A 72,089-nucleotide genomic window follows, 5' to 3' on the forward strand; every position below is an offset into this window, starting at 1 on the left:
ACACAGACAAGCAGGCTGAGGTTTCAGTTTCACTTTAGCTGCAGCTCAAGCATGGTGTGTCTTGTAATAGCTGTATACAGAGCTGTACAAGCTTTAGATTAAAAGTTATTCTTTTTATAAATGTCTCATCATTGAACCCACAAGGAAATCAATACATGGTGTCAGAAGTGGCTCGATTGAAAGAGATGAAGAGAAAAAATCGGAAGTTAGCAACTCGATGGGACAGTGAAAGGAGTTGTGGCAAGTAAGCGAAATCAGCTCTCCACATATTAGCAAGCCAGAAGAGAGCATCGTTGCTTACCATTAGAGAATAGCTAACAAAGTGAAAAATGGAAGGTTTACTCCCACCGGCGACGCTTCAGTTGTCAGATAATGTGGCTGAAAATTGGAGAAGGTTCAAACAACGTTTAGAGTTGTATTTAGCGGCAACCGGAGCTGACGAGAAAAGTGATAAACAGAAATCGTCCGTGTTCTTACATGTAGTGGGTGATGCAGCGCTGGAGGTATATAATAATTTCATAGTTGCTGTTGCTGCAGACAAAATGAAGCTAGATAAAATAATGGAACAGTTTGAGGCCTACTGCATACCTAAACGCAACGTGACCTTTGAGAGGCACACATTTTTCACATGTGTACAGAAAACGGGTGAGACTACTGATCAGTATGTGATTGAACTGAGAAACCAAAGCAAATTGTGTGAATTTGGGGGACTGACAGACTCGCTGATAAAAGACAGACTGGTGTGTGGTATTCCAGATAATGGTCTAAGGGAAAGACTGCTAAGAGAGCAAGATCTAGACCTGGGAAAAGCCATAGCACTGTGTAGGGCTACAGAGACTGTGAAGTTGCAGGCAAAGGAGCTGTTCAGTGACAGTAGCTGCAACGTGGATGCAGTGAGAAAGAACGGATACAAACCGTTTAACAAAGAGAGCGCCAATGGGAAAAAAGAGATGTGGCCAGCAAACGAAAATGAAAGGGACAATCGGAAGTCATGTAGTCGATGCGGTACACAGCATCCACCAAGAAAGTGTCCAGCATATGGTAAAACATGCAATAGATGCAACAAAAACAACCATTATGCCCGTTGCTGTAAGAACCAAGCGCAGCAAAGCAAGGTCCATACAGTAGATGAAAGCGAGATAGAGGAATTCAATGTAGATGTTGTGTCTGAAAGCAAAAAAGAAGAAAGAGACTGGATGTTGACACTAAAAGTGAATGACATACACATTCCATTTAAATTGGATACTGGAGCACAAGTTAATGTGATATCAGAGACCGATTTTAAGAGAATTAGACCCAGACCAAAGTTACATGGAATACAAGTGAAAGTGACCGGATACTCAGGTACTGATATACCAGTGAAAGGAAAATGCATTGTCAAAGTAACACACAAGGACAGAGAGCACATGGTAGCATTAATCGTGGTGCCAAAGGATGTGCAAGCCACACTAGGTTTAAAAGCCTGTGAGAGGCTGAACCTGGTAAAGAGAGTCCTCGTTGTGGAAAGCGAAGGAGAGACAGTCTATGATGAACTCATGAAAGAGTACAAAGACCTATTTAAGGGTCTAGGCTGCATTCCATGAGAACACACGATCAGAGTAGATAAAAGTATGACACCGGTCGTACATCCATGCAGAAAAGTTCCGTTTGCTCTTCAAAAGCAACTGAAGGCAGAGTTGGACAGGATGGAAAGCCGGAACGTGATTCAGAAGATAGATGAGCCAACTGAGTGCGTGAGTTCCCTCGTTGTAGTGGACAAAAAGAATGGAAAGCTCAGGATTTGCCTGGATCCAAGAGATCTAAACAGAGCAATAAAGAGAGAGCACTTCAAGCTTCCTACACGTGAGGAAATCATGGCACAGTTTGCAAATGCAAAATATTTCAGCAAGTTAGATGCATCCTCAGGATTTTGGCAGATGAAGCTGGACGAAGCAAGTTCAAGACTGTGCACGTTCAACACTCGATTTGGCAGATACAGCTTCCTAAGGTTACCATTTGGCATTGCCTCAGCTCCTGAAGTGTATCACAAGACTATCCATATGATCTATGAGCACCTGGAGGGAGTTGATACATCAATGGATGACATCATAGTATGGGGAACCACGAGAACTGAGCATGACGAGAGACTGAAAAAAGTGCTGGAAGCAACAAGGAAAACAAACCTGAAGCTGAATAGAGAGAAATGCCAGCTCGGGGTGACAGAGCTGACATTCGTGGGAGATATCCTTAGCAGTGAGGGCATCAGACCAGATCCCAGAAAGGTGTCCGCCATTGAGAACATGCCAAGGCCACAATGCAAAAAGGACGTGCAGAGGTTTCATGGAATGATCAACTACATGGGTAAATTCATATCCAACCTCTCAGAAAAAATAGCGCCAATGAGAAGACTAACTGAAAACAACATAGAATGGGAATGGACTCATGAGCATGAGAAGTCATGGAGCGATCTAAAGAAACTGCTCACAGAGGAACCAGTTCTGAGGTTTTATGACCCAGCGAGACCCATCAAGATATCATCAGATGCATCACAGAGTGGGCTCAGTGCCGTTCTTCTGCAACAATATGACTACTGGCAGCCTATTGCATATGCATCGCGCTCAATGACAGACGCGGAGATGCGATATGCTCAAATAGAAAAGGAGCTGCTCAGCATCATATACGCCTGTGAAAGATTTCACCAGTTTGTGGCAGGACAAGCAATCAGTGTAGAGACTGACCATAAGCCCTTGATTGCATTGTTTCAAACGCCACCAAATAGCTGTCCGCTTAGAATACAAAGAATGATGATCAGGCTGCAACGCTATACACTGAATGTTGCGTACACACCGGGTAGGCTGATGTATACAGCAGACACATTGTCCAGAGCTGTTGACCCAAGTGAGCCTGCAAACACCACAATGGATGAAAAAGTGAATGCCTACGTGGACATGATCACAAGTGCACTGCCCATAGCAGATACAAAAATGGAGCTCATAAAGACTGAGACAAACAAAGATGAAACAATGAGACGACTGAGAAAAAGCATCTTGGATGGATGGGCCAACATGAAGCAAGACTGCTCACCTGACATGGCAGAGTACTGGAACTGCAGGACGGAACTATCAGTGGTCGAAGACATCATCTACAAAGGAAGTAAAATAGTTATCCCAAAGAGTCTGAGAAAAGAGATGCTAAAAAAGATCCATGGAGGACATCTGGGAATCGAAAAGTGTAAGAAAAGAGCATGAGAGGTGATGTACTGGCCACGAATGAACCAAGATGTGACAAATGAGGTGTCAAACTGCACAATATGCCTGAAATATTGAGCAAGCAATCCGGTAGAACCACTAAAGCCACACCCAGCACCAGACAGACCTTACCAGAAGGTAGGCGCTGATCTATTCGTATGTCAAGGGAAGGACTGTCTTGTCGTCACAGACTATTACTCCCTGTATCCAGAGGTTTGTAGACTGTACACCACCACTGCAGAAGCTGTGATAAGAAGTATGAAAGCCATATTCTCCAGACATGGCGTGGCAAGCGAGGTCTTCACAGACAACGGACCCCAGTTTAACAATGCAAATTTCCGACACTTTGCCAAAGAGTGGGACTTTGTCCACACAATGTCAAGTCCTCACTATCCACAGTCCAATGGACTTGTGGAAAAAGCGGTCCAGACAGTGAAAAGACTGATGTACAAGGCAAAAGACAGTGGAACTGACTTCTACCAAAGCATGCTTGTATACCGCACAACGCCGCTCGAGTGTGGTATGTCACCAGCCCAACTCCTGATGGGACGTCGGCTAAGGTCAAACCTACCCATCCTGGAGAACCTCCTGAAAACAAAAGAGGGGGAGAAAGTGAGGAAGTTCAAAGAACAACAGAAAGAAAAGCAAAAGTACTATTATGACAAAGGAACACAAAACCTACCTGAACTCCACACTGGTGACCAAGTAAGGTTCAAAGACAAAACAAACACATGGACAGAGAAGGGAACTGTCCTGAGTGAAGTTCAACCAAGATCATACACCATTCAGACAGATGAGGGTGCTGTTCTGAGAAGAAATCGTCGAGATCTTCTCATGGAACCAGCCACAGCAGGTCAAAAGACTGATACTGTTGAACAACCTGATCACACAGCAGGTCAAGAGACTGATACTGTTGAACAACCTGATCACACAGCTGAGAACCAATCATCTGAGGCAACAACTCAGATTCAAGGACAATCAATCAGAAAATCCTCAAGACACGTGAAGCCTCCTGAGAGACTCATTGAGCAAATTTAAGGACTATTGTTATAGAAGGAAGTAATGTTATCTTATTCTTTCTTCAAGTTCTAGTGTATTGACATACTTCATGTGAACACACAAAGCAAGGGTAAAAAACCTTGATCATGATAATGATAATGTAAGTTCATTAAATGTTACAGTTAAAATGCAGATTAATACAAAGAAAACATGTTGTTAGTTAAAAGTAAAATACTTTTGTTTTAAGAAAGGGAGATGTAATGATATCAGCAAATAGTGATGATATTTGTCTGTGTTTGATTACTTATGACTTACAGCATATTTGTCTGTGTTTGATTGCTTGTGCCTGAGCAGCAGAGGTCATGTGACACAGACAAGCAGGCTGAGGTTTCAGTTTCACTTTAGCTGCAGCTCAAGCATGGTGTGTCTTGTAAAAGCTGTATACAGAGCTGTACAAGCTTTAGATTAAAAGTTATTCTTTTTATAAATAACTCATCATTGAACCCACAAGGAAATCAATACAGGGTGCACCTGTGGTGACACAATATGTCCCACCTCCTATATATGCTACCTGTGGGGGAACATGGTCTTGTGCCATTACCCCCATGGTACAATTTATAGGTTTTGCACCAGCAGCTTTAAACCCACACTGTGGTTTTGAATATGCGTTCAAGTGCTGGGGACACAGTATTATGTGTGCTCCCCGGCTCTGGCACCCCGAGAAGTCAGTACCTGTCATAGCGCGCTCCCACTTTATGACATAAGGTGGGACCGCTGTGAAACGGATGTGTGCACCCCCTTGAAAGACTCCAATGTTCTCTACCCTGTATACCAGTGGGGGTTGGGCTGTCCCACCCATGACTGGCATTCTCACTACTATCCCCATGATAGTGTGGATAGAGCACCCACAATCTACTGGGACAGGGTAGGCCTCAGAAGCTAGACAGAGTTGGCACGGGCTCAATACATTCTCAAATGGATGGAGGGCTGCCAGGTGCTTGTTGCTGATCCAGGAGGGGACTAAACCCTATTTTAAATCCTTCAGGTTACTGCGGCCCTCGCCCAGCAACCACGCCCCGTACAATATGCACACCTCGTTCTGTGCAGCCTGTTCTGAAGCATTTCTTTCCTCTCTTATAAGGGCATTTACAGTCTTTGCATGCTTCTCCAGCTCAGCAATGATCTCTTTTAAATAGACCATCATAGCTTGGTCCTCATGTAACTCTGAGCCTACTACTGGAATTTCATCCATTAAGATTTTTCGCAATTGTGTTTTCAAGCCGTTTATCTGTGTCTGCAATTCTATGTCATCCAGGCTGTTGATGACAGAGGATCCTGTGTTAAACTCTGTGAAAGCATCATTCCAGGCTCCCCTTCTTTGTCTCCCCGCATCACCAAAATACTCAGTGTGTGTTGTGTACAGTTCTGTCTTGTCTACATTGGCAAAATCGAACTCATAGAATTAACTAAACATTTCTTTTAACAGGGCCTGGTATAGCTGTTCTGTCTCTTTGGGGCACCACTCAGGTAAGTGTACATCTGTAAGGTTCAGGGTCACAGAAGCTACCGCGTAGTGTACCCCCTGGTATAGTACCTTTTCCATCGGCACCAGTACCAGCCCATTCCCTGGTCCCTTGGTGGTGGCAGGGCACCCCTCTCTGTGTGTCCTTACTGCCTGAGTCGTGGGCAGGGGCTTTTGGGTGCGTGCCACTAGTTCAGTGACTTTAACTGGGGCTGGGTAGCGTGGAACTATGCAAGTGTGTAGGTGGGAATCCCATTCCACCCCTCCCCCTTATCCTGCCATGATGTGGAGAAGATGATGGATATGCCTGTGGAGCAGGCCCTTTGTGATCCCCACATGCAGACATAAATTCCCTGTTCCGACTCCCACCCCTTATCCCAGCATACACTAGTCCCCCCTTGGGTCCCAGTGACCGTCCGGTGGGTGTCGTTCCCCATTCGTTCCCAGTCAGCCCTATGGTCCCCCATGTCTGTACTCAGCTTTCTGAGCCACCACCACATTCCTAGGGGAATCTGTCCTCTGTAAGTCAGGCACACGTGTTTCCCCTCAGTGACCCCGACCCGTGAGGCCACAACCTGTATGCTGGGGCAGGGGAGGGAGGCCTCCCCGTAGGTGAACCCGGTCTGGCTGGAGTACCGGGTGGAGTTGGATCCCAGCCACCCTGGCCATCTTCCCTCATGGGAATATATAGCGAGCTCCTCTACACCTCGTTCGCCACCCCCAGCAGTCACAACCGGTGCTCTCTCTCCTGAGCACCCATAGATGTGGGAGTCCTCCATGCCACCTCGCTTCCCAGTGCTCATTCCTATCAGGGTGAGTAGGATTATGCCCCCCTTCATCTCGAAATCCCTTCTGTAAAGAGACACAAGAGCATATAGCCAGGTCCCAAGAAAATTCTTTGGCTTGGGTAAAACATAGTCGAGTCTCGCGACCTCGACTCAATACAAACACTCTTAAAACAATAATATTTAAACTACCAATAACCTTCTTTCAAATTAAACTAAAACACCCAAACTTAACAATAACCAAAATTACACTACAGAAACTATGTACATCCGCCGCCCGTCTCTGGGCGGCCAGCCTAATCCCTGTTCAGGCTGCAGCACACTATTCCCTTCAGTGTGGCTGCTCTGTCCTGTTACTTTGGTCTCTCGCAGCCTGCAGATGCTGGCTGGGGACCTCTGCCCTCAGACTGATCCCTGACTCGAGAGGCTGCCCTTTTAAACTGGGGAGCCGGCGACCACGGTTTCCTTGGCCGTGGCGTTCGTGGGGACCTTCTAGGGACTTTGGCGGGTGGGAGTTTTCTGGCTGGTGGGTCTTTAACACGAGCCACTGCCCCCTCTTGTGCGGTCTGTGGGCTTTCCACTACCGCTGGCTGGGGATTTTTATCCTCAGACTTTTCCTCTCCTAAACCTATGCTAGGGGCAGGCAACTCTGCGCAACCTGGTGCTGCTGGCTGCGGGTCCTCGCCCTCACATTCCACCTCTCCTAAACCTGGGTTAGGGGAAGGGTCTTCGCCCTCACATCCCACCTCATCTAAATCTGGGTCGGGGGCCAGGTCTTCACCCCCACATCCCATCTCATCTAAGTCCCAGAGGAGTGGGGGAGTGTCCCAAACGATGGGTGGGATGGCTCCTCCACTAAAACAAGCCACTCCACCTGCCTGTGCAGGCTGTGAGTTTCCTCCTGCTGCAGGCTGAGGATTTCTATCCTCAGACCTTGCCCCAACTGGCTGTTCTCTTTTATCAGGCTTAAACAATTTACATTGATTAATTAGGAACCATTTGATGCGCCGAGGCATCTTTATGGCGTATACCATGGGGCTTGCCTTGTCTACAATGCTGTAGGGCCCCATGTATAACGGTTCTAGACTTCCTACCTGAGCAAAATTCCTCACCATAACCTGATCCCCTATTTCCCACTCATGGTGTTTTCGGGGTTCTAACAGCAATCGGTTACTCCGATGCTGCCTTCCCATGTTCCCAGCCGTCTGCTCATGGATCTGTTTAAGGTGCTCAAAGAGGTTCCTGGCGAACCTGTCCCGGTTTACCTCCCTGAGCTGACCTTCCGTGAGCACCGGGGCTAGTACATGGCTGGGGGTCCGCATAACTCTGCCAGTCATCAGCTCATGCGGGGAGTACCCCGTGCTTTTTGATTGGCTGGCTCGGATCCCGATCAGGACCAAAGGTAGGACCTCTACCCATTTCCTAGGTGAGTCCACCATCTCTTTCCTTAGCCTTTCTTTCAAGGGCCTGTTCATCCTCTCCAAAATCCCTGAGGACTGTGGGTTGTGCGCAACGTGCCACTTCCCCTCAATGCCGAGCACCATAAAGGTATTCTGCATGACCTGCCCGGTGAAGTGACTCCCTTGGTCGGACTCCACATACTGTGGTAGCCCCCATCGCGAGATCACCTCCCCGGACCAGGGAGCAGCGAGGCGAGGTGAGGCGGAGCCCGGCTTAAAAACCGGCTCCACCAATGAGGCCCGACCAGTTCGGACCAGGGAGCAGCGAGGCGAGGTGAGGCGGAGCCGGGCTTAAAAACCGGCTCCACCAACGAGGCCCGACCAGTTCTGACCAGGGAGCAGCGAGGCGAGGTGAGGCGGAGCCTGGCTTAAAAACCGGCTCCACCAACGAGGCCCGACCAGTTCTGACCAGGGAGCAGCGAGGCGAGGTGAGGCGGAGCCCGGCTTAAAAACCGGCTCCACCAACGAGGCCCGACCAGTTCGGACCAGGGAGCAGCGAGGCGAGGTGAGGCGGAGCCCGGCATAAAAACCGGCTCCACCAACGAGGCCCGACCAGGTCGGACCAGGGAGCAGCGAGGCGAGGTGAGGCGGAGCCCGGCTTAAAAACCGGCTCCACCAACGAGGCCCGACCAGTTCGGACCAGGGAGCAGCGAGGCGAGGTGAGGCGGAGCCCGGCATAAAAACCGGCTCCACCAACGAGGCCCGACCAGGTCGGACCAGGGAGCAGCGAGGCGAGGTGAGGCGGAGCCCGGCTTAAAAACCGGCTCGACCAACGAGGCCCGACCAGTTCGGACCAGGGAGCAGCGAGGCGAGGTGAGGCGGAGCCCGGCTTAAAAACCGGCTCCACCAACGAGGCCCGACCAGTTCGGACCAGGGAGCAGTGAGGCGAGGTGAGGCGGAGCCCGGCTTAAAAACCGGCTCCACCAACGAGGCCCGACCAGGTCGGACCAGGGAGCAGCGAGGCGAGGTGAGGCGGAGCCCGGCTTAAAAACCGGCTCCACCAATGAGGCCCGACCAGTTCGGACCAGGGAGCAGTGAGGCGAGGTGAGGCGGAGCCCGGCTTAAAAACCGGCTCCACCAACGAGGCCCGACCAGTTCGGACCAGGGAGCAGCGAGGCGAGGTGAGGCGGAGCCCGGCTTAAAAACAGGCTCCACCAACGAGGCCCGACCAGTTCGGACCAGGGGGCAGCGAGGCGAGGTGAGGCGGAGCCCGGCTTAAAAACCGGCTCCACCAACGAGGCCTGACCAGTTCGGACCAGGGAGCAGCGAGGCGAGGTGAGGCGGAGCCCGGCTTAAAAACCGGCTCCACCAACGAGGCCCGACCAGTTCGGACCAGGGAGCAGCGAGGCGAGGTGAGGCGGAGCCCGGCTTAAAAACCGGCTCCACCAACGAGGCCCGACCAGTTCGGACCAGGGAGCAGCGAGGCGAGGTGAGGCGGAGCCCGGCTTAAAAACCGGCTCCACCAACGAGGCCGGACCAGTTCGGACCAGGGAGCAGCGAGGCGAGGTGAGGCGGAGCCCGGCTTAAAAACCGGCTCCACCAACGAGGCCCGACCAGGTCGGACCAGGGAGCAGCGAGGCGAGGTGAGGCGGAGCCCGGCTTAAAAACCGGCTCCACCAACGAGGCCCGACCAGTTCGGACCAGGGAGCAGCGAGGCGAGGTGAGGCGGAGCCCGGCTTAAAAACCGGCTCCACCAACGAGGCCCGACCAGGTCGGACCAGGGAGCAGCGAGGCGAGGTGAGGCGGAGCCCGGCTTAAAAACCGGCTCCACCAACGAGGCCCGACCAGGTCGGACCAGGGAGCAGCGAGGCGAGGTGAGGCGGAGCCCGGCTTAAAAACCGGCTCCACCAACGAGGCCCGACCAGTTCGGACCAGGGAGCAGTGAGGCGAGGTGAGGCGGAGCCCGGCTTAAAAACCGGCTCCACCAACGAGGCCTGACCAGTTCGGACCAGGGAGCAGTGAGGCGAGGTGAGGCGGAGCCCGGCTTTAAAACCGGCTCCACCAACGAGGCCCGACCAGTTCGGACCAGGGAGCAGTGAGGCGAGGTGAGGCGGAGCCCGGCTTAAAAACCGGCTCCACCAACGAGGCCTGACCAGTTCGGACCAGGGAGCAGTGAGGCGAGGTGAGGCGGAGCCCGGCTTAAAAACCGGCTCCACCAACAAGGCCCGACCAGTTCGGACCAGGGAGCAGCGAGGCGAGGTGAGGCGGAGCCCGGCTTAAAAACCGGCTCCACCAACGAGGCCCGACCAGTTCTGACCAGGGAGCAGCGAGGCGAGGTGAGGCGGAGCCCGGCTTAAAAACCGGCTCCACCAACGAGGCCCGACCAGTTCGGACCAGGGAGCAGCGAGGCGAGGTGAGGCGGAGCCCGGCATAAAAACCGGCTCCACCAACGAGGCCCGACCAGGTCGGACCAGGGAGCAGCGAGGCGAGGTGAGGCGGAGCCCGGCTTAAAAACCGGCTCCACCAACGAGGCCCGACCAGTTCGGACCAGGGAGCAGCGAGGCGAGGTGAGGCGGAGCCCGGCATAAAAACCGGCTCCACCAACGAGGCCCGACCAGGTCGGACCAGGGAGCAGCGAGGCGAGGTGAGGCGGAGCCCGGCTTAAAAACCGGCTCCACCAACGAGGCCCGACCAGTTCGGACCAGGGAGCAGCGAGGCGAGGTGAGGCGGAGCCCGGCTTAAAAACCGGCTCCACCAACGAGGCCCGACCAGTTCGGACCAGGGAGCAGCGAGGCGAGGTGAGGCGGAGCCCGGCTTAAAAACCGGCTCCACCAACGAGGCCCGACCAGTTCTGACCAGGGAGCAGCGAGGCGAGGTGAGGCGGAGCCCGGCTTAAAAACCGGCTCCACCAACGAGGCCCGACCAGTTCGGACCAGGGAGCAGCGAGGCGAGGTGAGGCGGAGCCCGGCATAAAAACCGGCTCCACCAACGAGGCCCGACCAGGTCGGACCAGGGAGCAGCGAGGCGAGGTGAGGCGGAGCCCGGCTTAAAAACCGGCTCCACCAACGAGGCCCGACCAGTTCGGACCAGGGAGCAGCGAGGCGAGGTGAGGCGGAGCCCGGCATAAAAACCGGCTCCACCAACGAGGCCCGACCAGGTCGGACCAGGGAGCAGCGAGGCGAGGTGAGGCGGAGCCCGGCTTAAAAACCGGCTCCACCAACGAGGCCCGACCAGTTCGGACCAGGGAGCAGCGAGGCGAGGTGAGGCGGAGCCCGGCTTAAAAACCGGCTCCACCAACGAGGCCCGACCAGTTCGGACCAGGGAGCAGTGAGGCGAGGTGAGGCGGAGCCCGGCTTAAAAACCGGTTCCACCAACGAGGCCCGACCAGGTCGGACCAGGGAGCAGCGAGGCGAGGTGAGGCGGAGCCCGGCTTAAAAACCGGCTCCACCAACGAGGCCCGACCAGTTCGGACCAGGGAGCAGTGAGGCGAGGTGAGGCGGAGCCCGGCTTAAAAACCGGCTCCACCAACGAGGCCCGACCAGTTCGGACCAGGGAGCAGCGAGGCGAGGTGAGGCGGAGCCCGGCTTAAAAACAGGCTCCACCAACGAGGCCCGACCAGTTCGGACCAGGGGGCAGCGAGGCGAGGTGAGGCGGAGCCCGGCTTAAAAACCGGCTCCACCAACGAGGCCTGACCAGTTCGGACCAGGGAGCAGCGAGGCGAGGTGAGGCGGAGCCCGGCTTAAAAACCGGCTCCACCAACGAGGCCCGACCAGTTCGGACCAGGGAGCAGCGAGGCGAGGTGAGGCGGAGCCCGGCTTAAAAACCGGCTCCACCAACGAGGCCCGACCAGTTCGGACCAGGGAGCAGCGAGGCGAGGTGAGGCGGAGCCCGGCTTAAAAACCGGCTCCACCAACGAGGCCGGACCAGTTCGGACCAGGGAGCAGCGAGGCGAGGTGAGGCGGAGCCCGGCTTAAAAACCGGCTCCACCAACGAGGCCCGACCAGGTCGGACCAGGGAGCAGCGAGGCGAGGTGAGGCGGAGCCCGGCTTAAAAACCGGCTCCACCAACGAGGCCCGACCAGTTCGGACCAGGGAGCAGCGAGGCGAGGTGAGGCGGAGCCCGGCTTAAAAACCGGCTCCACCAACGAGGCCCGACCAGGTCGGACCAGGGAGCAGCGAGGCGAGGTCAGGCGGAGCCCGGCTTAAAAACCGGCTCCACCAACGAGGCCCGACCAGGTCGGACCAGGGAGCAGCGAGGCGAGGTGAGGCGGAGCCCGGCTTAAAAACCGGCTCCACCAACGAGGCCCGACCAGTTCGGACCAGGGAGCAGTGAGGCGAGGTGAGGCGGAGCCCGGCTTAAAAACCGGCTCCACCAACGAGGCCTGACCAGTTCGGACCAGGGAGCAGTGAGGCGAGGTGAGGCGGAGCCCGGCTTTAAAACCGGCTCCACCAACGAGGCCCGACCAGTTCGGACCAGGGAGCAGTGAGGCGAGGTGAGGCGGAGCCCGGCTTAAAAACCGGCTCCACCAACGAGGCCTGACCAGTTCGGACCAGGGAGCAGTGAGGCGAGGTGAGGCGGAGCCCGGCTTAAAAACCGGCTCCACCAACAAGGCCCGACCAGTTCGGACCAGGGAGCAGCGAGGCACACCAAATCAACAGCAGAGGAGAGAGGTAAAAAGTAATCAGAGTGTGACGTCACCAGGGAGCTGGTAAGTGATTGGTTGGTGAGTATTTCTCTCTTTTCAATACAAGCTTGACTTCTGTGGTGTTAAATTTCTAGGGTCTCTGGTGTAGTGGGGACAGTTGGTAAATAAAGCGCCCTAGAGTATACCTGTAACTGGGGTATTGAATAAATTTTTTAATTAATTAAAGGAGTAAGTCATGGCAGGAGAGCTCAGACCCGTGTTCTGCTCCTCTTACTCCATGTGGGAAATCAGGGACGCTGCCAGTGTTCCTGATGACCATGTGTGCGGGAAATGCATCCAGCTGCAGCTACTTGTAGACCGCATTGCGGCTCTCGAGCTGCGGGTGGATGAATTTTGGAGCATGCGCGATGCTGAGAGGCTCGTGGATAGCACGTTTAGCGAGTTGTTCATGCCTCAGGGTAGGGCAGCACAGGGGCTGACCATCAGGCGGAGCAACAAAGGCAGGCATGTAGTGCAGGGAACCCCTGCGGACATCCCCCTTTCATACAAGTATACCGCTTTGGATACTGTTGAGGGGGATGACTCACCAGGGGAAGGCAGCAGCAGCCAACTTCCTGGCACTGGGGGTGCTCCTGCTGCCCAGGAAGGGGTGAAAAAGAGTGGGAGAGCAATAGTGGTAGGGGATTCTATAGTAAGGGGAACAGATAAGCCTTTCTGTGGCCGTAGACGTGAATCCAGGATGGTTTGTTGCCTCCCTGGTGCCAGGGTCAAGGATGTCACTGAGCGGCTGCAGGGCATTCTGGAGGGGGAGGGTGAACAGCCAGTGGTCGTGGTCCACATTGGTACCAACGACATAGGTAAAAAGAGGGATGAGGTCCTGCATCAAGAATTTAGGGAGCTAGGTAACAGATTAAAGAGCAGGACCTCAAAGGTTGTAATCTCTGGATTACTCCCAGTGCCACGTGCTAGTAAGTATAGGAATGGGAGGATAGAGCAGATGAATGCGTGGCTAAAGAGTTGGTGTAGGGGGGAGGGTTTTACTTTCCTGGATCACTGGGCCTGCTTCTGGGAAAGGTGGGACTTGTACAAGTCGGACGGGTTGCACCTGAACCAGAGCGGGACAAATATCCTTGCGGGGAGGTTTGCTAGCACTGTTGGGGGGGGCTTAAACTAACTTGGCAGGGGGATGGGATACAGAGGGGAGCTGAAATAGGGGGGGATGTGCTGCCAATTATAGAGAAAAAAACAAGTCAGCTTGGTAGACAGGGCAAATATATAAGGGCAAGGCTGGATGGCATCTATTTTAATGCAAGGAGTCTTGCAAATAAGGTGGATGAACTGAAGGTGTTGATAAACACATGGGAGTATGATATTGTTGCTATCACGGAGACATGGTTGAGGGAGGGGCAAGACTGGCAGCTCAATATTCCGGGGTACAGAATCTTCAGGCGAGACAGAGGGGGAGGTATAAGAGGAGGGGGTGTCGCAATATTAATTAAGGAGTCAATTACTGCAGTAAGGAGGGATGATATATTAGCAGGGTCCTCTAATGAGGCCATATGGGTGGAGCTTAAAAACAAAAAGGGGGCAAGCACTTTGCTGGGAGTGTACTATAGGCCTCCAAACAGTCAGGGGGAGATAGAGGAACAGATATGTAGGCAAATCTCAGAGAAATGTGCAAATAATAGGGTAATAATAATAGGGGATTTCAACTTCCCCAATATTAACTGGGATAGTCAGAGTGTGAAAGGCTCAGAGGGTGTAGAATTCTTAAAGTGCATCCAGGAGAGCTTTTTGAGCCAGCATGTAGAAAGTCCTACAAGAGAGGGGGCGGTACTGGACCTAATTCTAGGGAATGTGGCCGGCCAAGTGGAAAAAGTGCTAGTAGGTGAGCACTTTGGTGATAGTGACCATAATATGGTAAGATTTAAGGTGGTCATGGAAAAGGACAGGGATGGGCCGGAAATAAAGGTTCTAAATTGGGGGAAGGCCGATTTTAATAGGATAAGGCAGGATCCGGCCAAAATGGACTGGGATCAGCTACTTGTAGGAAAATCCGCATCGGAGCAATGGGAGGCTTTCAGAAGGGAGATTGAGATCATACAATGGCAACATGTTCCCGTAAAGGTCAAGAATGGTTCCAAAAACCACAGGGAACCGTGGATGTCAGGGGATATACGAGAACGGATTAGGAAAAAAAGGAGGGCTTTTGGTAGATACAAAAGGCTAAAGACGGAGGAAGCCCTAGAGGAGTACAAAAAGTGCAGGGGGATACTTAAAAAAGAAATTAGGAGATCAAGGAGGGGCCATGAAATAACACTGGCGAGCAAAATAAAGAAAAATCCGAAGATGTTTTATAAGTATATTAAGGGTAAGAGGATAACTAGGGAAAAAATAGGGCCCATTAGGGACAAAAGTGGCAATCTGTGTGTGGAGCCGGAAGATGTAGGAGGGGTTCTTAATGAATTTTTTGCATCTGTTTTCACTATGGAGAAGGACGATGTAGACATAGAAATAGGGCGGGGGGACTGTGATATGCTCGAACATATTAACATCGAGAGGGAGGAGGTATTGGCGGTTTTAGCTGGCCTAAAAATGGATAAATCCCCAGGCCCGGATGAAATGTATCCCAGGCTGCTGTGTGAGGCAAAGGAGGAGATTGCGGGGGCTCTAACACATATATTCAGGACCTCTCTGGCCACAGGGGATGTGCCAGAGGACTGGAGAACCGCTAATGTAGTACCATTATTCAAGAAGGGTAGTAGGGGAAAACCGGGGAACTACAGGCCAGTGAGCCTAACATCAGTGGTAGGAAAATTATTGGAAAAAGTCCTGAGGGACAAAGTTTGTCTCCACTTGGAGAGGCAAGGATTAATCAGGGATAGTCAACATGGCTTTGTCAAGGGAAGATCATATCTGACTAATTTGATTGAATTTTTTGAGGGGGTGACTAGGTGTGTGGATGAGGGTAACGCAGTGGATGTGGTATACATGGATTTCAGTAAGGCCTTCGATAAAGTCCCGCACAGGAGGCTGGTCAAGAAGGTAAGAGCCCATGGAATCCAGGGTGCCTTGGCACATTGGATACAAAACTGGCTTAGTGGCAGAAGGCAGAGGGTGATGGTCGAAGGTTGTTTTTGTGACTGGAAGCCTGTGGCCAGTGGGGTACCACAGGGATCGGTGCTGGGTCCCTTGCTGTTTGTGGTCTACATTAATGACTTGGATATGAATGTAAAGGGTATGATCAGTAAGTTCGCGGATGATACAAAAATTGGTAGGGTGGTAAATAGCGAGGAGGGTAGCCTCAGTCTGCAGGACGATATAGATGGGTTGGTCAGATGGGCGGAACAGTGGCAAATGGAATTTAACCCGGAAAAGTGCGAGGTGATGCACTTTGGGGGGACTAACAAGGCAAGGGAATACACAATGAATGGAAAGACCCTAGGCAATATGGAGGGTCAGAGGGATCTGGGTGTGCAAGTACACAGATCCCTGAAGGCGGCGGAACAGGTGGATAAGGTGGTAAAAAAGGCATATGGGATACTTGCCTTCATTAGCCGAGGCATTGAATATAAGAGCAAGGAGGTTATGATGGAGCTGTATAAAACACTGGTTAGGCCACAGCTGGAATACTGTGTGCAGTTCTGGTCGCCACACTACAGGAAGGATGTGATCGCGTTAGAGAGGGTGCAGAGGAGGTTCACCAGGATGTTACCAGGGCTGGAGCGCTTCAGCTATGAAGAGAGACTGGGCAGATTGGGTTTGTTTTCCTTGGAGCAGAGGAGGCTGAGGGGGGACATGATTGAGGTGTACAAAATTATGAGGGGCACAGATAGGATGGATGCTGAGGAGCTTTTTCCCTTAGTAGAGGGGTCAATAACTAGGGGGCATAGATTCAAGGTAAAGGGCGGGAGGTTTAGAGGGGATTTGAGAAAGAACTTTTTCACCCAGAGGGTGGTTGGAGTCTGGAACTCACTGCCTGAAAGGGTTGTGGAGGCAGAAACCCTCACAACATTTAAGAAGCATTTGGATGAGCACTTGAAATGCCATAGCATTCAAGGCTACGGGCCAAATGCTGGAATATGGGATTAGATTAGACAGGGCTTGATGGCCAGCGCGGACACGATGGGCCGAAGGGCCTCTATCCGTGCTGTATTACTCTATGACTCTATGACTCTATGACTCTATGACCAGGATCCTGGCTGTACCCACAGCTGTGGCCGTTCTGCAGGGGAAGGCTTCTACCCATTTCGTGAACACATCTACCAGGACTAGGCAGTACTTATAGCCTCCCTGGGTGGTGGGTAGTGGCTCGATGTAGTCAACCTGGATCGACTGCCATGGTCCCTCTACCCTCCTGATTTGTCCCGTAGGTACCTTACTTTTGTGGGGGTCAGGGCTGTTAGCAGCACACACCAGACAGTTGGCGCAGAACTCGCGGAGATCTTCCCTGAGTCCTGGCAACCATCCCGCCTGTTCCACCCGCTGCCAGGTGGTCTCCGGCCTGGGATGCCCCACTCCTGGACCCTCATGGGCCAGTTGAAGGAATTCCCTCTGGTGCTGCTGTGGTACCACCGATTGTTCTCCCCTAAACAGCATGCCTCCTTTCACTGAGAGGGCTGCTGTGCCGTAAGGGCCCTCTACCCTTTTTCCCTCAGTCACTGCACTGAGGACTGCCTTGAGGACGGGGTCTTGGGTTTGGACTGTCTTAAGGTCCGGGGCTAAAACTACCCCTGCACTCCCTTGTGTCCCATTTCTACCCCTGACTGCTGCTACAGGACTGGACCCATATGGGTCCCAGAAAGTGCCTGTGCGGGCACCCTCCTTAGCTAGCACGTTGGCCTGCTGGTTGCCCTGACTACGGGGTTGTGCGGAGGAATGGGCTTTCATCTTATGGATGAAAACGTTCCCTTCCTCCCCCACTGCTGCTAAGATTTTCTCCAGCAGGGGTTTTACCGTGACGGGTCTCCCGTCAGCGGAGGTGTATCCGCGGCGGGACCTGATGGCCAGGTACTCCGTAGACGAATTGTACGTAAACATGCTGTCCGAGCAAATCATGTATGGGGTGGAGAAGATTTTGGGGTGTGTAATGACATACACTACAGTGGACAGTTCAGCCTGCTGGGCACTCATGGTGCTGGGGAGCTTAATTGCCAGGGCAATGTTTGCCGCTGGGTCATAAACTCCAGACCCTGTGAATCGCTCACCAGCAGATACCATGCTAGAGCCATCCACATAGATTTTGTGGCCTGTGGGGTGTATCCCGGCCCGCAAACCTATGTCCGCTACCCAAACCCTTTCTATGGAACACTGGTGGGCTGCTCCAGGATATACCATGTTAGCTGTGAGCTTTGGCTCGCAGAGCCCTTTTACCTTTAGGTCCATCTGTGAGAGGAGCAGGGTCCAGCGAGCAATGCGGGCACTGCTCACTGTCCCATCCTTGATTCTCCCGTCCAGGAGCATCTGGGTGGGCGTGCGATGAGTGAGGAGGGTGATGGGAGAGGTGCCTGTGAAGATCAATGATCTTTTCACAGCCCAGTGAGTGGCGAGGAGGTGCCTCTCACAGTTGGAATAGCCCTTTTCCACATCCGTGAGTATCCTGGAGGAGTAAACCACTGGTCTCAGCTGACTGTGCCGCTCCTGGAGCAGCACTGCACTCAGACTGTCCCCGCTGGCTGCTACCTCCAAGAAAAACTCTTTCTCCCCAACAATAGCCCCTAGAGCTGGTGAGGTCTGCAGATTTTGCTTGAGGCTTACAAATGCTGCCTCGCAACCCTCATCCCAATCCCACTCCACTCCCTTGTGTAGGAGCCGGAGCAGAGGGGCTGCAGTGGCTGCGTAATTCTCAATAAAATGTCGGCAGTACCCAGTTAGCCCTAGAAAAGATCTCACTCCTGTAAATGTATTGGGGGCTGATAACTCCTGCACTGCTTCCCTTCTGGCTTTTTCTATGGCCCTTTCCCCTGCTCGTACAGCCAGCCCTAGGAACTTTACTTCCTTTTGGCCGATCTGTACCTTCTTGGGGTTTACCTTGAAACCTTCTTGCTTGAGATACTCCAGCAGTTCAGCCAGTAGTGGACCGTGTTCCTCTCCTTCATCAGTGAATAGGAGCAGGTCACCTACATACTGGACTAACTGTCGGGGTCGGCTGAAGCCTTTTAAGCAATCTGCCGTACACTGGTGGAAGATGCTGGGGCTATTGTGGAACCCCTGTGATAGGCAGTTCCAGGTGTATTGTTGGCCTTTAAACGTGAAGGCGAACTTGTACTGGTCCTCTCTCCATAGAGGGATGGACCAAAACCCGTTGGAAATATCCAGCACTGTGAAGGTGGTCACGGAGGCTGGAATACTTCCAATGAGGTCGGTGACAGCTGCGACCGTGGGTGCACAGGCGGGGATATTTCTATTGAGTACCCGATAGTCCACCGTGGCTCTCCAGGAGTTGTCCAGTTTCCTAACCGGCCACAGCGGAGAGTTTACGTGGGTGGCTATTGGTCTCAATACCCCCTGTTTGACCAGAGAGGTCATGGCCGTTTCTATGTCTGCCTCCGCCTCTTTGGGGAAATTATACTGCTTTTGTGGTTGGGTCATGAGGTCCACATCTACACTTACTTCGACCCCATTCACCCTCCCACAATCATGCTTGTGAGTGGCAAATGAACACCGGCCTCAGCCTGCCATTCCGCTCTTGGAGCAGCACAGCATTCAGGCTGTCCCCGCTGCCTGCCACCTCCAGGAAGAACTCTTTCCCCCATGTATGGCCCCTAGAGCTGGTGCGGTCTGCAGGTCTTCCTTGAGCCTGACAAATGCTGCCTGGCAACCCTCATCCCAAGCCCACTCCACTCCCTTATGTAGGAGTCGGAGCAGAGGGGCTGCTGTGGCTGCATCGCCCTCAATAAAGTCTCTACAGTACCCGGTTAGCCCCAGTAAAGATCGCACTCCCATGACTGTGTTGGGGACTGGTAACTCCTGTACTGCTTCCCTTCTAGCTTTGTCTATGGCCCTTTCCCCGGTGCGTACGGTCAGGCCCAGGAAATTCACCTCCTGCTGGCTGATCTACGCTTTCTTTGGGATTACTTTAAAACCCTCCTGCCTGAGCAACTCCAGCAGTTCAGCCAATAGTGGGCCATGCTCCTCTCTCGAATCAGTGAATAGGAGCAGGTCATCCACATACTGTACCAGCTGCCTGGGCTGGCTGAAGCCCTTTAAACTGTTTGCCATGCATTGATAGAAAATGCTAAGGCTATTGTGGAAGTCCTGAGGCAAACAGTTCCAGGTGTACTGTTGCCCTTTAAAAGTAAAGGCAAACTTGTACTGGTCCTTTCTCCTTAAAGGGATGGACCAAAACCCGTTGGAAATATCCAGCACCGTGAAAGTGGTCGCGGATGCTTGGATACTTCCTATCAGATCGGCAACTGCTGCTACCGTGGGTGCACAGGCTGGGATGTTACTGTTGAGCACCCGATAGTCCACAGTGGCCCTCCAGGTGTTGTCCGGCTTTCTAACCGGCCACAGTGGAGAGTTTACGTGGGTGGCTATTGGTCTCAGGACCCCCTGTTGTACTAAGGAGGACATGGCTGCTTCCATGTCTGGCTCCGCTTCCCTAGGGAAGTTATACTATTTCAGTGGTCAGGCCATGGGGTCCCCATCTACACTGACCTCGAACCCGTTGACCCTCCCACATTCATGCTTGAGTGTGGCAAATGTGGCTAGGCGGGCTCGCAAAAATGCCTGAAATTCCTTCATGGTATTACTGACCATAAGCTCGAGGTTATACCCCTCTTTCCCCGGGATTACTACTACTCCGCCTTCCATTCCTGTACTTGCCCCCCATAGGCAATGGTTCCTTAAATCCACTAGGACCCCGTGGCCCACAATAAAGTCGGCTCCCAGGATCCCCTTTCCACCCTCCACTTCCCACTTCATTAGGATACAGGTCCACTTACAGCGGAGTGTTCCCAAATGAATGGACAGCGGGATGGAAAATGAGTCAGCCTGTTCCTTACCAGTTAATCCCAACAGACTATATGTGACCCCGCTAGATAGAGGCGAGGTGGTGGGGTTATCTGAATGGATCACGGTGCATGATGCCCCTGTATCCAACAGATAGGTCCCCTTTACCTTTTCTACCTCCATCTCAATGAGGGGTCTCTTCCATAAGTCGTACTGCAGGGAACACAGGTAAACAGGCTGCGCTGGCTCTAGTCAGGGCTGTGGGTTGGATGGGGCTGAGGGGGTCAGCGCACCAGTAGTGGCTGCTACCCTCCCAGGGCCAGTCAATAGGGTCCTCATCGTGTCCAAAAATGAATTGACTGTGGCGGGAGGGATCCCTAACTCTGTCTTTTGGGCTGGGGCTGAGGAATTATTTCCCTTTTTAACCTTCCAAGGGTTTTTGCACTCCTTCCTCCAGTGTCCATCCTTCCCACACCCGTAACAATTAAGCTTCGTGCTGGAAGGGTTATTCCATTCCTGATGCCACTCCTTCCTACCCTGTCCGGGTTTTACTTCATGCACCTTCCCCTTAGATGGGTGTGCATCGGTTCCCCTACCATTCCTGTAGGCTAGGGTCAACTGTCTGATCACCGTGAGTTCGGTATACAGGGGTGGTCACTGCCGGTACTGCAGTCTGAGACCAGTTATTCTCTTAAAGGTACATACACAACAGGTAGTCAGGGGATTCTTAGGGTCAAACCAGACTTCCGCCTTGGCCCTGACCTGTGGCAAGCTGTTTGCCACCAGGCAACGGAGCCAGTGGGCAGCTGATCCCGGTCCAGGTACGCCCGGTTAGGTGCCCCAGTACAGGCACTCCTATACACCAGCCACAACCTGTCCGCGTTGATGCTGGCTGCCTGTTCCACTTCCCTGAAGTGGACCGAGGAGTCCCCTTTTTCGGTGAGCTTTGGGATATGGCTCACCACAGCCCTAAGCTGTTGGGTGCCGTAGGGTACTATGAACTGGTTTTGGAGGGGTCCCTCTTCCCCGTCATTAGCGGGTGGGCCAAACCTCCGCTGCCGGGATGGGCACATCGGCCCTGGCTCCAGCCTCTCTTGCGGGGGTTGTTCTGCTTCCGCTTCTACCTCTAACTCCACCCCACTTTGCTGCCAGACTTCGGTAAAACCTGGCGCTATTTGTGGTGGTCGTGGGACCTCCTGTTCCTCAACCAGGTCGTCCCTTGGCACTACCACTGGTGTCTGAAATGTTCTCCCCTCGTTCCCTGTAAAATCCGCCTGGGCTGCCTTCGGGCTTATGAGGCACACCGTGCATTTTGCCTTCCTTAGGGCCAGGCTCAGATTTTCTATCTGTTCCTTGCAGGGGCCATCTTCAAACCCCTGTTCACTTGCTAACTTATAGGCTGCCTTTATATCTTTTACTTTCTCCTCCAACTCTCTTACTTGTTTCGCTAGGCAGGCATTCTTCTCCCGCAACCTCAGCTCATTGCTCTTGGCTTCAGTGTCCTGGCACTGTAGATATTCCAGCCTGGCCTTATGCTCCCCTATTAAATGTACCCTTTCCTGGTTTAGGGCCTGCAATGCTACCAGCAACTTCTCCCCTGCTAGAGTCCTGTCTTGGACATCCAGGGCTGACTCCCGTATCTCAGCAGCCTGTGCTTCAACGAGCCTGTCCAGAAGCTGGATCTGTTTCTTGAAGCACATCAGCCAGACTGCCTTTTCTATGGATTTCCTATGATCCTACCCTTCTGTCCATTTAGCTGCAGCATCTACCGGACGCCCAGCCTTTAACAGATTAGTGATCCACTTCTTAGTGATATTCACTTTACTGAATACGTAATTAGAAATCCTCTCTTCCATTGCGGTTTGCTCTTCTGAATCAGTGTCTACTGTACCGCACCCCTGTTGCCGGTGTCCTGCCGCGGTCGCCATTTCTGTAGGGGGTGGCGTGTGTGCAGTCAGCTTGCCTCTGACTGGGTTTTCTGAGAAGTTTGAATCGCTCCCGCACCCGTGGGTTCTAGACACTGGACTTATGTTCTGGTGGCGATACAGAATTGGAGTAGACAACTGGTTTGGTACAAGAAAACTGTATTTTATTAAAAGGCACAATAAATTTACAACATTGAAAATCACTGGAACGGTTACAGGCTTACAAGAGTACACTTAATTAGGAATGGGGAACACACGGCACATCGAGGGAAAAAGCACAGTATTAATCCCCCCACCCTTGTCCCACCTCCAATATCTAACTAATTGTGCTGTGAGGGACCAGGGATTATGCTCACCAATAAAGGTTTCTGGACAGGTCGGAACCTTTCGATTGAGCTGGTTGTGGTTTTGGTGTTCGCTCTTTGTGTCCTTTGGGGCCTGCCATTGTCACGTGGTGCCAGGGCGCGGTAGTGGAGTCGTCTGAGTGAAGTACCCTCTTTTCTCCGTTAGAGAGGGAGCAAAGTCTTTGTTGGGTATTTTACCTTGTAGAGTGGAAAACTTCGGGTTTTGTTCTTCTGATGTTGGTCTGGTCGTCGAAGTTTTGTTGTGGTTGGGGTTCGGTTGGCGGTCTTCGGTGTTAGCTTGGTTGCGGTGGCTTACATCACTACCTGTGCAGTGGTAATGATCTGGAGGTATAGTTTACCCAGCCCATTGTTACCGCGGTGCTCATGGTCATTCTGCTTCATTGAGTTTCGAGTATTCCTGGACCACGGTGTGTGCCTGCTCGTCCCCCAACGCTTCTCCACACTGCACTTCTCTGCTTGTCGGCCTTTCTGTCCGTCTCGCCTCGCTTGCCCGCTTGCTGCACACATGTCCTCTTCCCGTTTTTTTGGTTGCCGGTGGTCCTACAGTTACACTATGTCGGAGGTTGTTATCTGCGCGCCAAATCCGGGTTAGTTCTTTGTCTGACTTTTGGCGGGCTCGTTAAAGTGATTATAGTCGTTCACCTTAACTACTTTTTGGGTGGTTGGCCTGTTGTTAAATGCTCTTTAATGTCTCGGTGTTTGTTATTCATAATGTGAATTGGTATCTTCCTGGCTCGGTAGCCAGTTTAAACTGTAAGCGATTATTTATGCAAAGGTTTGATGGGTTCAAGATTAAGTTTTTCCTGAGTTGATAGGTTTCAAAATGAAGAATGCGTATTCTGCATTATCCATTGCCTGGCTTCAGCTCTCACAGGCCCAGGCATGTCATTTGACCTGCCGTTTTTGCAGGGCCCTGCTTTCTAATCTTGCATGCTTCTGCCACGAGGTCCAGAAGCCTTTTTCTTTAGGGCACCCTTTATTAATAACTTTGTCCTTTAGGGTCCCTTTATTGCTAACTTTGGGGAATGTGGGAATTTTGAGAACCTTACAAATAGTAGCCTTCAAAAGGGAATTAGGTAAATACATGAAGGAGAAAAAATTGCAGGGATATGGGGAAAGAGCGAGGGAGCAAGGCTGACCGGATGGCTCATCAAAAAGAACTGGCACAAACTCGATGGGCCAAATGGCCTCCTTCTGTGCTGTACAATTCTATGATTCTATGTAAGTTTCTCCTCAGCTGCAACCATTTGCCTCAGTCTATTGGGGCAGTATGTCCGTCCAAGAGACATGAGGCTATTTTTGTAAACTGCACCCATTGCATGGCTTAACTCGTGTTGTTCTGATCTCCAACTGTGCCACGTGCCAGCCAACAAATTGATTCCAGCTATGACATCAGAGATGAAGGCTCCAGTAGTCTTCACTCTGATTACAACGTGCACTGAGGACAATTAAATGGTTGACTGCTCACTACTCTATTGTAGGTGTCCTTTTGAGCCCAAGAAATAGACCTCAACCACCAGAAGGGGGAGAGAAATAAATCCAAAACATGATATTACTTTAATTTTATACTACCAAGTTGAATGTCATAATATTGTTGGAGTCATAATAGTGTTGCTGGTGAGAGCTGCCCTCTAATCCTCACCCAAGAGGCATTCCTTACATACTGTCAGCATTTGGTGTTGTTACATCCGGTTGATGATAACCCGTGTATGTGGGGAATCAGTTAAATGGGTGGGGATTATGAATTAAAGTGGGAAGTGTACATTACTATTTATGGAAGGGAGGGGAATTTTGTGGAACTGCATTTATTGAAATTTCCCCACCCCCCACAAATTGTTGAATATTTCTTGTTGGTTAGAAATGTTATTAATAGGCATAGGCAATGGGGTGAGTGAGGAACTGTCATGGGCAGGCTGGGGAGGTTAGGTGACACAGAATCTGACTTGCCTGGGGTGTTGGTGGGCAGTCGTGCTCAGATGGGAAAGGAGACTTGGGTCAGGCATAGGAGAGAACCTAAGTGGACAGGACATGGTTGTGTGGGAGAATCATTTCACATTTCTTTTTATAAAGCAGACATCAAAAGTAATTTAGAAAGAAATCTAAAAATAAAAATGATGGAAATAATTTAAAAAGTAGGGAACTAGGATAAGAATAAAGGAAAATAAAGGAAAATCATAATTTTTTGAAAAAACATCTTGAGTTCTCATTCAAATTATAATGCCACAAATTCTTGCAAAATGTGACAGCTTCAACCTGACATTGTACTCCTGGCCCAAGCAGATCATTTGGCTTTTCTCTTTCCTCTGATTGGTTGAATTGGCATCGGTGTGACCTGCTGCTCATTATTTTTGATTGGGCATCCGCACCAATCACACGTGTTACACGAGGAAGAGGGAAGAAGATCAAAGGAGCAGTACTGAGCCAACTGCAAATTATTTTTAGCAAGAGAAAAAATGGAGTAAAACATAAGACAAATCATTTGTATGTGTAATCCAACAGTATGGAGTCCAACTAATGGCAAATTAAATCCGTTACCAAAAAATAGTAAATTTTAGATATCGGGGAAAAGTATTTTTTGTACTATGTCAATATTTTACATGTTGGTGCAGAATCTGCCTTTAACATTATTAAACTCTACGTAGTTTTTTTTTATCTGTGTAATTATCTTTATTTTATTTTACTCATTTGTACTCAGGTTTCTGTCTTAACCTCTGTTTAATATTTTATAGTTTCACTGTTGTCAAATTTGGTTTTTTTACTTGTTAATTATAGGGACTTGTGGCGGTACCACCGGTTGTACCTTACATAAAGACACATAGGCCTAGAAATTCACTTGGGCGCGGGCAGCTCGCTCGCGCCCAAAAGTTAGCGCTGGGCGGGGAGGCAATAACGCACGCCGTATATTCGTCTTCTGCGCCCCAATTCAGAAGCGGGCGCTATACCAGGGTGTGCCCGCCTCGGTTTGGGGCGCTGCAACTGAATATCGGCGCGCTAGTTGCCGCAGCGCCACCCGATGCGGTGCGGCAGGCTGCGGTACTGCAGGCCTCCTCCTTCTCTTAAGGGGGAGGTGCCTGCAATGGCCGGAGCCCCGATCGCGAGTGCCGGCAAAAGAGCCCGGCACAACGGAGAAGTGCCGGGCTCCACGGAAACCAGCCGGCAATGCCGCGGGGGGGGTGGAGGAGGCCGGGGAAGGAGGTGCGGGCAGGCGGCCGCCGAAAAAGCGGCCGGCCGCACCTTCCGCTTTAAAGCGCCCCACTATGGCAGCAGGATGGCCCCGTTTTCTGTTCGCTGTTTGCGCCCGCTTCGGAGGAGGCGGGCGCAAATAAATATGGGGATCGGCGCGGTTTCGGGGCGTTACGGGCCACCGCGCACACCGATGACGTCATCGGTTCCGGCGCAGCACTAACGGCCACCGCCGCCAATACCGCTGCACTCAATTTCCGCGCTACCATCCCGCCGGCGCAAAAGACCTCTTTAGGCGCTAAGTGGGCGCAAGGCCCACTGAATTTCTAGGCCATAATTCCCTTTTGGGGCCGTTGCCCTTTTAACTTACCTGTTGGGGCCATTGCCCCTTTAAGACGCGCCCTAGCATGCTGACGTCACGTCACATACGACGTGATGTGCGTGCGCTGGCACAGCCCGGCCTAGCGTCTTCGGCCTCAACGGCCAGCCGACGGGAGCGACGCGATCTTCCGCTCCCGCGGCAAGCGCCGGCACAGCCCGGCCTCCTGACTTCGGCCGCAACGGCCAGCGACGCAACGACGTGCATCACGTGACGCCCTAAGTGCGGGAAACGCAAACAACATGATGACATCACAACACAAACGCGATGATGTCATCACGCTCCCCACAGGACTGCGAACTCAGTCCTCGTGGAGTCCCCGCTGGGACAAGACCTGTACCTTGGTGCTCCTACAGTCAGCCATCTTACCTGCCATCTTACCTGATGTAATTAGTCTGTTCCTGTAAATAGACAACTTGTTAATAGTTCGTCGAAGTCAAACTCTCTTATTTAGTGGCGATCTACACGAACCGCTACATTGGTGACCCAATGACGTGAGTACGGGAGCTCATCAATTCCGATGCTACAATTGGTGAACCCGTATCCGTGAACGATTTTCACGGTAGCAACGCGTGCCTGAACCTCGTCTTCCCACAAGGCGAACAACGCACAACCGACGAACAACCACGGAACAGCAACCACCTAACACCGATTCCACCAAAAGCGACCCCGTCTTTGCAAACGTCTTCGCAAAGGAAGCGCAGCTTGGAGGTGAGCCCGTTTTTCATGAACGATCTCACAGAGGTAGAGCACGACCAACGGCAACCGTCGTCCACCAGCGCTACAATTGTTGGGTTTGTGAACGTCTTTCACAAACGAAGCACGCTATGGAAGCATCAGCCATTCTGCTGTCGCTACCGCAATCCAGGGAGCCACGGTCTCCCTCGTGCTTTATGAAGGTAGAAGCCCTGTTCGTCGAGAACATCGATGCGGCACAGACCACGCACGTGCTCACGGTCTCCGTATTCGACTCTTCTACCGCCACACGGATCGTCCGCCTCTACGTCCAAAGCAACAGCAAGTATACATCTCTCCAAGCGCGGGGTACAGCATGTTCGGGCCCACAAAATCGGAAAGCGCCCCGCGGGGATACCACGAGGACTCACCCCCGCGAAACACGAGGACGCACTCCTTGCGCACGAGGACCCATCCCTCGTGAACCACGACGACCCATCCCTCATGCGAAATGACGACCCCTGCTCCGCCGACGATGCACCAGCCCTTCAGCCTGCTGGTTGTGTTACCTGCTACACGATTCGGCGTGAAGAAAAGCGTGCCGCCCTCCCGGCTGTTTTCTCCTAAATCTACAACAGTTTCAATTGTTGCCGCCCTCCAGGCAGAGTTTACCCCGCCCGAAAGCAACAACAACCTGGACCGTTGCTGCCCTTTAACCAGTTTTCCCTTTAGCAAACGCTAACGTCTACTGAAGCTGCACACATCGAGGACGGGTCCAACGGGCATCCTGCGGCTGCGATCAGCCACGTGAAAGTTGCTGCCTCACCGATCACTGATCAACACAGCAACTCTTCACCCTCTGTTGTGTTCATGTCGTAGCACTATGGCACGCACCATTTCACGTGTTCCAGCCTCCTGAAGGTTTCGCTCGCCTGTCGGCGAGTTCACCGACCTCACCAGTCAAGTCCTCCTGGATCGCCCGTCGGCGTTCCTGCAGATTTCGTCAGAACAAGGACTTGTTCCAACATCAACAGAGTCATCGCCCACGTCCGCCCAACCTGCCCATCACTCTGACAAGGCCTGCTGTTTCGCACGTCTCCACGGTCCTTCGCCTGACGGATACACTTTATTCGCCATGACGCGCGTACGGATCCCCTCACAAGCAGCATCTTCAGAACTCGCTCGCCAAGCCGAGACAGCACGACCGCCGAGACCACCAGCGTCAGACCATCTCATCCTTGGACTTTCGTTAAAGCAAATTCTGGGGGGGCCCATGTGGCGGTACCACCAGTTGTACCTTACATAAAGACACATAATTCCCTTTAACTTACCTTTTGGGGCCGTTGCCCTTTTACCTTACCTGTTGGGGCCATTGCCCCTTTAAGACGCGCCCTAGCACGCTGACGTCACGTCACGTATGACGTGATGTGCGTGCGCCGGCACAGCCCGGCCTAGCGTCTTCGGCCTCAACAGCCAGCCGACGGGAGCGACACGATCTTCCGCTCCCGCGGCAAGCACCAGCACAGCCTGGCCTCCCGACTTCGGCCTCAACGGCCAGCGACGCAACGACGCGCATCACGTGATGCCCTAAGCACGGGAAACGCGAACAACGTGATGACGTCACAACACAAACGCGATGACATCATCACGCTCCCCACAGGACTGCGAACTCAGTCCTCGTGGAGTCCCCACTGGGACAAGACCTGTACCACGGTGCACCTACAGTCAGCCATCTTACCTACCATCTTACCTGATGTAATTAGTCTGTTCCTGTAAATAAACAACTTGTTAATAGTTCATCAAAGTCAAACTCTCTTATTTAGTGGCGATCTACACGAACCGCTACAGACTATAATAATTTTTGGAAACCTATTTTAAAATGAAATCAATGAATGGCAAAATTCATGTGGCAAAACCTGAATCACAGGTGGGACAACTTCAATTTAGGTTTATATGGACAGATGCAATTCAACTGCCTATCTAGTCTGACCAAACCTCACTGACACCATTTATAAGTTTAATGATACAGAGCTATTCGAATATATTTACTGTTACTTTATATGATAATAAATTAGAGATTATTGCTCAATACAAATAGCAGTGATTACAATTAAACAATTATTTATTCCGCAAAAATGTCAGCATGCAAGTGCTTGAAGTAGTTTTCAATATCTGCTGTGCTACCTGTGGCAGGAAATAAGAAAAAACAAGAAACAAAATAAACTACCCACCAACTCCATAACACAGAATATAAACATGCTCCCTCTTCTGCGCCTCTTCTCCCCCTTACCCAATAAGCCGAACCGCTACCCAGTCCTCCACTGGTTTTTCTCTGCACATTGTCTGAAATAAAATGAAGAAAAATATACCAATTTAACAAAGAAACTCTATAACTGTGTGGCTAAAGGGAAAGTCTATTTTATAATTAATGAGTACTTTCAGTTTTGGACGTACAGGAAAATGTATTTTGCAGCTGAAGTGCTGAATATATAAATTGAGTCTAACTGTTATAAATCATTATTGTTTCCCACAATGGAATAATGAAAGGTAACTACATTCCATTCATACAGACCTTAACCTTCACTCAAAAAATTCAAATCCATTTCATTTTTTTCGAAGTTGATCTCAAGTTGTGCATGGAATTGTGTTAAACTAGAATAGACATTAATTAACCTGTTTTTAAATTGAAGATAATCTACCTACCAGTTCAGGTGAATATGGGGAATGGAATATTTCCCCCCGTTGGGACCCTAGTATCAGGCTCTCCCAAATAGAGTATAGAACGGCTAACTGTAGAGTTAATCGCTCTCTGCTCTACACCAACAGTATACCTTCACCATATGTTCAGGTCACAACCCCTCCCAAAACAAATTTTCTATTTCCTAAACCAGCCATTCATGTAAAAACTGAAAGCTGGGCCTTTATAATCTTTCAAAGGCAATCTTTGAAAGCAAAAACAATTTCTACTGCATATTGCTCATTTCTCACAATGACAGTCAGCAAGTATTGCAGGAGAGCCAAACACAGATGTGGCTGTGATTTCGCCTAACTGGACGGCTTCAAGGCGGGAGAGGCCGGCGGCGGGGGGCAATCCCGCTGCTGCGTGGATCCCATCGATAAATCAAATCTTGTCCTAATGGGCATGTTAGGCCCGCCCTGCGCGTTTCCTGGCCCCATTAAAGCGTGTGGGTCTGGTGACATCACCGGATGACACAATTATTGCTGGTTTATTTAAAGGGGCCATGGTCTGAGTTACTGTCAGTTGCAAATTGATAGCATTCAGTGTTGTCAGTGTTTGAGTCTCTGCACTATGAACTTGCAGCGCCAATGAGCAGCACCCCGCTGCACAGCTGAGTCCCTCCATCATCTTGTGGAGGGAGTGAGAGCATGTAGGGAGGTTCTCTTCCTTGCAGACGGCAGGAAGAGGCCTCCCCAGCAGACAAAGGCAGCATGGCTGCAGATATTGCAGGAGGTTACGGGGCTGTCAGTGGTGGTTTGCACCTGGGTGCAGTGCCACAAGAGGTTCAATGATCTAGTAAGATCAGGAAAAGTGAGTATTAAGCCACAATTACCTTGATGCTGCTGTGTGTCTCATCACATTCGCACCACTCTACATTGCCACCCCTACTCCTTCACAATGATACACAGCCCAACATCCCTTGTACCTTCATCCATCTCTCTAACTCTGTTTACATTATCAGGTCGCCATCTTACTATGCAGCCCTCACACTGAGCCTCATCGTTATGCAATGACAGCAACTAACAACACAAAAGGAGGCAACTTGGTATTGCCAACCCACTCCATCCAATTGTCAGTGTAAAGCTCTATGCCATTCCATTCCTTACAGTCATACCATCACTCTCCCTGAACCTTCTCTTCTTTCCCTCCTCGCAGAAAAAGATAGCTCACAATAAGAGGGAGAGGGAGAGACTGGGAGGAGGGCCTCCACAAACCATGCAATATCTGATGAGTACAGAGGAGGCAACACTGGAGATTGCTGGAGTGGCGGAAGTTCTGGAAGTGGGGGCGAGGAGAGGGACTCTGTAGAAGAAGTTGGTGACAGAATGAATTTCCATACAATTGCATGCCTTTCATCATTGCCTCATATGAGGTGTGATGTCAAGACACGATTAATGCTCATCATGTGGATAATGGTATGTGTCTGCAGTTGACATCCTGTATATCTAACTGATGTCTTCACTCTCCCACAGGTCCATCAAGAGCTCTCCCACAGGTCCATCAAGAGCCCCCCACAATGTCCAGGAGTAACAGCAAGAAGACTTCTCAGAGGAGCCTCCTGTCTCTGAGGGCGCAGTGTCACCTCAGACAATGCAACCCAGCACCAGCGCAGAGTCGCACACCTCAGTAGGTATGTCACAAGATAGAGTAGTGTTGTCACCTGGTGTCTCACAGATCACAACTGAGCAGCAGCAGATGATGGAGACATTGACAGCAGTGGAGACTCCTCGTCGGAGGCCGCAGATATCTCCTAGCTCTGCTCAGCTGCATGCAGACGCTGAGCCTTGGGGGCCATCAGGAAGAAGGCGGTCCTGGAGCTGGAGCAACAAGTGCAGGAGGCTCTGACTGGTTTTGCGACCGTGGTGACTGCGAGTGTGCAGAGAATGGAGGAGTCCATCTCCAGCATGAGCAACACTGTGGTGCACTCATGGGCAACTATAGCTTCCACCATGGATAGGATGGCCACCTGCATGGAGGAGACATGGCGCCAATCGCATGAGAACATGGTTTCTCTTCAAAATAGATGTTCATCTATGGAGGAAGAGATGGGGAAAAATGGAGGAGAGATGGGCATCGATGGCGGAGAGAAACCAGAGGCTCATATGTGTCCTTTGTAGGAGAGATGTCAGTATGGAGGTGGGCCCTCATGGTCCCACTGAAGTGCAGCAAGATGCTCTCCAACTATTTGCTAGCAGGGAGGTGTGGGTGGCCCATGAGAGGGATAATGGTAGGAGGGGACATGGAAGTGGGGGCTCTGCTCCAAGTGCTCTGACTTCCATCCCCTTGCCAATCCCTCAGTCAGAGTCGCAGATGCCCCCCGGACAGTGATGGCCGAGTCTGCGCATGCACAGTCGCAGGAGGAGCACACTTTGGCGGAGACATCAGTGGCTCCAAAACCTAGAGGACAACCGCCAAGGGTGTCTGAGCAGGTGCAGCATGGAGATGAGGAGGCTATCTCTACCTCTGCTGAAGCCGCAGGGGTAGCATGATGTAGAAGCACCCGGAAAAGAAAGATCCCACACAAAAATCACAAGGGTAGTCACTCGGGTATGTCTTTCTTTATCAATGTCATGTTAGTATTCTATGAAGTGCTGTTAATAAATCATCTAATTGTCACACTTGGAGGTCGTTGGCAAACTTGTGTGATGAAATGGAAGTGGCAGAGTGAAGGGTCAGGGCTCATTTCACACCAGCAATGGTGGAGAGAGTTAAAACAAAGGATGAATCATTGTTTGACTGCTGCATGGTGTTGGTGTTGGGTGATGCAAACATGTGTACCTGTGTGGCAGCCACATGCATGAGCTGCATGAAGTTATTGAAATCTGTCTTTGATAAGGGTATCCCTGGCATGTTGGGCAGCAACGTGCTCGCATGCTGGTCGCAATGGAACTGCCAGCTCTTCCAGGTGTTGCTCATCCTTGTAACCAACCACATAGTGAGCCTCCTCATCTTCATCCTCCTCGTCCTCTGATGAGGCTCTGCGCTCAGCGGAGTCTTCCTCATCCAGTACTAATCCTCGCTGCTGTGCTATGTTGTGCAGGGTGCAGCAGACAACAACTATTCGCGAGACCCTAGCTGATGCTAACTGAAGGGCTTCTCCAGATCTGTCGAAGTATCTGAAGCGCATTTTGAGCAAGCCTATTGTCTGCTCGATGACGCTTCTCGTGGAGATGTGGCTTTGATTATAACGTCCCTCAGGCTCATTTGTTGGCCTCCTCAAAGGTCATGAGCCATATCTTCAGGGGATAACCCTTGACTCCAAGCAGCTGTTTGTCAGTGCGAAGAGCTGCGGGACGGTGGACTGGCGCAGGATATACAAGTCATGACAGCTGCCAGGGAACTTGGCGCACACATGGATGATAATCTTCCTATGGTTGCAGACCAGCTGAACGTTGAGGGAGTGGAAACCCTTGCGGTTAACAAATGCTACTGGATTGTGATGGGGTGCCCTGATGGCCACATGTGTGCAGTCGATGATTCCCTGCACCCGTGGGAAGCCAGCTAGAGCGGCAAAGCCAAGCGCCCGCTCATTGACACCGGCTTCATCAGTGGCAAAATGGATATAATTTGTGGACTAGTTAAAGAGGGCATCAGTTACCTGTGTGATGCATCTTTGTGCGGCCGACTGTGAGATGCCGCAAAGGTCTGCTGCAGATGCCTGGAAGGAGCCTGAGGTGAAGATTTTGAGAGCAAGGGTGAGTTTGATGGCCACTGGTAAGGAGTGGGCTGCAAGTCATGCTCCAGTAAAGCGCTAATGTCTGTGACGACCTGGCATGATAGCCTGAGCCTCCTTTGGCACTGCTGCTCCATCATGTTGAGGAAGCTCATCCTCTGCCTGTATATGGCCTCTGATGCGGTGCAGCCCTGCGCTGATACTCTGTTCCCTGTGCAGCATCAGGTGGTTGAGGAGAAGGTTGGCACTCTTGTTATAGCTGCTGATGGTGTGGCTGCTTCTGCTGCTGCTGTGGCTGTTCATCATCAGATTCGGAGGACCAAGGTGACAGAGCATAAATCGTGCCCATTCTGATAATTCATATGGCAGGTGAAGTTCAGATGACAGAACCAATCTATCAAGGGTTAGATATGATGTTGCAAGGAGGTGACAGTGAATAGAGCGTTTACTGCAAACACTTCCCTCTCAACTAGCACAATTGAATGATCCGCCGCTTAGTGCCATGTCTGCAAAGCACAGGCAGAACCGGCACTTGGAAAACCCCACAAGGAGGCGGGTTTAGAGTGGGATACCGCCCCCCTGTCAATCATTTGGATTTTGACAGCGGACCCGCCTCCGAACCCGCCCTCTGAGCGCCATCAAAATTCAGCCCACATTGTGTGGAAAGACTCAGATTGGGTCTAGGCAGGATTTGGGTTGACTAAAGATGGGGCAGGGAGGGAATGAATCGGGGTGGGGGTGAATGAATCAGGCCCATAATAACCCAAAGAGAGGGGAGCAGGAAAGAGAGAGTGAAAAGTGAAACAGTATAGTATGAGCAAGCAAGAAGTGGTGTGGGAGAGAGATACATACATTGAGAGAGAGAGATTTACACTAGTTAGCTGTTGTATATTGTATTTGGAGGAGAGACAGAAGTGGAGAGAGAGAGAGAAAATTTGAGGAGGGAGAGAAAAAAATTGAGATAGGAGAGATAAATTGAGAGAAGAATTGAGGAAGGAAAGGATAAAATTTGAGACGGAGTCACAGAGAGGTTGATTGATGTTGTGCATATTTACCAATACTGGTCTACTTAACTAGAGTGCAATAGCAGGAGAGAGTTTTTAAGTACGCTTGATCAACAAATGTTCAATAACTACTGAATTAGGTGACGTCAGCAATGTTTATGGTCAAGAATGGACATTTTGCTTGAGTGAGTTGCAAGCAAAGACATGTTTAGAACACAACAAGATTGATTTCAGTATTCTGCGCCAAAAAAATTAGCTTGGGCTTGGGTAAGAGATGTGGTGCCCATGCTTTAATCATGCTCAGTTCCCTTTGGCAGCTCTGGCCGGCTACCCATCTAACAGTACCTTAACAGCTGCCTCAACTGTGCCGTCGCAACCTAGCACCTCCACTGTGCTTGCAGGTGGCACTAGTGTTTTGTTCGCAGCTCAGGCCATTACTTGGGCCCTGGGCTGCTTCAAATCGCATTTTTTCCCATTCCTGTTTCCCCATCAGTGCTTCCAATCTTCGTCTCCCCTTAGCGCTCCTAGCTTCTATCTCAGTTCTCCTTCAGCCTAATCCACTTCTAATCCAGCTAACCACAGTGCCTCCTCATTCTATCGCATACCAGTCCACTCCTCTGCATCACCTACCCCGCTGGTCCCACCTCTAGTACCTTTCATTTCCCAGCCCAAATGCCTCCGAGCCATTTCCTGACCACCCACAGACTCCAACCCCCCCATCGTCTCAGTCTTCCACCTCCTGAGTACTTTCAGCATCTACACCAACCCCCCACCCCACCCCCACCATTAATACAGCTATAACCCAGCCAGACCCAAATCCCTCACAGATCCCAACCCCAGCTAATGTTTCCAAATCCCATAGCTCCCACACCCTATCCTCACAATTATTCCCAGGTATAACCTTTCCCCACTACTTCCTCCCACGCTGCAGCTTCCTCCATCTGTTCATATAACCCTTGCCTGCTCCTGGCGTCACCCCATTGCTCCCCAACATACAGTTGCTCCTGAACAAACCCACAGCCCACCTTCTCTATCAACCATCCATGTTACAACATCTCTCATGGCATCTCCCCACCCTCATTTTCATCTCTTACCCAGTATATGCTGTTACCCAACCTCCTGTGTACCCTAGCTCTTAAAATATTATGAGGTGTACATTGAATACATATGCAAAGGAGCCACACAGAGACATTGGAAACATATAAAAGAGAGAAGAGAGGAAAGATTTATGGAAAGGGGAGAAAGAAACAATAATAATGGGCTGGATTTTCCGACCCCCACGGGTGCGAACGAGGTGTGCATACGCTAAAACCCGGCACTTGTGATCTGTCAAGAATCCTCTTGAAAGGTCGCACGCCTGCCCGGGAGAAGGGCCTCTGCGAGCAGAGAGATTCACTTTCTGCACAACCCTTAAAAAATCTTACGACATGTGTAAGGCTTGCTTTTACCAGCATAAGTGTTTAAAAAAAATTTTTTTAAATGTTCACTTATTTATAATCTAAAAATACTTTTAAAAAAGGTACGTTTATTTTTAGCCCCGTAAAAAACTTTAATTATTTTTTTCAAAAAATTAAATTTTTGTTTAAAATATTTAATTTAATGTGCATGCTAATTTTAACTGATTTTAAATACATGATGTTTCTTAAAAATGTATTTAATGTTTAACTGTGTTTTTAAATGTGATCCCCATTCATACTTTTGACAGATCTGTGTGTAGAGACCTGTCAAAAGTGTGAAGGGGGGTTCCCTTCTTTGACTGGTTCCTCATGGCCCACGTGATCCCAAGGACGCTTGTGAACCGCCTGCGCCCCGGGATACCTGGGCCACTGCGCGCGCGCACCAGGAAGAGGCCCAGGATTGCAAGTTTTGGGACCTAGGGAGCCAGCAGGCAACTGCATAGATTTTTTTCCGATCGGAGGCATCGGCCCGCAGGAAGCCTTCGATCGGAAAATCCGGCCCAATGAGCTGGACAAAATGACGCAGAAAATGGTTATAGGGAGAGAAGAGTGAAAGTGAAAGAAAGAGTGGAAGATAAAAGCCAGAGAGTGACATAAAATAATTAGAGTGGGAAAGAAGAAAAGAGATACAGTTATAGAAATAATTTTTTTTCTCTCGATGGGCAATCGGCCATCTTTATAAAACAGCTTATACGCAGTTCTATAAGGATAAGTGCATTTTACCAGGTCTGGGACAATGGATTTTTCTGCTACTAAAGTGCAGATGCAGGTGACATAGTGTTGCCCTCTGACCTGTGCTACCAGAGATCTGCTATTGTAAAATGAGTCGCAATCTGGGAAATTCTGAAGTTTATGTATTTACTTGAACCCATAATTTCTGACATTGAACTTTTTTTTTTGGTTTTCCCCTTATTCTTCCTGCACGTGGCATAAAAGTCCTCCAGAAGCAAAATATTGACGATGTGCATGAAGTAATAAACCATCGATTTGCATGATCACATATATTATCCACATTCTTGTCAAATGCTAGCTGTGCAATCCCTTCAAATTTAACCAGCTTTGACCTGATGCCCAGTTCAGTAATTAAAGTTTCACAGAGTTAAATAATAATTTTAAATTGTTATTTATAATTTAGATAATAAGTATATGTTATCTGTAGTGTATGTAACTGTTCTACCTTTAAGAGAACTATTGTATGTAACCGTCCACCTTTAAGAGAACTATTTTAGGTGTGGCACTACTTTATCCTGGCTGCTGTATACTGTAATACCGACGGTGACCACACCGGTATATAAGTGCTGTGGCAGAAGTTTTTGGGCAGATTCGCCCTGACCTTCGAATAGTAAAGTCCTGTTTAAGTTACTCTTGTAGTCTGTGTATTACTTCGCTATACAACCCACAGACTTTACAGTGGCGACGAGTTCGATCTTACCCTGTGGCAACAATACTTCTGAAGAAGTAAACGAGCGTCGAGAAGAGGCACCCGCGCTCGTTGTTTTGCTGAGAGAAAACTCGAGTCTGCAGACCAAGAAAGGAGGAAGATTTCAAACACGAAGTCTTCCATCAGCAACAGGCACGGATTGTCCCTTCTGCCACGGTGGTGAGTGAGCCGATCAACACGAGAAGCAAGTCGGCCACGGTGACTGTGAGTAAAGGGAAAATAGAAACAAATAAACGGAGGATAAGGGCAGTGCACTCGACCACAGTCGAGGGGGAAAGGAGCCGGACAGAAGTCGGGCCCAGAGGCGCTGAGACTGGGGCAGCGTGGAGCAGAAGCCGCGGTACAAGCGGGCTGGGGAGCGTCGTGAGACGACTAGACCGCGACGGCGAAAAAGGCCGGACAAATACCGCGACCATGAGGCGCTGCGACTGGGATCGTAAGGCGCGGGAAGATATAAAAATAAATAAGCCACGGAGAACTCAGCCGCAGCCGGGGAGGAAAGCATCGGACTGCGAGAGGGCTGGGAGGCGCGATTGGAGCGAAAAAGGCCGGGCACCTACCGAGGCCGCGAGGCGCTGCGACCGGGATCATAAGGCGCGGAGGCAATAAAGAAATAAATAACTAAATAACCCGCGAAGAATCAGCCGCAGCCGGGGAGGAAAGGACCGGACTGCGGGAGGTCTGGGAGAGGCGTTTAAAGCCGCTGAGGGAGAGCCGAGCGAGCGGGAGAGACAGAGCCTGAGAGAGAGCGAGCGAGAGCCGTGCGAGCGGGAGAGACAGAGCCCGAGAGAGAGCGAGCGAGAGCCGAGCGAGCGGGAGAGACAGAGCCCGAGAGAGAGCGAGCGAGAGCCGTGCAAGCGGGAGAGACAGAGCCCGAGAGAGAGACCGAGCGAGGTTCCGGCCAGCGGCTTGCAGCAGCTGCCGTGAAGGACCAGGAGCTGGATCTGTCCGACGCCAACTGGTTGTCCCCAGCGCCGGTTGCCCCTGCCGAAAAGAAGAAGGGGGGGGGAACAAGGAACGCGATCGGCTTTTCTAGCGCGCGCTTCAGAATAAACTGAAGCCGGCGCACAGGCTACAAACCCCGTAAACCAGCAGTCGTCGCCCGAGGGCAAAGCTTACCCCTCCCACCAGAGGAAGAAGTCAGGAGCGGGAAACCGCCATTTTGCCAGTAGGGGGGAAGAAGACAAGCGCGGGAAACTGCCATTTTGCCAGTAGGCGGGGAAGAAGACAAGCGCGGGAAACCGCCATTTTTGGAAAAAAAAAGAAAAAGTTAAAAAGTTAAAGAGAAATCCTGTTGTTTCGCAGAAAGATAGTGAGAGATAGTGAAGATGCCTAAGCATGGTAACATCAACAACTTCGATGCCGAGGTGGAAGATTGGGCCACGTACGTAGAACGTATCGAGATATATTGTGAGGCCAATAAAATAGAAGATGGTGATAAAGCTATAACCTTGCTAAACTCGATGGGCGCGAAGACATACGGGTTATTGAAGCATCTTCTATCACCAGCTAAACCGGCGGATCAGACTTTCGATAGTATTGTTGCTGTTCTGAAGGATCACTTGAACCCCACACCGCTGATGTTGGCGGAACGATTCAAATTTTATGCGAGAACGCAACGGAAAGAGGAAAGCAACGCAGAATACTTGGTCGAACTGCATAGACTAGCGAAATACTGCCAGTTTGGAGGAAATCTGACAGAGGCATTGCGAGACAAGTTCGTGTGCGGCCTGTCGAAGGAAGGAACGCAAAAGCGACTACTCGAAGAGAACGACCTTACACTTGAGAGGGCTGTCCTTATTGCAGCATCGCACGAAGCCGCAGCGAAAGGAACTGCGGAAATGCAGCTAAAGGCAACGGTACTCAGTGTGGATCAAATTACTTCGGGTACAACGAAATGTTATCGTTGTGGGAAGACAACACACGACCAGAACCAATGCTGGTTTAAAAACCAGGAATGTAGAAAATGTGGCAAACTGGGTCACATAGCTAAAGTATGCCGGTCAGGAAAGAAGACCAACAACCAAAAAAAGCCATCACAGGGAAAGTACAACAAAGTACACAAGGTGGCTGAGAAGAGTTCAGATGAACAGAATTCGGATTCAGACCCAAACGGCCAGGAACTGGGTAGTCTGAGAATTCACAATGTGAGTAAGAAAGCTGACCTACAAACTATCTGGGTCATGCTAAAAATAGCCGGAGTCCAAGTGAAAATGGAGTTGGACACTGGATCAGCCCTATCAGTCATAAATCGAAGGGATTACAACCGGCTATTCTCACATATACCCTTGAGAGATACCAAGTTCGTATTGCAGACATACATGGGGCATAAAGTATACCCCATGGGGAAGATAAGAGTCAAGGTGAGAGACAGGGGCAAAGAACACCCAGGAATGGACTTATATGTACTACCTGAGGGAGGACCACCACTTCTAGGACGGGAGTGGATCAAGAAAATAGACATGGAATGGCACTACCTAAAAGCAATAACGAGTGAGGACTCGGTGCAGACAATCAGCTCAGACTCTGAAACGGATGACGATGAGACCAGCCCAAGTATGAAAGACAAGTCTAAAATGAACTTGCTGACTGAGGTTGAAAAAAACGAAGGCGTGCATAAAGGCTTATGCTCCAGAGGAGAACAAAGTTTCAGAACAGAATTCCACTGAACAACAACAACATAGTTTGACAGAGAATTCTGAATCTGTCCAGTTTACAGACATATACATTACTGAGGAACACCGAGCTCAAACTCAACTTTATTTCAAATTACAACAGCAATTAGAACAATTGAGTTGCCGTCTTGAGCAAGAGACAACAGCAATGAAAAAGTTCTTGGACACAGAGTGGGAGAATCTGGAAAGACAACAGAAGCAGCTGGGGGAGAAAATGGAGCAGGAGCACACAAACCGTCTGCGCGAGGAGGCCAAACGAATCAAAGCTGATTCGGTCTCTGAAGGTGCGTGCTCTAATCTGGTGGAGCAAGATGTTCAGCAACTGAAGGCGCTTGTGAGCAGGTTGCAGGCAGAAAAGGCTGATTTGGTCGCCATGAATTCCGAGCTCCTACTGAAGTCGGGTGCAGCATCACCGGACGATTCATTTGTGGAAATTCGAATGGTGGAGGCTGCGGATGATGGCGAAGTAGAAGCAGCAAAGGAACCCCAGTGCAAGGTTCTAAACAGCCCTGCAGCTAATGGGAAAGGGATGATGGCAGAAGAGTTAACAGTCAGCCAACTCATTCATATGCTGAGGGATAAAACTCTAAAATGGGAAAAACTTAAATACGAGCCTCAATCTTCAAAGGGAAGGGAGCTCTCAAAAGTCATTGGAAGAGCTGAGGTGGCAACCCAGACTGAGAAGTCTGCAGCAGAACAGCCCTTGGATGCCAAAAGTACGCTGACGCACGGCAATGTAGAACAACAGAATACTGAAACAGCTACTTCAGTAGAGGGATTGAATAGTCCGATCAATCAATCTCCGAATGAAGTTGAAGTATTGAAATCACAAATGAGGTCATTAGTAAAAGACTTGCAGGAAGCCCAGAAAAAGCGGGATGAATCTGAACGCATGATGAAGTCTCTTCAGGACAGATGTCGGGATTTGGAACAAAAGTCAGCTAACGTCCAGCTGGGTAAGGAGGAAATAGAAGACCCTCTCGCTGGCCTAACTCAGGACGACACCGAATATTACCATGATCTGTTGAGTGACACTGAATATTACGAGGACCTGGTCTGCCCAGCTTGTGCCGAGAACTCCCAAAGTGCCGAAATCAGGATGAATCACTTAAAGTCTAAGGAACATAGGGAGATGGTGGCGTTACAGCTGGCAGCTGACAATGGAGCTCCGAGAGTCTCCAAGAAGCAAAAAAGGAAAAGACGAAGCAGAAAATGATAACCATCTGAACCATTATTACCTCTACCCGATCACACACGTGGTCCCCCGAACGGAGCCAAATCAGTTGGAAGGTAGGAAAATTTCCCAAGGCAATCCAACTGTTTTTTGTTTGTTTTAAAAAGTCAGCAATGCTGGTTCAGAAGTGATGGAAGTAAAGCTGTTAAGTCTAGGGAAGGACTATGGGATGAGTCCCTCTAGCAAGGTGACCCGACTACACCACGGAGGCGTGGTCCGGACCGAGTCAAGAAGATCAGAGACTGAATCTGTGAACTGTTTCCCGCAGAGACTGAATCTGTGAACTGTTTCCGCAGAGACTACCTCTGTGAACTGTTGTAACATGAAGTTGGATATGTTATGATGTTATGTTAATGGGGAATAAGTATGTTGTAAGCTAAAAAGGGAGGATTGTAGTGTATGTAACTGTTCTACCTTTAAGAGAACTATTGTATGTAACCGTCCACCTTTAAGAGAACTATTTTAGGTGTGGCACTACTTTATCCTGGCTGCTGTATACTGTAATACCGACGGTGACCACACCGGTATATAAGTGCTGTGGCAGAATTTATTGGGCAGATTCACCCTGACCTTCGAATAGTAAAGTCCTGTTTAAGTTACTCTTGTAGTCTGTGTATTGCTTCGCTATACAACCCACAGACTTTACATTATCATATCAGAAAATACTCAAATTAGACACAGCGTTTGCATATCTATAACAGTTCATTGGAAGCACTTATCTTCTGATGGGAGTTAATCCAGGTTATTTGATTTAAACCCTCTGCAACAGTGTCATCTGAAATTAGCTGCAGCTCAGTTTAGCAGTTCAGAACCTAAGGCTTGAAATACAAGGTCCATCTGGTAGTAATACTTAATGTATGATTTTTTTATTCCAAGTCTATGTACTTGCCTTAGTCTCAAAATGAATGAAAACAGAGAGTGGCCTAGAAATTGGGTTGTGGGCTCGCCAGGGCTGTAGCGCCAGAAATTTTGCGCCAGCGTTAATGCGGCAGCGCCCGACGAAAATCCGGTTGCGCCGGCCCCAGACGGCGGCGGGCGCTAAAGGAGGGTTTTAGCGCCTGAAAACGGGCGTTGAATTGGGTTTCCCGGCGCTAATCCCCCGCTGCGGCACCCGATGCGGTGCGGCAGACTGGGGAACTGCAGGCCTCCTCCTTCTGTTAAGGAGGAGCTGCCTGCAGCCGACAACTGTCCGGCGGATTCCCCCGACATCTGAGCCCGGCACCTCGGGGAAGTGCCGGGCTCGCAGCACACACTCATCAGGGCCGCGGGGGGGCTGATGCAGGAGTCCGGGAAGGGAGGTGCGGGCAGGCGGCCGCCGGGAACGCGGCCGGCCGCCGCTCCACCTTTATGCGCCGGCGCAAAGGCGTGTAAGAACACTTTTCACATTCGTTAGTTGCGCCTGCCACGGGCGAGGCGGGCGCAACTGAATTTGGGCTTGGGGCCGGGTTACCACGGCAACCGGGACGCTGCGCACACCGATGACGTCATCGGTGCCGGCGCAGCGCTACCGGCTAACGCCGATGGTAAGGCCCAAGTCAATTTGCAAAACGACTATAAGTCCGGCGCAAGGCCCTCTAGCGCCACTAATTGGGCGCTAAGCCCACTCAATTTCTAGGCCAGTGTGTTTAATTGGTGTAGGATCAATTATTGAATTTGAAAACACACGATAGTGAGTTTCTCTCCCTCATGAACTGAGAGAGGCCTGTTATATTACAAGGATCATTATGTTGGCAATTAAATTGAATCTGCTGCTGCTTTCAGCAGACAACACTATCTTGCCGGATCTTGTTGGAAAAATAATGGCGTGTTCAAGACACTTTTGCTGGTGTTAATGCAAACATCTGCCAGCAGGTTCCGTGGAAGAAGAGATACCTCATGAGTTGTGAATCTCCAGAATTTGCTGTTCGATTTACGTTGTTGTGCTGTTTGCTTTGCACAACTGGCATCTCGTCCTTAGCCTGTCCATTATTTTTAAGAAGTTGCTGGATTTGCACTTTAATTGCCCATTAAACTCGCCTCAGAAAGTTAGGGTTGGAACTTAACAGCATAAGTAGAAAGGGAACAATTTAAACTGTTCAATCTCACTCCTGCATGTAATAAATCGTTGTCAGAGATTTTAAATGTCAAATTTTCTAAATGCATTTTTTTCTTATTTTTCCTTTCTGTCTTTTTTCACTCTCTCCTATTCCAATCATTCCTTCCCTCTCTTTATTTCTCATTCTTTATGTGATTTAACTCTAATTCACACTCCTTCGCCATCATTCCTCGGTTTCTTTCTCAATCATTAAATCTCATTGGCTAAAGGCGATACACTGTTGGTCCCGCTATTCACTAAGGTCCCAGATGCTCCATTTCCTTCGCTATGCTGATATAAGCTCGAACTTTCAGCAAGTTATGGCACAAAACATTTCCAGCTGAAGGGTGGAGGAAAAAGTCTAACTAACGGTGTACATCGTGAGATACCGCGCTCCAGCAAGATCTGGCCCATTAGATTGATACCGATACATTGGCCCGGATTTTCCGCGGCCTATGGGTGTGTACGCAGTGCGTAGGTGCTCTTAAGGGTCCCACAAGTTCGGGATTTTTGCAGGCAAAGCACATGCGCGCAAACCCGAAATTTGCAATCTGTCAAGAATCTTTTCGACAGATCCACGCATCTCCGGGAAATGGATATTCGCAGGCGGAGAGTTGGGCTATTTGCCCAACTACTGCCAGGTGAATGCCCGTAAAATTCTTATGCCTGGTAAAAGCAGGCGTAAGGCCTGCGGTTACCAGCGTAAGAGTTTAAATGAACATAAAAATAAATTTTAAAAAATTATTGAAACATAAAAAAACTTGTAAAATAAGCTCAGGTTATTTTTAGCCGCTTGAAAACATTTAAATTTACTTCTGAAAAATTAAATTTTTGTTTTAAATATTTAATTAAATTGTATTTTAAATCATTTTAAATATGTAATTTTGTTTTATTTATTTGGTATGTAAATGTGTTTTTTATGTGCTCCGCATTAATGCTTATGGGGCTTCCGTACAAAAATGGAATCCCAATAAGCATGAATGGGGATCCCCTTCTTTCAATAGTTGGGCTGGCTCATGTGATCCAAGGGCGCTTGCGAACCACGTGCGCCCCTGGAATATGTGGGCCTTTACCCAGGCATTCCCATAGATGCCCAGGGGCGTGAGTCTACTCGGACCCCGAGGCACCAGGTAGGCGTGGACTTTAGTTGCGGATTGGAGGCATTTCCCCACAGGAAACCTCTGACTGCAAATTCAGGCCCATTATTTTCAAGAGGCAGGCCTAGAATTTTCACATGTTTTCTGCCCAGATTTTAGCGCAATCTGGGTAGAATTGACTGAAATAGCGTAAAAGATCATGGAATTTAAAGCGTAAGTGAGTTACGTCCATGACCACTTATGCTCGAGTTTGCACAATCTTTTACATTGGTTCAAAGTCAATTCACCCTACGCAAACCCCGCCCACAAAACTGGCCACACTCCCAGAACGGAATGGCAAATTTCTGCCAATTGCGCCTGTTGTGTATGTACCTTTAAGAGAATAACTGGTCTCAGACTGCAATACCGGCAGTGACCACCCCTGTATAAAAGGCGCTAGAGAGCCTCTGTTTTGTTAGATTCGTTTATGCCTTTCACCAGTAAAGTTCTGTTTGTTTACTCTCCTGCTAGTCCGTGTCTCAATCATTCACGGACTTAACAGCGCCCATTCGGGGGTGTTCATCACATTGTGCCCAGATTCTCTGGTGCACAGGCACCCATGGTCACATTAATCCATTGTTAATGACCTGACCTGATCAGCAGCCCATTGAAGCCTCACTCAGGTCTGTTTCTCATACTGATGCTGCAATTATTTTAAATTACTTTAAATTCAGTTTCAGTCAAATTGATCTGCCTTTGTTGCATAAGACCTGTGACCCAGCAGTCAATTGAAACCTTTGATTGGCCTGTTTCTTCAGCTGCACCAATTATTTGAACAAATTTTCAGCTTAAATTACTTTAAATTCATTAATCTTGAGGCCCCATTGGCCACTTTCCAGTCAATAATCGATTAAGATCGATGGCACAGTTTGATTGCACTGATTCATGGGAGATTTCATATTTGGTCTTATGCTAATGAGTTTGAGCAGGAACTCGGGCGTATCTCCACCTCTGCCAAACCTGCACAGCATCCAGCTCAATCCGGGTGCACTTTCCCAATTGCGCCCCTAGCACCAGGCTGCATTGTTATAATAGGGTAAGTATTTTATTGAAAGCTACCTTGGATGAGCTGTGCTGCAGATTTTCAATCTTAACCCGCCCCTTCAAAAAGTGTATTGTTGCTTTACTTTATGGCATTTTTATAACTGATACGTTCACTGTAGTAGTTGGACTTTTTGGTTACCCCACCACAATCCAAATCCACATTCATTGCCTCAAGTCTGAACCGAGACCTTAGATTTAAGACAGATATGTCCTACTTTCTGCAGGTCATATTACATTGAATGCACCCTTGTGAAATAAAAAATTAAATAAATAGTGTCAGCCCTTTAAGTCCGTGCCCTTTACATAAGACAGGAGTCATCATGTAACAAGCAATTATACCTTTACCCTCTGCTGAGCCTTTATTGAAACTTGAGCAGTGCCAAACAATCAAGAGGAGACAAATATAAAACACAAAGGCCCAGAACTTGGTGTCGGGGGCTTGCCGCGCGTGCAAGCCCCCGATGTGCACTTACCCGGCGCGCCGACATCTGAAACCTGGCCCGCAGTGGATTTCCTTTCAGTGGCCAGGTTCTGATGTCGGCGTGCTGTGCTAACCTGACCCAGCGGCGTAGTTAGTGCGATGTGCCGGCTGGGATCAGGTGAGCACTGTTCAGCCAATCAGGGGAGGGGAAACTTCATTCATAAGTTTGAGAGTAAGAACTGTCAAACTCATGAGAAGTACTGCACCCCAAAACACTACTTAAACTTTAAATAACATTTTAAAAAACATCCCAATCATTAAATTAAGTATAAATAAGTTAAGAAAAATAATTTAAACAATAATTTTTTTTTTGAAAAAAATAAATTTTTAATAAAAAGGGTCTTAAACTAAACTTACCTTATTGTAGATTCTTTAAAATAATAAACCTATGGGAAAAAATTCTAAATTGCACTAAAACACCACTTACCTGCAAAAATAAATACTTACATGTGCTTTTTACAAGCGTAAAGACCGGAGGCCTTTACACATGCGCAAATCCCCCAAAACAGAGGAAATCCAAGACGCACGCGCTGCCCCCTACAGCGCACGCGCTAGCCTCTTCAACTCTTGGGTTAGAGGAGAGGAAATGCTGGTTTTCAGCGCATGCGCTGTGCATGCTGAAAACCGGCATTTCCTCCGGCCAGACGCGTGAGTACCCCTTCCATACTCACGCGTTTGGGGAGGAATTACTGCCCCAATATGCTGGAAATACAAATCAAGTCTGTCATCTGTAAAGAGAAAAGGCAGGTTCATGTTTTGAGTGTGGGCCCTTTGTTACAACTAAAAGCTGGGAAATAATTGAGCTGGTCAATGGAACTCAACACAGTAACAGGGGAGGGCATAGAAAAATAACTTGTGGAAGATCCAAACAAATTTTATTCAACAATTTGTGTTTATAAAGCACCTTTAACATAGTTAGGGTTAAGGTTAGGGATGCCTTAAACTAGAGGAGCAGAAACCAGGACATAGTAGCAGAGAGGAGAGACAAGGTGCATAGAAAACTAGGAAAAACAAAGATCAACAGAATAAAGAATAGTGCAGGAAGAGCAGGAATTAGATGGAGGAAAAAAGAAAAGACAACAAGCGTGGACTGGGAATGCATGCATGTTAATGCAAGGAGTATTACAAATAAGGTTGATGAACTGCAGGCAGAAGTTGCCACATAGGGTTATGATATATTGGCTATAACAGAGACCTTGTTCAAACATGGACAAGAATAAAAGAAAGTCCTCCATTGATATAGTGCTTTTCTTTTCTTTTCACAACTACCGGATGTCCCATAGAGGTTTACATCTAATGAAGAACTTTTTGAAGTATAGTCAGTGTAAGAAACGCGGCAGCCAATTTGCAAGCTCCCACAAACAACAATCTGATAATGACCAGGTAATCTGTTTTAGTGATGTTGATTAAGGGATAAATATTGGCCAGGACACCGGGGAGAACTCCCCTGCTCATCTTCAAAATAGTGTTATGGATGTTTTACATCCACCTGAGAGAGCAGATAGGGCCTCGGTTTAACACCTCATCCAGAAGACGGCAAATCCAACAGTGCAGCACTCCCTCAGGACTAAATATTCCTACTTAGTTACGGTAGAGGAGCAGGAGCTGTTCCAATGAAATTCCTAGTTTTGTTATTCTAATGTTGGTTCATTGTTTCACTGGGATGTTCTTCATACTTGTACACCGGCACTCACCTCTTTCCAGTTTTTCAATAAAATCAGTTCAGCCATTCCATATATTATCTCTGTGCTCCACACTCTCTTTATTTTATCTTCTATTCTATTAAATGGAACACTTAGATTTGATAGAGGTGTTCAAAATCATGAGGGGTCTGGACAGAGTAGATAGAGAGAAACTGTTCTCATTGGCAGAACGGTCAAGAACCAGAGGACACAGATTTAAGGTGATTGGCAGAATAACCAAAGGCGACATAAGAAAAATCTTTTTCACGCAGCGAGTGGTTAAGATCTGGAATGCACTACCTGAGAGGGTGGTGGAGGCAGATTCAAACACAGCTTTCAAAAGGGAATTGGAAAAGTGTCTGAAGGAAAGAAATTTGCAGGGCTACGGGGAAAGGGCGGTGGAGTGGGACTAGCTGAAGTGCTCTTGCAGAGAGCCGGTATGGTGACAGCTCCCAACCCGGCTGCTGGCTCCAGCCCACTCTGTGAGATGATTTTATGATGATTGGGCTTGTTAAGCCTGCCCAGCGCGTTTCCTGGCCATTCGATGATGCGTCATCAGCCGGTTCCTTAAAGGGACCATGCACAAATTTAGTTTGACATTTGTGCAGTCAGTGTTCTACAGCATTGAGGTGCTGCGAACACTGACAAGCACTACACAGAGGTGGATGGCTGTGCCCAGGCTCTCCCATTACTCCCTCCATATGCTTATGGAGGGAGTCACAGCAAGCAGGGAGGTCCTCATTCCTTCCAATGGATGGAAGAGATCTCCCCAGTAGACCAATGCAGCCTGGTAGCACATTTCACAAGAGTGCACAAGCAGGGATGTCTAGGGAGGACCAGGCTGCAGTGGTGCAAACCTTTCAATGATCTTAGTAGATGATGAAACGTTACTGCAAAGCTACACTCAACCTCATCCTGCTGTGCCACTCATCACATCTCCGTTATGCTGCCTTCCCTACCTTACTTCTCCACATCCTTACTCACACCAACGTGCCTTGCACCTCCACCCATTCCTCTCTATCTACATTATCATTTCCCCATCTCACTAGCCACCCCTCACACTCACCCTCATCCGAGTCCAACCGTACCAATTAACAACATACAAGCCCAGGCACTTGTGTGTTTTAGCCAATGTTCATGTGAAGTTTCTGTTAATGTGCTGTCAAATATTAAAATCTTTATTTTCAACACATTGCATTCTTGGACAGATTTGTGTGCACCTTTGGAAGTGGCTTAGTGAGTTGCAGTGAATGGTGAGACATAATGGTACGCCCCATAATGGCGATGAGTATGAAAGGAATGGCTTGGTCATTGTTGGGATGCTTTATGGTGTTGGTGTGTGGTGGTGCCAACCTGGTGCATCATTTGGCAGCAAGGGTGTACAACATCAACTGAAGTAAATGTGGCCATGATGATGCCATCCCGGGCAGCAATGTGGTTGGGTGCTGATGCCCTGTGTCCTGTGCAGCATCAGTTGATTGCGGAGAAGGTTGGTGTTGTTGTTGGTGCTGCTGGTGTGCCTGGTGCTGCAGATGTTGGCACTGATCGGTGTTGGATTCTGAGGACCAAGGTGAGATAGTTTCAAGGGCACTGATGCTGATGTAATAGATGGCAGGTGAAGTTGAGATAGCAGAAGCGATCTGTCAATGGTGAGAGAGATTGTTCTAATGAGATGACACGCCAATGAGAGTTTACTCCAAGCACTTGCAACCTGCATAAAGCTCAATCTGTCTTCCAAATTCAGTAAGCAACAGCTTCTGAGCTTAGAAAGTGAACAGCTGTGAGATGAGAGCTTTTATACCAAATTTGCAGCTATCAAGTAATGAGATCATTTCATCGTGACACAACTCCTGACCTGTTTACCTGATGTGATCCCCGAGCAGCGTGGAACCTGTGGGTGACCTCGTAAAATGTTAAGGTGAGCTCAAAATTCTCTTTAACAGGCTGTTAACAAGCTATTAATCACCTAAATTGCCTCCCCCGCCACTTGGAGTCAGGTCTGTTCAGCATTGACAGACCCAACATCTGGGAAACTAGCATGGTGGTGGATTGACAGCGGGTTCCCTACCCGCTGTCAAAAAAAAATTCCCACCCATCCCGCCAGCAAATGGGCCCGCTGACACCCCAAAAATATCCCTCCTGAGTTTCAAATTTTCTTTTCTGATGAAGGATTTACACCCAAAGTGTTAACTTTTCTTTTCTCTTAATAGAAGACAGACCTGCTGTGAATCTCCAGCATTTTCTATTTTCTGCATAAATGTGCATGGTGGGTAGGGGAATGTCTATGGATGTTGTCTATATGGACTTTCAGAAGGCATTTAATAAGGTCCATACAAGAGATTATTAGCAAAAATGAGAGGGCACATAATTGGAGGTAACTATGAGAGATAGAGTTCAATGTGGGGAAGTATGAGGTTATCCATTTTGGATCTGAGAAAGACAAATCAAAATATTTTCCTAATGATGAGAGACTAGGAGCTGTGGAAGAGCAAATGGATTCAGGTATCCAGGTACCCAAATCAGTGCAAGCTAGTGCACAGATACAAAAGGTAATCAGAAAGGCTAATGGAATGTTGGCCCTTATCTCAAGGGGGTTGCAATTAAAAAGTGAGGAAGTGATGCTTCAGTTGTACAGAGCCTCAGTCAGACCCCATCTGGTGCATTGCGTTCACTTTTGGGCACCGGACTTCGGGAAAGATATATAGGCCTTGGAAGGAGTACAGTGCATTGACCAGAATGTTAACAGGGCTTAAAGGGTTAAACAATGAGGACAGGTTGCATAAACTTGGCTTTTATTTGTCAGTTTTGGACTGAAAATAACATATTGACCATGAAACACAAATAAGTAGGGAACATTTTACACTTCGTGAAAACATACTCTTAAATATCTGCTTAAATCAGAATTCTATATCACAAATGTGACTGTGAAGTGATGTGATGCCTTACTTGAATAAAATGGGCTGTAATATAATTTTTAAGATTGACTCTTTCCTTCATTATTTCTTTCCTTCATTATTTCTTTCCTTCATTGTTTCTTTACATTTTTGGCAATTAATACTATTATTCCTTGGATTCCACATAGCATTCCTGTTTCGGATGATCTGTCATCATGGACCTGGCAGAGAGACAGAAACACGCAGAGGCAGAAATGTAAATAATAAAAATTGTAGGATTGGTGAGGCAGTTTGTATATGAAGAAGTTGTAGATCTAACAGAGGGAAGTTGATACAATTTTGTATTAAATCAGAGAGTTTGACAGTGATGTTGGAGAGAAATTAAATATTACATGAACAACCCATTAGGGATACAAAGGAGGACTTAGGAGGTACAATATCTGCAAACCCCTACGTCAACTATTCAACTTGGCCCAGCTCAGAATCTCCAATAACATAACTTTATTTTAGACCAACACTGTAATCAGGAAATTGTAAAAATGTAACCAAAGATCAACGTTATCATTGAATTGGCACAAATAAAACAACGGACTGAGAAAATATTATTATAGAATTTTGGAAATATATCAGGTTATTTTTATCGATTAAGGTAAGTAACAGTATTGTAAGGGCAGATCATATCAAACAAATAAGCTACCTTGATGGCTGATGATCATAGGAACAGCAGTAGGCCATCAAGCCAGCTCTGCTACTTAGTTCACCTTTTTAATTGCAATTCTTTGCCATTTCTCCGTATCGCTTAATACCTTTACTTCCCAAATACGTATGTATCTTTCAAACATGAACCAATTATTCAAAGATAACCCGCAAATCTGGGTAAGTGTTCCATAACCGAAGTTTGAATTCATCCAGAGCTGCAGGAATGAATGGACTGTGTAGGTCCCTCTCAATGGAATAAATTAAGTGGCTTGCCACTGAGTGTGTGGCTCATACAACAAGTTTTGTTTTTGATGTGAATTTATATTAGTTGTGTGCTTTTTTAATATAAAAAAAATGCCTATTATCCATGGAAGTCAGTAGGATGGATCATGGGCTATGAAGGACACAGCCTTTTTTGTGGATTGTGGAAGGAATCGTGTGAAAAGAAACATAAGGGAACATCGAATTTACATTTCTGGAACAAAGGTTCACCCGCTGGGCATTTTGAGAATTCGAGGCCGCAATTTCACCTACCGAGGTGGCTCAGTGTGGCTGAGGTAGTCGGGGGGGGGGGCGTGTCGCAACCATCCCGCTCTGTGAGATGAATTTTCAGTTCACTGGGCTAGTTAAGCCTGCCCTGCGAGGTTCCCAGCCAATTAAAAGGAAGCGGGTCTGATGATGCAATTTAAATAACATTAACTTAACTCAATCTTCATTGGGTTGTAAACAATGAGGCCAGAAAAAGCAGTAAACCTGAGGATTGGGAGCAGTTTAGGATTCAACAAAGGAGGACAAAGGGATTAATTAAGAAAGGGAAAATAGAATATGAGAGTAAGCATTCAGGGAACATAAAAACTGACTGTAAAAGCTTTTATAGATATGTGAAGAGAAAAAGATTGGTGAAGTCAAGCGTAGGTCCCTTGCCGTCAGAATCAGGGGAGTTTATAATGGGGAACAAAGAAATGGCAGACCAATTAAATACACATTTTGGTTCTGTCTTCACAAAGGAGGACACAAATAACCTCCCAGAGATGTTGGGGAACATAGGGTCTGATGAAAGGGAGGAACTGAAAGAAATCAGTATTTGTAGGGAAATGGTGTTAGGGAAATTGATGGGATTGAAGGCCAATAAATCCCCAGGGCCTGATAATCTACATCCTAGGGTACTTAAGGAAGTGGCCCTAGAAATAGTAGATGCATTGCTGATCATCTTCCAACATTTGATGGAATCTGGAACAGTACCCATGGATTGGAGGGCAGCTAATGTTACGCCACTATTCAAAAAAGGTGGTAGAGATAAAACGGGGAATTACAGACCGGTAAGCCTGACATCGGTAGTGGGGAAAATGCTAGAGTCCATTATAAAAGATGTAATAGTAGAGCACTTGGAAAAAAATGACAGGATCGGACAAAGTCAACATGGATTTACAAAAGGTAAATTGTGCTTGACTAATCTACTGGAATTTTTTGAGGATGTAACTGGTAAAATAGATAAGGGATAACCAGTGGATGTGGTGTATTTGGACTTTCAGAAGGCTTTTGATAAGGTCCCGCATAAGAGATTAGCATGTAAAGTTAAGGCACATGGGATTGGGGGCAAGGTATTGACTTGTATAGAGAACTGGTTAGCAGACAGAAAGCAAAGAGTTGGAATAAACGGGTCTTTTTCCGAGTGGCAGGTAGTGACTAGTGGGGTACCGCAGGGATCGGTCCTTGGACCCCAGCTATTCACAATATATATTAATGATCTAGACAAGGGAACTAGATGTAATATCTCAAATTTTGCAGACGACACAAAGCTGGCTGGGCGTGTGTGCTGTGAGGAGGATGCTGAGAAACTCCAGGATGATTTGGGCAGGATGGGTGATTGGGCAGAAGCATGGCCGATGCAATACAACGTGGATAGATGTGAGGTTATCCACTTTAGTGGCAAAAACAGGAAGGCAGATTATTATCTGAGTAGCAATAGATTGGGAGAAGGGGAAGTGCAACGAGACCTGGGTGTCCTTGTGCACCAGTCGCTGAAGGTAAGCATGCAGGTGCAGCAGGCGGCTAAGAAGGCAAATGATATGTTGGCCTTCGTAGCGAGAGGATTTGAGTGCAGGAACAAGGATGTCTTGCTGCAGTTATACAGGGCCTTCGTGAGACCACATCTTGAGTATTGTGTGCAGTTTTGGTCGCCTTATCTGAGGAAGAATGTTCTTGCCTTGGAAGGAGTTCAGCGAAGATTCACCAGGCTGATACCTGGGAAGGCAGGAATGACGTATGAGGAGCGATTGGGTCTGTTTTGATTTCTTTTTGGGTTCAATAAAGACTCATTTCTGAAAGAGAATGTTGTTTAATCTAAAGTCTTGTTCAAGACTTTCTACAGCTTTTTACAGAACACACTATGCTGTGATGCATCTAGAATGAAACTGAAAGTAAAACTCCTCTGGACTGCTTGTCTCTCACATGACCTCTGCTGGTCAGGCACAAGTAATCAAAAACACAGACAAATATGCTGTAAGGCATAAGTAATCAAACACAGACAAATATCATCACTATTTGCTGATATCATTACATCTCCCTTTCTTAAAACAAAAGTATTTTACTTTTAACTAACAACATTTAATGAACTTACATTATCATTATCATGATCAAGGTTTTTTACCCTTGCTTTGTGTGTTCACATGAAATATGTCAATACACTAGAACTTGAAGAAAGAATAAGATAACATTACTTCCTTCTTTAACAATAGTCCTTAAATTTGCTCAATGAGTCTCTCAGGAGGCTTCACGTGTCTTGAGGATTTTCTGATTGATTGTCCTTGAATCTGAGTTGTTGCCTCAGATGATTGGTTCTCAGCTGTGTGATCAGGTTGTTCACCAGTATCAGTCTCTTGACCTGCTGTGGCTGGTCCCATGAGAAGATCTCGACGATTTCTTCTCAGAACAGCACCCTCATCTGTCTGAATGGTGTATGATCTTGGTTGAACTTCACTCAGGACAGTTCCCTTCTGAGTCCATGTGTTTGTTTTGTCTTTCAACCTTACTTGGTCACCAGTGTGGAGTTCAGGTAGGTTTTGTGTTCCTCTGTCATAGTAGTACTTTTGCTTTTCTTTCTGTTGTTCTTTGAACTTCCTCACTTTCTCCCCCTCTTTTGTTTTCAGGAGGTCCTCCGGGATGGGTAGGTTTGACCTTAGCCGACGTCCCATCAGGAGTTGGGCTGGTGACATACCACACTCGAGCGGCATTGTGCGGTATACAAGCATGCTTTGGTAGAAGTCAGTTCCACTGTCTTTTGCCTTGTACATCAGTCTTTTCACTGTCTGGACCGATTTTTCCACTAGTCCATTGGACTGTGGATAGTGAGGACTTGACGTTGTGTGGACAAAGTCCCACTCTTTGGCAAAGTGTCGGAAATTTGCATTGTTAAACTGGGGTCCGTTGTCTGTGAAGACCTCGCTTGCCACGCCATGTCTGGAGAATATGGCTTTCATACTTCTTATCACAGCTTCTGCAGTGGTGGTGTACAGTCTACAAACCTCTGGATACAGGGAGTAATAGTCTGTGATGACAAGATAGTCCTTCCCTTGACATACGAATAAGTCAGCGCCTACCTTCTGGTAAGGTCTGTCTGGTGCTGGGTGTGGCTTTAGTGGTTCTACCGGATTGCTTGCTCAATATTTCAGGCATATTGTGCAGTTTGACACCTCATTTGTCACATCTTGGTTAATTCGTGGCCAGTACATCACCTCTCGTGCTCTTTTCTTACACTTTTCGATTCCCAGATGTCCTCCATGGATCTTTTTTAGCATCTCTCTTCTCAGACTCTTTGGGATAACTATTTTACTTCCTTTGTAGATGATGTCTTCGACCACTGATAGTTCCGCCCTGCAGTTCCAGTACTCTGCTATATCAGGTGAGCAGTCTTGCTTCATGTTGGGCCATCCATCCAAGATGCTTTTTCTCAGTCGTCTCATTGTTTCATCTTTGTTTGTCTCAGTCTTTATGAGCTCCATTTTTGCATCTGCTATGGGCAGTGCACTTGTGATCATGTCCACGTAGGCGTTCACTTTTTCATCCATTGTGGTGTTTGCGGGCTCACTTGGGTCAACAGCCCTGGACAACGTGTCTGCTGTATACATCAGCTAACCCGGTGTGTACGCAACATTCAGTTCATCATACTGTCTCTCTTTCACTTTCCACAACGAGGACTCTCTTTACCAGGTTCAGTCTCTCACAGGCTTTTAAACCTAGTATGGCTTGCACATCCTTTGGCACCACGATTAATGCTAGCGTGTGCTCTCTGTCCTTGTGTGTTACTTTGACAATGCATTTTCCTTTCACTGGTATATCAGTACCTGAGTATCCGGTGACTTTCACTTGTATTCCATGTAACTTTGGTCTGGGTCTAACTCTCTTAAAATCGGTCTCTGATATCACATTAACTTGTGCTCCAGTATCCAATTTAAATGGAATGTGTATGTCGTTCACTTTTAGTGTCAACATCCAGTCTCTTTCTTCTCTTTTGTTTTCAGACACAACATCTACATAGAATTCCTCTATGTCGCTTGCATCTACTGCATGGACCTTGCTTTGTTGCACTTGGTTCTTGCAGCAACGGGCATAATGGTTGTTCTTGTTGCAACTATAGCAAATTTTACCATATGCTGGACACTTTCTTGGTGGATGCTGTGTACCGCATCGACTACATGACTTCCGATTGTCCCTTTCATTTTCATTTGCTGGCCACGTCTCTTTTTTCACATTGGCGCTCTCTTTGGTAAACGGTTTGTATCCGTGCTTTCTCACTGCATCCACGTTGCAGCTACTGTCACTGAACAGCTCCTTTGCCTGCAACTTCACAGTCTCTGTAACCCTACACAGTGCTATGGCTTTTCCCAGGTCTAGATCTTGCTCTCTTAGCAGCCTTTCCCTTAGATCATTATCTGGAATACCACACACCAGTCTGTCTTTTATCAGCGAGTCTGTCAGTCCCCCAAATTCACACGATTTGCTCCGGTTTCTCAGTTCAGTCACATACTGATCAATAGTCTCGCCGATTTTCTGTGCACATGTGAAAAATTTGTGCCTCTCAAAGGTCATGTTGCGTTTAGGTATGCAGTAGGCCTCAAACTGTTCCATTATTTTATCTAGCTTCATTTTGTCTCCATCAACGGCAAATATGAAATTATTATATACCTCCAGCGCAGCATCACCCACGACATGTAAGTACACGGACGATTTTTGTTTATCACTTTTCTCGTCAGCTCCGATTGCCGCTAAATACAACTCTAAACATTGTTTGAACCTTCTCCAATTTTCAGCCACATTACCTGTCAATTGAAGCGTCGCCGGTGGGAGTAAACCTTCCATTTTTTCACTTTGTTAGCTATTCTCTAATGGTAAGCAACGATGTTCTCTTCTGGCTTGCTAATATGTGGAGAGCTGATTTCTCTTACTTGCCACAACTGCTTTCACTGTCCCATCAAGTTGCTAACTTCAGATTTTTTCTCTTTCAGCCACTTCTGACATCATGTTTTGATTTCTTTTTGGGTTCAATAAAGACTCATTTCTGAAAGAGAATGTTGTTTAATCAAAAGTCTTGTTCAAGACTTTCTACAGCTTTTTACAGAACACACTATGCTGTGATGCATCTAGAATGAAACTGAAAGTAAAACTCCTCTGGACTGCTTGTCTCCCACATGACCTCTGCTGGTCAGGCACAAGTAATCAAAAACACAGACAAATATGCTGTAAGGCATAAGTAATCAAACACAGACAAATATCATCACTATTTTCTGATATCATTACAGGGTCGATTGGGCTTGTACTCGCTGGAGTTTAGGAGAATGAGAAGGGATCTCATTGAAACTTATAAAATTCTGACAGGACTGGACAGACTAGATGCAGGAAGGATGTTCCCGATGGTCGGGGAGTCTAGAACCAGGGGTCACAGTCTAAGGATAAGGGGTAGGCCATTTAGGACAAAAATGAGGAGGAATTTCTTCACCCAGAGAGTGGTGAACCTGTGGAATTCTCGACCACAGAAGGCAGTAGAGGCCAATACATTAAATATATTCAAGAAGGAGTTGGATATATTTCTTAAGGCTAAAGGGATCAAGTGGTATGGGGAGAAAGCAGGGACCGGGTACTGAATTTGGATGATCAGCCATGATTGCATTGAATGGCGGAGCAGGCTCGAGGGGCCGAATGGCCTACTCCTGCTCCTATCTTCTATGTTTCTATGTTAGCCATTAGCATGCTGTGTAATTTGCTTTTCCTCATCTAAATTCTGATAATAAAAATTGCGCAAGTACAACTATTCATTATGTAAAAATAAGATCTGGTTGATTAAGAATAGAATTGTACTGTATATTTTTGACAACTTGCATTATATTGCATTTATATTTAACATACAAATGTCTTCAGGCATTTTACAGGGAATGACTGAAGGTCAGGTCAAATTGATAAATTTTGAGGCGGTGCTGATTGGATGATAAAGAAGTCAGTGTTGCCCTCTCTGCTTACTGTGGACATGCCCCTTGTCCTGCTGCATGTTCACTCCTCTTTGGGTAGCAAAATTCCATAGCATGCCACAGATGATCATGAGTTCAGGGACTTCAGCTGTATTGTACAGCAGCATTCTCACCTGAGGTGTCCAAACAATGGACTTGTTGCTTCAGCATCCCGATGATCTGCTCTACAGAAACTCAAGTGGTTGCATGAGCCTCACTGTGCTGCTGTGTGGGGGTTTCTAATTAGGATCATGAGGTCTCACTACAAAGGATAGCACTGGTCTCCCAACAGCTAAGTCTTCATTATTTCAGGATGTTCAAATAATGCATGTACCATACTCTGCTATATAATGAAAGAATAATGGCTACCCCCAAAGAGCAAGCATTGACATGCAGGATCACATTCCTGTGCTCTAAAACAGCCTGTATATTTATGAAGTGGTACCGCTTCCTGTTGATATATGTGTTGGGGTTGACATGTGGAGCACTGATGGCCAAATTGGTTCCATCTATAACGTCCTGGACTCATGGGAAGCTTGCCAAACAGCAAATGTTCTGTGCCCCCTTTAATTGGCTTCTTCTTTACACAGAGGAAGTTATTGAAGTATTGCACATGGCAAACATGGCATCAGTCACTTGCTTCATTAAGGAATGAACTTTAGACTGGTTTATCTGGCAAATGTCCCCTGCTTGGAAGGATCCTATTTCATAGAAGCTTAACACTGTAGTTACCTTTAGAGTTACAGGAAGAGCGATCCCCGTCTTGGAGGTTTCTGTAAATCAGGCTACAACAGGTGGCACAGCTCAGTCACTGCCTCTTCCATAAACAGAGGTGACGAAGACAGATGTCTTGTGACATGCCCAGTAGCAGTATCATGGTCTATAAACACAGGTTATTGATGGCAGTAAACATACTCTCTGAGGAGCTGTTCGGTCTCTGAAGATAGTGCATTCTCATAAATTGGTCTTTCTCACTCAATTCATGCTGCACGATGGGATCAGCCACTTAGGTTCTCTTCTTCCAATCTTTGTTAACTGTAACTTGTTTTAACAATCATTACACAGACTCCAGAAAAGTATGGGGCAAATTTGTTCGCAGTTTTCAGCATGTTAAACAAAGCACAATTTTATTTTTTTAACCAGGAAAATCAGGTGGCATTCAATCTTACCTGTTTTGCGCCTTTAAAATGCTTCCCCCAAAGTTTCCTTAAGGTTTTTAAGCCTTCCACCTGCTTAGACTTCACTGACATAATTTACAACTGCCAGAGTGGCAGCTAGTGGCAAAGAAGGTGCGAGTTTCTTGGTGCTAATGCACTCTTGGTAACTCAGACTGAGATTTATCCGGCGCAAAAACTACCATAAACATTTAAAGAAATATTCCAAAATTCTCAATGAATATACATTCCATTCAGAAATAAAAACTCCATGGGAAAAGTGATCCATCCATGGCTAATTAAAGAAGTTATGGATAGTATTAGATTAAAAGGAGAGGTTTATAATGTTGCAATGAATAGTAGTAAGCCTGAGGATTGGGAGAGCTTTAGAAACCAGCAAAGGTTGACCAAAACATTGATTAAAAAAAGTGGGAAAATAGAATATCTGAGTAAACTAGCAAGAAATATAAAAACAGATTGTAAGAGCATCTACAAGTGTGTAAAAAGGAAGAGAGTAGCAAAAGTAAGTGTTGGTCCCTTAGAGGCTAAGGCAGGAATAATGGCAGAGAATTTAAACAAATATTTTTATCTGTCTTCACAGTAAAGATGCAAAAAGCAGACCAAAAATGGTGGGGAACTAAGGGGCTAATGAGAGTGAGGAACTTAAAGTAATTAAGATCAGTAGAGAAAAAGTACTTGAGAAACTAATGGGTCTGAAAGCTGACAAATCCCCATGACCTGGTGGCTTACATCCTCGGGTTCCAAAAGAAGTAGCTGCGGAGATCTGGTTGTGATCTTCCAAAATTCCCTTGATTCTAGAACAGTCCCAGCAGATTGTCCCTGTAGCAAATGTAACCTCACTATTCAAGAAAGGAGGGAGAGAAAACAAGGAATTATAGGCCAGCTAGCCTGACATCAGTTGTCAGGAAAATGCTCCAATCCATTATTCTCTCTCTCTCTTAGGCAGTCTATCGGAAACAAGGATGACTTGCTTCCATGCTAAAAATGAATTCTCAGGCAACTGATGAGTCCAATGTGGGACCTACAATCTCTGTCACAGGTGGGGCAGAGAGTGGTTGAAGGGACGGGTGGGTGGGGTACTTGGGTTGAATCCATTATTAAGGAAGTGGTAACAAGGCATTTAGAAAATCATAATGGCCCAGAAATTCAGGTCGGGGGCTTCCCGCGGGTGCAAGCCCCCCGACCTGCACTTACCTAGCGTGCCGGCCATTGATCTGTGGGCCCGCGTGGGATTCCGATCCTGGGCCTCCTCCAATTTCCGGCGCGCAGTGCTTGCGTATCCCAGGGGCGCAGTTAGTTCGATGCGCCCCCTGGGATCACGTGGGCCATGGAGAGCCAATGGTAGCAGGGAATGCTTCATTCATAAGTTTGACAGGAAAAGCTGTCAAACCTATAAATACTATAAGCCCCAAAACATCACTAAAACCTTAAATAATTTTTTTTTTAAATCACATTTTAAAAATAAACTATAAATTACATGAAATAACTATTTTAAACAATAATTTAAATTTTTGAAAAAATTAATTACATTTTCTAACAAGGCTAAAAATAAACTTACCTTTCTTTAAAGTATTTAAAAATAATAAACCTGTGGAAAAAATGTTTTAATTTTAATTAATTTACCTTGTTAAAAGCAGGCCTTGTGCCTGCTTTTTAAAAGTGTAACTGCTTGAGAATTACCCTCCCGGAGAAACCTGCAAAAATAACATAAGTTCAATGCGCACGAGCTGCCTCTCCAGCGCACGCATTCGACTTCTGAACCCCTTCTATCAGGGGAATGGAAGTGTCGGTTTCCCGCACATGCGCAGTGCATGCACAAAACCAGCACTTTCGTTGGGCCTACGCATGAGTACCCCGTGCGTACTCACGCGTTGGGACCCGAATTTCTGGGCCAATATGATTAGGCAGATTCAACATGGTTTTATGAAAGGGAAATCATATTTAACAAATTTATTAGAGTTTTTTCAGGATGTAGCTAACAGGGTAGATAAAGGGGACCCAGTTGAGGTATATTTGGATTACCAAAAGGCATTTGATAAGGTGCCACATAAAAGGTTGTTACGCAACTTAAGGGCACATGGGGTTGGGGGTGATATATTTAGCATGGATAGAGGATTGGTTAATGGACAGAAAACAGAGTAGGGATAAACGGTTCATTTTCAGGTTGGCAGGCTGTATCTAATGGGATGCCGGAAGGATCAGTGCTGGGGCCTAAGCTATTTACAATTTATATTACTGCTTTAGATTAAGGGACCGAGTGTAATGTATCCAAGTTTGCTGACGATACAAAGCTAGGTGGAAAGTAAGTTGTGAGGAGGACACAAAGAGCTTGCAAATGGATATAGACAGGTTAAGTGAGTGGGCAGTAAGGTGGTAGATGGAGTATAATGCGGGGAAATGTGAGGTTATTCACTTTGGTAGGAAGAATAGAAAAACAGAACATTTTTTAAATGGTGAGAAACTATTAAATGTTGGTGTTCAGAGAGATTTAGGTGTCCTCGTACAGGAAACAGAGAGTTAGCATGCAGGTACAGCAAACAATTAGGAAGGCAAATGGCATGTTGGCCTTTATTGCAAGGGGGTTAGAGTACAAGGGGGAGAAATTTGGTGGCACCACCTTTGGGGCGCTAACTTCACCAGGGCGCTATTTTTGGTGCGCTGAAAAAGATAGCGCCCCTGCGCCGTAAATTCAGTGGTAGCACCCCAAGCAGGAGGTATTGCAGGGTCACCCTCTCCTGATTAAAGGGGAGGACCCTAGCACTGTGTGCACCGGGGCCCTGCTGGACCACCGGGAGCGGGGTGCCGTGAAAGCCGCGGCCGACACCACAAATAAAAAGGGGAAGGGGCAGTCGGCCAAAAAATAAATGGCCACGCTACACATGCCCTTTAACGTAATCCTCTGCTGAAATTTGCGGGAGACGTTAGCGGTGCCACGCCCGGGCGCTAAGGAACTCATGCTACAATTTTACAGGGCTTTGGTGAGACGACACCTGGAGTACTGTGCACAGTTTCGGTCCTTATCTGAGGAAGGATATACTTGCCTTGGAGGAGGTGCAACAAAGGTTCACTAGATTGATTCCTGGGATGAGAGGGCTGTCCTATGAGGAGACATTGAGTAGATTGGGCCTATACTCTCTGGAGTTTAGAAGAATGAGAGGTGATCTCATTAAAATGTAAGATTCTGAGGGGATTGGCAGGATAGATGCTGAGAGGTTGCTCCCCCTGGCTGGAGAGTCTAGAACTAGGGGGCATAGTCTCAGGATAAGGGGCTGGCCATTTAAGACTGAGATGTGTAAGGGGTGGTGTGTGGGGTCAGCTTCACCTCTGACTTATGAGTGTTTCGAATCGCTCCCACTCCCTTGGTTCTAGACCTTGGACTTGTTTGGGGTTGTGATAAAAGTGCAGCAGACAAACTGGTTTTGTGCAAGAACTTTGAATTTCATTTGAGAAAGAAAATACAACACAATAATCTTAACACTTCGACATACACAAGGGAAAAATTACAGTAGACATAAATCTCACCCCTCCCAATCCCACCTTCCTAGCTAAGTTAGGCTCTAAAGGACCAGGGATAATGCTCACCAAAATGACTCGTTGACAGTTGAGCTGGTTCGCGATTTTGGGATTCGCTTTTTGTGTCGGTTGGGGCCTGCCATACCCCGGACGCGGTAGAGGACTTCATCTGCGTATCTGGTCAGCCTTCGCGAGTCCGCTGATGTGGTAGGGTGCGCATTGGATCTAGCAGGTGAGTAGCCAATTTTCTTTGGTTAGGAATAGGGCTTAGAGTCTTTTGGACGAAATCTTACCCAGGGGTATGTCAGGATAGTTTGTAGAGTGGAAAAACTTGTGGATCTTCGGTTTCTTCTGAGTTGGTTCTTTGTTGGTTGTGGTGGCCCAATATTACCCGGTTGGCTGAGGGTAATATTCGGTTGGTTTTTTCGTGGGGCCCTTCGTGCTGCGAGGTGTCCGATGGTGTGTTACTTCTTCGAGAGAGAGAACTGCTTCAAGATACTTGCTCCTTGATCTTGATGTTCCTCAATGATGGCTCTTCTTGAGCTCCTTTCTTCTTCCCCATCTCTGTACTCGACTGTTGAACAGGCCTCGTTGAACTTGAACGTGTTTAACTGTTGAACAGGCCTCCAATTATACTAATCGAGGCCTGCTAATCTACAAGACAAATCTGTTTAGGTTTTTTGTTAGATTTTGGTGGGCTCATTAACATTGAGTTGTGTAAATTGTTGAAGCGGTTTCGGGATGGCTTCCTGAGTTGTTGAGGTAGTTTAAAAATGAGAGAAGTGGTTTTGTGATGGTTTTCCTGAGCTGTTGAGCTCTTATTTAATTGTAGTGAATTGTCCTCAAGCTTTGAGTTTCCTGTGGGGCCTGAGGTTCTTTGTAGGTTGGCGAAACGATTTGTTTTATGCATGTTGTTGGATGGGTCCTGTAAGACAGTTCTTCCGTGGGTCTATTGGTAGCATGTAAATTTCTTGATAGGGGCTGAGTGACATTTATATTTCCCCCAGACAGTTTGACTACCTCGACTACTCAAACTGGCTATTGCAGAGGTAGATCCCATTTCTTTGCTGTAGCCTTTTCCCAAACATGCCTGAACATGTCCTTTTATAATGCCAAGTCTGTTTCTGACCTTGAACCTCCTTGTTAGGCCCAACATGCCCTTTTATCCTCCTGAAGTTTTTTAGCAAGGGTCCAAAGTCATTTTTAAATAGGGTTTTCCTTCACTTTGGGGGATCTGTTAATTTTGTGAATCCTACAGATTCTTCACTCAAAGGGTGGTGAATCTTTGAAATTCTATACCCCAAAGGGTTACGTATACTGAGTCTGAATATATTCAAGGCTGAGATTGATAGATTTTTGGACTCCAGGGGAATCAAGGGATATGGAGATCGGGTGGGAAAGTGGAGTTGAGGTCAAAGATCAGCCGTGATCTTATTGAATGATTGAACAGTCTTGAGGGGCCGTATCGCCGCCTCCTGCTCCTAATTATATGTTCTTATATTCTTATGAATCCGCTGATACAGACGGAAGTGAGTGCTTCCTGACAGAGAAGAGTCTGGAGATTTTGAATGCATATTTCTGCAGCTGCGAAGTGCTTTTTAAAATGCTTTGGGGGAGAAATTCGGTATCGCTCCATTTGGGGCACTAGTATTGGCGGTGCGCAGAGTTTAGCGCCAGGCGCAACTTATCGCCACCTCGAGTGATATTGGGTTGCAGCGCCCCTGAAGGTGATTGCGGTGCTAACTCAGGCACTGCACGGTACTCATAAGGTGCTAACCCGGCGGCGCTACTCAATTTCTCGGCGGCCGGGCGCAGCGCAGGTGCTGTCAATAATCGATTTCCCCGAGACACGCTGGCGCCGGCCAGCTCTTAAAGGGGCGGGTCAGATAACATCAGCAGCCACACTCTACGCCTTGTAGGCCTCAAAATCGGTGGTGACCTACCTGTGGCGTTCAAAACTTCCAAGACATGGAGAGGGTCAGGCAGAGAGCGGAGCGCTTTAGCGATGGGGCATTGGATGATCTGGTTGGCGCAGTGGAGCGCCAGCGAGCTGTGCTGTACCCCGAGAATGGCAGGAGGCCTCATCAGAGCAAATACCGCAGAGCTTGGAGGGAGGTTTCCCAAAGAGTCACCTCCAGCAGCATGGTGCCCAGGACTCCTGTGCAATGCAGGAAGAAGTTCAACGACCTCACTCGGGTCGTTAGGGTGAGTGCCTTTTTCACAATCATCTTCATCCCTCCATCTGCACCTCACTTTATGGCCAGAAGGTACGCGAGGCCCCAATGGCCATCTGCCAGCCAGCACCCATGGCCCTTTCTGGAAACACACACGCACATTCAGCTCAGTGCATAATTTAAGGGCTATTCTACTATGGGGGGCATGTAATGTCAGCTCAGGGCAGCATGTTTCACCACTTCCTGTCCTTTCTCCTGCAGGCCAAGCTGGCCAGGAACCATAGGGAGCAGCTTCGTACCGGAGGAGGCCGGCCTCACCTGCAGACCCTCACAGACCTCGAGGACCGAGTCCACCAGATTGTTGGAAGCCGGATGAGTGGTCCTGTCACCTCTGGAGCTGCTGACCCTATTGTGCACAGTGATGGTAAGGTCATCACCTTTGTGAGCTCTCTCCTTCCACTTGTTCCCCCCACCAGCATGCTTTTTCACTTTGGACCCAAGTCAGTGCATTGCAGCACTCATGCATCCCTTGCTGCCAACCTATCCTTTTGCTAAAGCCACTCTTCAACCTCCCTGCTTTCAGATGCTGCATCACCAGCTCGGGAGCCGGGCCCTCAAGCTGCCACTGCCACTGACTCCGGAGGCGACGAGCAGCAGGAAGCCGGACCATCCCTACCACCCTCAGGTGAGCCAGCCCCTCTGCAGACTGGGGAGACTACTTCCCTGGAGGGGAGCGGGGGGGAATGCTCTGAGGAGGAACCAGTTCCAGGAACCAGCGGGCTGCAGCAATGCAAGGGGGGTAGGGAAGCTCGGGGGCCGTCTCCCCGGAGGGTGAGTCAGGCCGCGAGTGCTGCTGCACAGAGCGCAGAAGAGGTGCGTGCCCTCACAGAAATGAGCACCCAGCTGGGCTGAGTCACACTGAGCTCATGGCTGCAGTGGCAAGGATGCTTGAATCCATCGAGACACTGGCAAGGAGTGTCCAAGACTTCGGCGCAGCACAGGCAAGGAGTGTGCAGGACTTCAGCGCAGCACTGGAAAGGACTGTCCAGGGCTTCGGGACAGCACTGGAAAGGACTGTCAAGGGCTTCACCGAAGCACTGGCACCTGCCACGCAACTGCTGAGTGCTGCCATGCAGTCACTCGCTGGTCTCATGCAGCCGCAGATTGAGGCCACGCGACCACTGACTGCTGCCACCCTCGCTGGATCAGGCAGGATTACCCGGGGCCCTTGCAGCACCACAGCAGGCCAGCAATCTGTGGACCATCCGATTGCTGCGTATGCTGCGCTGCTGCCCCGTCAAAGTGCCAGTGTGTCAGCCGACCAGGGAGCTGCTGTCCGCTCTCAGGATGACAGCATTGCTGATGCCACCACTGGCATGTCTCCACTGCAGCTGCCACCACCTGTAGGACAGACTGCTTCCACCCATGCACAGTTGGAGCAGTCAGCAGCTGGGCCCTCCAGGCCCAGAGGTCGTCCAGACCGTCTCTCAGGGGCATCTGCACTTTCAGACAGTCAGCAGGCCTCCCCCAGCCTTGCTGCAGCCACTGAGGTCCCATTACGGAGGAGCTGCAGGGAGGGAAGGGGCCAATCACGCAAGAGAACCAGATCACCATCAAGGGGGAAAGAGTAGAAGGTGCTGCTGAAATATCTTATTTGTAGTAATGAAGGCCGAGGATGCTGGTCTGAATGTTAGTTGTGTTTTGGACAGTCTCCCGGGTGTGCGAGTCGCTTATGTGTCAGTGTGTTAGTTTTGCTTTCTGTTGCCATTGCTTGGTCTTGTTGGAAGGAAGCACATTTTGTACAAAAAAAAACTTTCTTTATTTACAATGGCCATGTCTGCTATTTACATGCATTTTGCCCTTCACAGGCTTTGGGGTATCAGAACGGTTCAATTCCTCTTCTTGGAATGTCAGCATGCATTCCGTGAGAGGGGCCTAGAAGCGACTTCTGATCAGCCTCTGACGGACGGCCCATCCTGTTTGTGCCTCCCTCCCATCATGGCCCTGCTCCTCCTCCTCCTCCTCCTCCTCCTCCTCCTCCTCTGCTGGTGCTTCAATGTCTGGTGGCATTGGCTGGGTCCGTAGGATAGCGAGGTTATGGAACATGCAACATACAACTACGAAGTGGGAGACTCGCTCATGCGAGTACTGCAGGGCTCCTCCAGAATGGTCCAGACAGCGGAACCGCTGCTTCAGCACGCCGATTGTGTGCTCCACAATGTTCCTCGTCGCCTGATGGCTCGCATTGTAGCGTTCTTCAGCAGGGGTGCTGGGCGAATGGAGCGGGGTCATCAGCCACGGGCACAGAGGATAGCCCTTGCCCCGAGAAGCCAGCCTCCTGGGTGAGCCTGGGCCTCGAAAAGGTCTGCAACAGAAGTCTGGCGCAGGATGAAGGTATCGTGGCTGCTGCCTGGGAACTGCGCATTCACTGCGAGGATCAGCTGTCGGTGGTCACAGACCAGCTGGACATTCAAGGAATGGAACCCCTTTCGGTTGCGGAACTCCTCCGGATTCAATACAGGCGCCCGCAAAGCCACGTGCATGCAGTCAATGGTGCCTTGCACCATGGGGAAGTCCGCTATTGCTGCGAAGCCCTCTGTGCGCGCCCGCTGCTTGTCCAGGGTCATTGGAAGGAGATGTACTGCCGCCTCCTTTTAAACAGGGCATCAGTCACTTGACGGATGCAGCAATGCACCGCAAACTGCAAGATGTTGGCTATGTCCCCAGTTGCGGCCTGAAAGGAGCCGTTTGCGTAGAAGTTTAGGGCAACAGTCATCTTCACAGCCACCGACAGAGATGTCCTGCACCTTATCTGAGGCTGCAGATCTGGCTGAAGCAGGTGGCACAGCTCAGTCACCACCTCCTTTCTAAAGCGCAGCCTTCTGATACACTGCTCCTCCGACATGTTCATGTAGGAAAACTGCTGTCGGAAAACCCTGCCAGTGTAAGGTCTGGTGTGGCGACGTCTGTTGGCCCTCTTCCGTCTGGCCATGCCTGCCCCTCTCTCCCCACATCTCTGTGACCTTTCCAGATGATTCAGCAGCAGGACGTTCCCCTCCAATGCAGCCCCCATAATAAGTGCGCACAGAAAGTTTCCCCGTTTGAAATGCTCACCAACAGCAAGGTGATGGTCAGAAGGCTAAAGTTCTTCTGCCAGCACTGGCTCAGTGGTGAAATGGCTCTCAGTGTGCAGCTCAGCAACTCTCTGTACCTTTCGAAGAAGTTGTGCTCCAAAAATGGCTGCCGCTTTTATACCACAGCAGTCCTCTTTAAAGAACGCCCCCCCAGCCCGACAGCGACTGGGGAACATTCCAGGTAAGCTGTCCTTATTAGCGCCAGGCGGAACGGAGGGGCGCGCCACTGAATTTCCAGTCCGGGGTGTCCAAAAGGCGTTGCACACTGAAATGATGTCATGATCTGCCTGCGCCCGTGAGCGGGCGCTAAGATTTAGCGCCGGTGCAAAATGTCCACTCAATATGGGAAGAGGCGCAGGGTTCGTTGCGCCCGGGCGCTAGTTGGTTACCGCCCCGCTTCTCGGCCTCTTTAGGCGCTAATGGGTGGCGCAACCAACTGAATTTCTCCCCCTTTGTGTTTTGCACATCTGCCTACACCCACCTGCAATTGCTTTTGACTGTTTCTCACAGGGTCAGGATTTCCCCATCCTTCCCCACCCCAACGTAGAATCCATTGGTATATTCTGGTATGCCATTATCATGGAGGAGAAGCACCACAGCACAGAGCAAAGGAGACTGAGGCAGCATTTATTGCAAGAGGCTTAACAGTACATTATCACTGAGGCCTTCTCTTCTATGGAACAGTCAACCTTTGGCACCATAGTTTTACTTCCTTCTCCCCCACTTTCAAATAAAGGAATATTCCCTCAAACCTCAACCCATCCTCCCATGTGACAACACATCAGCTCTCTTTGCCCCAACATAAAAAAAGAACTTGCATTTATATAGCACCTATCACAACCTCAGGATGTTCCAAAGTACTTTACAGCCAATTAAGTACTTTTATTTTTAGCTGAGTGAATAAGTCAGCTCCAATGGAATGCACTCTTTCCTGTATGATTTTAACCCCGATGAATAAAAAAGCACCATGCCACTGTACAGTATTTTAATACAATTGCAAAGTGCACACAATCACCCTTTTCTTTACAAACACTGTTTCTTCTGGGAGCCTATTCTAGTGCTCCTTCTAAATGTCACCTGAGGGCCAGGATTGCAGGAGGTGGGAGGCTCCTCATACTCATGTATAGAAAGGTCATGGAACTGAAGTCGGCCTCATCTAATGTCAGTTTGCTCCTTGCCAGATTGGTTTGGCTCCCACCTTCCACTTGAATAGTGTTGTGAGGCGGCCGGCCAGAGAGATGGTGCTATCCTGAGAGATACCATGATCATGCAGCTGTGACTCCTACGTGGCTTGATCCTCATTATCCTCATCACCATCATCATTTTTCTCTTCCTGTTGCACCCGTTGCTGTGGTGGATCTGGCTGAAAGGACGGTAGAAACTATGGGCTCAATTTTGCCAGGCCTGAGGAGGCGGGATTGGAGGGATATGAGGTGGTAAAATCACAAAAAATGGCAGGCAGGCCCGATCCCGCCTCCATCCCGCCTCTGTAAGGCTCGCAAAATGGACTGTTTGAAAAATATTGGGCCAAAGGGGACGAGAAATCAAAACCCCAGGGTATGGCTCGTTTAAAAGGCATGTTCAGGCATGCGGAAAAAGCTGCCACAAAAGAAGGTGGGATGGGCCCCCGAAACACAGACAGTTTGAGTATTGGAAAGGCCGGATCGTCTGGGAATGTTCTGGGCCATCCCAGCCATTCTACATAAAGACAATAAGCCCACCGAAAAGACTGTTCCCGCCGAAACCCACAGGGCCATTAAGAACATGAATAATACAATACATGCCAACAACCAACAAAAAAGAACCTGGCACCAGCAGGAAGAAGACAATCAAACAACAGTTTAAAACCAATAAGAAAGATTTCCAAAACACTTTAAACCTTTTAAACTGATTTCAAGGCAATCCCAAAACCAGTTAAAAGCCAATTAAAAAAAGACAGGACCATCCCCGAAACTCGATGAGAATTGAAACATATTAAAAATAACGAGCCCGCCAAAATTAACAAAGGACCAGAGATTTGGCGGTCAGATAAGCCAGGTCTCAAAACAATATAATTGAGGTCTGCTTGTTCAGTGAAACAGATCAGATCAGAAAGACATTGAAGACAGTTCGAGTTGAGAGAGTCAGTTGAGGACACAGCTCAAGAAGGCTCAAGTTCAGCACAGGAGAGAAAGTACAGTTCAGAAAACGATATCATCATCACCGTACTTAGTCAGAGGATCGGAGACTTGAAGAAAGAAGAACGAAATGGAAGGAAAAGGAAATCGCGGCAACCAAAGGCCTCAAGAAACCAACATCTAATAATATTACCACCAACTAGGTAATATTAGGCCACCACGACCAACAAGAAACCAACCACCAAGAAGTCGAAAATTCACAAACTTGTTTCCACTCTACAGGCTAGTCTGACTCACCCCTGGGTAAGATTTGACACAAAAGACTCTAAAACCTATACCTTGTGGCAGTCCCACTGGTTGTCCCTTACATTGAGACACATAATTCCCTTTAACTTACCTTTTGGGGCCGTTGCCCTTTTAACTTACCTGTTGGGGCCATTGCCCCTTTAAGACGCGCCCTAGCGCGCTGACGTCACGTCACGTACAACGTGATGTGCGTGCGCCGGCACAGCCCGGCCTAGTGTCTTCGGCCTCAACGGCCAGCCGACAGGAGCGACGCAATCTTCCGCTCCTGCAGCAAGCACCGGCACAGCCCGGCCTAGCGTCTTCGGCCTCAACGGCCAGCCGACGGGAGCGACGCGATCTTCCGCTCCCGCGGCAAGCACCGGCACAGCCCAGCCTCGTGACCTCGGCCTCAAAGGCCAGCGACGCAACGACGCGCATCACGTGATGCCCTAAGCGCGGGAAATGCGAGCAACGTGATGACGTCACAACACAAACGCGATGACGTCATCACGCTCCCCACAGGACTGCGAACTCAGTCCTCGTGGAGTCCCCGCTGGGACCAGACCTACACCACGGTGCTCCTACAGTCAGCCATCTTACCTGCTATCTTACCTGCTGTAATTAGCCTGTTCCTGTAAATAAACAACTTATTTATAGTTCGTCGAAGTCAAACTCTCTTATTTAGTGGCGATCTAAACGAACCGCTACAATCTAGCCAAAGAAAATTGGGTACTCCCCCAATAAATCCAACTACGCATCTAACCGCATCAGCGGACAGGCGAAGACTGAAAACCCAACACAGGTGTAGTCTTCCACCATGTCCGGGGTACAGCAGGCTCCAACCGCCACAACTAGAGAGAACCCCGAAATCGCGAACCTCTACAATCTGTCAAGAAAGTCGTTTGGTGAGCATTTCCTGGTCCTCTGGAATTCAGCCTAGATAGGATAGTGGGATTGGGAGGGTAAGGTATTTTGTCTATTGTAATTCTCCCTCGCATATTCTGAAGTGTTCCCCCTTTTAGAGTATAAGATTTATTGTATTGTATATTTTCCTGTCTCAAAAATAAAAATCTCAATTATTTTGACCAACTCAGGTGTCTGTTGCAATTTCATTACAATCCCCAAATAAGTCCAAAGTCTAGAACCAAGGGAGTGGGAGCGATTCGAACTGCAAAGGGAGTCAGAGGTGAAACTGACCACACACACCACCCATTACAGAATGGCGAGCGCGGCAGGACTTTGGCAAAAGGGATGTAATGCAATAGACCCTTTGTTTGGTGAAAGAACGAAGATGGAAGAGAGGATTTCCTCTTACGTTTTTGAGAAGGTGACTTTCACAAAGAAATGGGTGGCCAGTCTGTTACGCGCTGAGCGTCCCATGGACACTGCAGCCAAATGGACTGAGAGCAAGGATCATTAGAAGTCGGTAGAGAAGGCCATCTGGTTGGTCTGCACCCTACGACAGATCCAGCTTTTAGATCAGCATGTTAAAGCATTGACAGCAGAGCTGCAGGAGGCAGCCAAACTGTTTCAGGCAAGAGCTATAGCAGGGGAAGGACTATTGCAGGAATTACAAGCCCAAAGTCAAGAGAAGTTACAGCTGGTAGAGAAACACAGGAACAGGCATGAGTATTTTCGGTGTCAAGTCACCGAGGCACAAGGAAATGAGCTAGTACTGAAAGAGGAGAACGCTCGCCTAACCAGAAAGTTAAAAGAACAGGAGGAAAAGTTCAGAGATGTGAAGGCAGCTTATAAAGTAGCAAGCACTAGGGATTTTGAAGCGGGAGATCACGGCCCCTGTCAAAAGCAGATAGACAGTTTGAAACTTGCTCTGTCCAGGGCAAAAGGCATGGTATGCATAGTAAGCCCGGGTGTGGCTCGGGTAGACCTGGAAGTAGA

This window comes from Somniosus microcephalus, chromosome 1, assembly GCF_052327205.1.
Source record: "Somniosus microcephalus isolate GS21.2 chromosome 1, FLI_Smic_1.0, whole genome shotgun sequence".
NCBI classification, from domain to species: Eukaryota; Metazoa; Chordata; class Chondrichthyes; order Squaliformes; family Somniosidae; genus Somniosus; species Somniosus microcephalus.